A 72,089-nucleotide genomic window follows, 5' to 3' on the forward strand; every position below is an offset into this window, starting at 1 on the left:
GCCTCCCATTTCTGGGAGGAGGACACAAAGTAGGAAGTGGACTCTGGTAGAGGAATTCTGTCTCTTTTTAGTTCCTGACCTCGCCATGGTGGGTCAGATGATTGGGTCTCTTAGAAATAGTTAGATTTTTACCTTTCTCTCTGATCCTAATGCTGTTTAATAAATTCTTAAACATTTAAATATTCTTGCTAAAGCTTATAATTTATTGGTGACCACTCATTAGATTTTAGATAGTATAACTTAAATTTTAGCCCCTTATAGGTGGGAGATGTGTGAGTGAAGAAAAGGAGATGGGATAAAAGATATTGTGAAGGTAAGATCAATTAGTTCTGACAACTGATTGGATATGGATGATAAAGAAGAGGGAAGAGTTAAAATTGACTGAGGTTTTAAACTGGATGAATGGGAATTTGGTGGTCATTTGACTTAGCAGATCTAATTTAGTCTGTTGGGATCCTTTGAGAAAAGTTTCAGTAAAGTAAGGAGGCTAGATGCCAGATTATAAAGAATTAAGAAGTGTGTGGGTGGTGAGGAAGTGAAGGCAGTTTATAGAAATTAGCATTAATTGGAAGGAAAGATATAGTCAGACAGCTGCCAGGGATACTGGGTTAAGTAAGGTCTCTCTCTTTTTTTTTTTTTAAATGAATGAGATAGACCAAGTTATGCTAGTAAATGCCAAGGAATGAGACAGTAAGTTAGGAGGAGAAACCGAAAATAAGAGAGGGGTAGGGAATGATTAATGTATTGGGTAAACTCATGAAATAAAAAGGAAAATGATAGCAAGGTCAAAAACATAGTGTTTAGTCTTGGCAGAAAGAAAAATTCCATCTCTTCTTCAGACACAGAAGTAAAAGAAGACAGAATGGATTGACAAAATAGTAAAGTTTTGATTGAGTGAGATAGAAATTAAAGCTTCAGAAGATATCTTTTGGGGGCAGGTAGGTGGTGCAGTAGATAAAGCACTGGCCTTGGATTCAGGAGGACCTGACTTCAAATCCAGCCTCAGACACTTGACACTTACTAGCAGTGTGACCCTGGGCAAGTCACTCAACCCTCATTGCCATGCATATATATCTTTTTTTCTCATAAAAGTAGGAGACAAGTTTATCTTCTGGGTGTGAGTAGAGTAAGCATTACTTGCTTGAGGAAATTAAACACTCGTACACCTGAAGCAAGCAGAAGAGAGTCAAACAAAGAGGGTATGAATTTTGCTATGCTACAGTGAGCGTCCAGTTGATGTTAGATAACTTGAACTTTAGTGGACTCGGTGAAAATAGTGTTGTGACTTCCTTCAGTCTCATTTAGCACTTTAGGAGCATGAACAGATTCTGGGGTTGGCATTAGGCTTTTTAAAATGGCATTAGGACATCGGGCAAGCTTACCATGGGTGAAAGACAATATACAATTGAACTAACCAACTGGTCAATGCTGTGAAGAGAGGAAAGTAAGGTCAAAATAGGAATGATGAGTTGATATAGGAAGGAGTGATGCAGAGACTGAAAGTTGCAATAAGGTTAAAAAATATATTTGGAAAGCAGAGATGGAAGGAGAGAAGACTGTGAACAAAGATGGGGATTCCTGAATTCACATCATGAAAGTGGAAGTTGTGGATGATGGTGGGGTCCAATATAGGACTATTCTCATAAATGGCTAAGGTTAAATGAAGCCAAGGAAGCAGATAATCTGGATCACTTGGATTAAGTGGGAAAGAGGTACAAATTTTTAATTATTTTATACTAGTTGGGTGGGTCCTCTGTCTTCCAGGGTTTTATGATGATGGAGAGTACCATTGCTGCAAGGTTCCCTTAGGATTTTAGGCTAAGAAAACATGGGTTATTGTATATTTAATCTAGGAAAAAATGAAAGGACTTATGCCTGATCCTTTAAACAATCAGAATTATTCATCCTTCAATCAAGTCCTTCCTTTGTTAAAAATCCTTTCCACCATCCCCCGCCCCCAACCTATACAGTCATCCATCTTCACAGTAATTACCTCCCCACAAGATTGGCAGGAAGTCAAATAATACCAGTCCACATGACTAACAGGTTTAAGTGAAGTGATATGTCAGGGTTTCTCCCCCATTGCCAATCTGTATCTCTGCCTTCTCTTGGTTTCTCAGTAAACATGGTTTCCCAGTGGACTGCTAGTCTGTATGTGTCTCTTCTACCTTCTGATTGACTTCTCTAGCTAAAGTTCTATCTGAATCCCCTTTTGAAAGACCTTGACCAATGCCATAATTTGGGGGTGTGAACTAGCCATGAACCTGAGTCAATACCATAATCAAGCCTTCATCAGAACAATGAGTCCTGACTCAGGACAAGGGGACTTTTTTTTTTTTTTCTGGAGAATGCTTATGTAGACAAGGAGACGCAGGAGGGAGGCAGGACTTATTTATCTTCTAGTGGCTGCTTAGGCTTCTCTGGTGAATATACAATGGGAGAGTTGGACCACATGATTACAAAGGCCTTTTTTAGTTAAGACAGTCTATGTTTTATGACTCTTAGTATTCTCCTTTCCTAATATTTGGGGTTTCTATGCCAACATAAGTTAGTGGCTACTCTGCGATAAATATCCAGGCCTTTTGAAACTTCTAATTCATTGCTGTCTCTATTGTACTATTTTCTATTATTGACAAACAAAAAAGATGGTTTTGTTCTTTCATAAGGGCACCTAGAAGATGCTACAACATTCAAGAAAAAGTAGAATTTAACCTTTGAAGATTTTTCCCAGTTAATGGGCACCATGCCCAGAAAGTCCAGGCCCTTCCCAATCATGGTACCCATGGGAGGGTCACAGTGTCTGCTTTTTACTCTGGACCAAGTTTGCCTACTGAAGTAGTAGCCTCCAATTGCTCTTTGGCTAAATGGGGAGGACTTCAGGGAGGATCAGGCTGACTTCAAGTGAATTTTGCTTTAGGGGAGAATGAGATTAGATATTTTTCCCTACTTCCCCCTGAACCCCCTTAAAAACCTGATGTAGCTGCTCAAAATCAGTGCCTCTCCTTGTCTGAGTAACTCTGCCCCCTAGTGGGGCATGACCGTATTTTGTACTAAAAAAAGCATTCAGTATAATGAAGGGACTTCTGGATTGTGTAGTCGGAATTTGTCCATGCTTGGTTCTCAGAGACTCATAGAATTCATAGATTATCAGAGCCAGAAACAATCTGAGGCATCATCTTCTCCCCATAATCGTGTATGCCTCTCCCCTTGTCATTTCTCCTTTGTGTGTCTATTGTGGCTCAGTGGGTCTCACATTGGGGAGTAGGAAGGAATGACCCTGTCTGATTTCTCTGGCCCATGGCTTGATTCTTGTAGCTCAACAGGCCTCCATGTCACCAACTGTTCTACTAACCGCATGGCTGGGCCTTTGGTAACAGGGAAATACATATTTTCTCAGAGGTACCTGCTCATACCATAGCACCCCCTCCATCCCCAGGGATTTCCTTGAATAAACTTTTATGGGCACAAGATTGACAACTGAACTCTGTTTTATGCTGTATGACAGATCAATGTATATTACTGAAACACTTCCCATGACAAGGAGCATCATACATGAAGAGGCACAAGTAACAGGAAAAAGCTTTAATGTCCTAGAACATGAAATCTCAATTTTTTTTACTATAAGATTTATACTATTTTTACTATAAGAATTATACAATAAAGAATGTTAGGGGGCAGCTAGGTGGCATGGTGGACAAAGCACTGGTCCTGGATTCAGGAGGACCCGAGTTCAAATCTGGCCTCAGACACTTGACATTTACTAGCCATGTGGCCCTGGGCAAGTCACTTAACCCTCATTGCCTCTCAAAAAAAGTGTTAGGACCTTGGAAGCCTAGGCTAAAAAATATCAGAACTGGTAGTAGGACCCTGACAATCTGAGAGCATAGACAGTCAGAACTGGAATGAGCCTCAAAATCATAGAACATAACAACTTTAGCACTATAAGACGTTTTGAAAACAAACTAATCTAACCCCCTTATTTTATGAGAAGAAAACTGAGGCTAAGAGGAGTTAAATAACTTGTCCAAGGTCACACAACTTCAAACCCAATATTCATTCTATTATTGAACAGTGGCATTTACTACTACTTAATTTTTATTTAAATGAATTCCATAAATTTTGGGAAATCTATGAAGTAAGACATTGTCTCTGCCCATAAGGTTTTTATTACCTAGTAGAACTGATTTGATAGCATAACAAAGGAATGGATAGTGACTCAATAGTAATGATGACCTTTGTTTCATTAGGTCAATTTCTCTCTAGCTGGGTGACCTTGGGCCAGTGACTTAAACTCTCAGTTTCCTGCTTTGTAAAATAAGGTTAGTGGCCAGGTGGTTTCTAACATATTTTCTAGCTCAGCTATTCTGTGTTCTGTGATTCTAAGGTCCCTACCAGCTCATACAATCAATGATTCTATGATCTTAAATCCAGTGAATTTCAACATACAGTTATTAAGTAGGGACTATATGCAAAATACAAGACTTCTACAAAGTCTATGTAAGGAACTGTTGAGATGCCTCAGGGGGCCAGTCTAGTAGTCAAGGCATTCCCATGGGAAGGGGAAAATGGAAGAGTCTGCCACAGGGAGTACCTCCAGGCAAATTCCAGAGGGTACATTCATTCTTAAGTGTAGTAAGTTGGTTTCTAGCTCATAACAGGAAAAAAAAATGACTGGAAGAGTTTTGTGCATTACACATTCCAACTTGCCTATGAATTTTCTGACCTTGTTTAACTTCCTCGAGGCAAAAAAGAAAAGAAAAAAGAAACAAGGAAAACAAACACACCAAACCCCATAAGAGTCTGACCACAGAGCAGACAATGGATTTAAGATCTGTGCATCATGTGATAATGGTAAAGATTTCATAATCAGAGGGAGGTTTGTTTTAAAACTGACCTCACTCTTGTAGATAATAGTTTACAGCTGCTGGTGAACATAAACACTTTGCTGGGGGCTGGGGCGGCTATGGGTACATGTGTCAAAGAAGAAATGTAGAGTTGGTAGGGAGAGTGGTCCCCCCTCCCCCTCACTGCTCTGGATCCCTGTAATAATGTAATCAATTTTATGCATTCACCAGCTTCCACCTTAGGGAGGGTTTACCATTTACAAAGCACTTTGCCATCAGTTCTTAAAAATGCTTTAGCCTTTACTAAATACTTTGCCATTTACAAAGCTCTTCGTCATCAGTTTTTCTATATGATATTCACAACAGACCTGTGAGGAAGGCTTGGGATATTATTTCTATTTGACAGATAAAGAAACTGAGATTGAGGTAGTGCTTGGATAAGACTTATCCTTGGAAAGAACTTATCCAAAGCTGTTGAGATGCTCCCCATCTCTGTGATAGAAGCAGAACTTCAACCTTTATCTTCTGTCTCTGAATTCAGAGTCCCTTTCCCTATACCAGAATTGCCTCTTCTTGTTTTATTACCTAGGGTCATGTAGTGTTTCCATTAATGGACTCCAAACTCAGTGAGGGCAGGAACTATGGCTCTTTTGTTAAAATTATTTAAATACCTACTGGAGGCCAGCATGTTGCTCAGTGAGATAAATGTACACTTTTCAGGACATCCATAATTCCTTAGTGGAAAGAATACCAGATTTGGAATCAGAGGACCTGAGTGAAATCCTGGCTTGGCTAATAGCAATATAGCCTAGATAAGTTGGGCTCCCTCTAGTATAGGGACATTGGCTTTGATAGTCTCTTAAGATCCTTTTGAATTAGGAGATAAAGAAGGGGTTAACAGACAAACCTAAGACCCAAGCTCTGATTTATATCTGAGCTCTAAGAGGGATTCAGACCCCAGTTCTGAAAGGGATTAATGGATAACTTAAGACTTGAGCCCTCATCAAAGTCAGGGCCTAGTTTCTTGTTAACTGGTACCTGGAGGTCTGGCTCTTATTAATTAATCCCATTAATCACCACTCATAACAAGAACATAAAGAGGCAGGTCACAGAGACCCTAACTACAACAAAAACATAGAGACACTTATAGAAATCCTAATTGACAAATGTTAATACACAGAAACTAGGCCTGGGAATGAAAAACATAGGGACACTCTGACCTTGATAAGTTGAGGTAACATGCATAAAAGGCCAAATTTGTCTCCAGCTCACCTTATGACATGTAAACCCCCAAAACATACTTCCATGGAAAAAGGTACCTACCTCTGGGGTTGGCTCAAGCCCCCAGGAACTCCAACTTTAGATAGGCCCTCCCTTTGTACCTCCCTAAGGTGGAAATTCTGTGTAACCCCTTGGGCATATCCTTACAAATATGGAAAAGGAGAAAAAATTGGACATAGGTGAAAAGACTATACCACCATTTTTCCCATGAGGAGGTATATATAACCTTTTATTGTTGCCAAAATGTTCATGACCCCCACATTCAGCTATGGAACTCTATATGGGGTCACCATCCATAGTTTAAGAGGTTTTGGTATAGTGGATGGGATGCTGGATTCAGAGACAGAATTTGGATACAGAATGGCTCCAAATTCCATCTCAGGAACCTTCCTTGGAAAAGTATGGTATGTTGATTTGGTTGTCTGTGATATCTGAACAAGCCACTAAAATTCTCTGTTCCTCATTTTCCTCATCTGTAATATGAGAATGTTGTACTCAGTGGTCTCTGAAGTCCCTTCTAGCTCTAAATCTATGATCCTGTGATGCCAGGAGGTCTCGGGCAAACAAGCATCTTTATTGCTTTTATACTCCCAGCTATCCTAGCATAGTGTTCTGTACATTCTTGGCAGGTAATAAGTGCTTCTTATAATTTACTGTACCCTCTGGCTCTGGTATACTTCCTCTAGTATTTATCTAGAGCTTAGAAAGTCTGTGAAAACTCCCAGTTTTCTCCTTTGAGCACATACTATAGATTAAATCCCAGCAAAGGGAATTTGCAAAAACACCCATCTCTTCTCTCTGCTTGGGATCTGTGGTTCCTGCCCTCTATTGTCCATATGAATACTTTCTAGGCCAGGTCAGAATTTAGACTTAAGATACTTTGCCTATTAATAATAATAACAACAGGCAGAAGCTAGGCATAGACCAACATCTTACACCTTATACTAAAATAAGGTCAAAATGGGTACATGATTTAGATATAAAAAGTGATACCATAGGTAAATTAGGAGAGGAAGGAATAATTTACCTCTCAGATTTATGGAAAGGAGAATGAACAGTTTATGACTAAACAACAGATAGAGAATATTATGAAATTCAAAATGGAAGATTTTGGTTACATTAAATTGAAAAGTTTTTGTAAAAACAGAAGCAATGCATCCAAAATTAGAAGGGAGGCAGAAAGCTGGGAAACAATTTTTATAGTCAGTATAGTCAGTATTTCTGATAAAGGCCTCATTTCTAAAATATATCAGGAACTAAATCAAATTTATAAGAATCCAATTCATTCCCCAATTGAGAAATGGTCAAAGGATATGAACAGTCAGTTTTCTGATGAAGAAATCAAAGTTATCTATTGCCATATGAAAAAATGCTCTAAATCACTATTGATTAGAAAAATGCAAATTAAAACAACCTGACACTATCAGATTGGCTAATATGACAATAAAGGAAAATAATAAATTTTGGAGAAGCTGTGGAAAAATTGGAACACTAATGAATTGTTGGTGGAGCTGTGAACTGATCTAACCATTTTGGAGAGCAATTTGGAATTATGCCCAAAGGGCTATAAAGCTGTGTATACCCTTTGACCCAGAAATACCACTTTTGGGTCTTTCTCCCAAAGAGATCATAAAAAAAGGAAAAGGACCCACATGTACAAAAAAATTTATAGCTGCTCTTTTTGTGGTGGCAAGGAATTGAAAATCGAGGGGATGCCCATCATTTGGGGAATGGATGAACAATTTGTGGTATATGAATGTAATGGAATACTATTGTGCCGTAAGAAACAACGAACAGGCAAATTTCAGAGAAACATGAAAGGACTTACATGAACTGATGCTGGGTGAGATGAGAAGAACCAGGAGAACATTGTACACAGTCACAACAACATTGTGTGTTGATCAACTGTGATAGACTTGACTCTTCTCAGCAATACAATGGGTCTAAGACAGTTCCAAAGGATTCATGATGGAACATACTCTCCAAATCCAGAAAAAAAAAGAACTATGGAATCTAGATGCAGATTGAACCATACTCTTTCTAATTTTTTTTGTTTTTATTTTTTGAGGTTTTACCTTTTTGCTCTGATTCTTCTTATACAGCATGACTAATGAAGAAATAATTTAATGTGATTGTCTATATATAGACTATATCAGATTGCTTGCTTTCTTTGGGAGGGGAGAGGAAGGGGAGGGAGGGAGAAAAATTTGAAAGTAGAAGTCGTATTAAAACAAATGTTGAAAACTATCTCTACATGTAACTAGAAAATAATACTGTTATGAAAAATAGTAAACAATAATAATAACAAAATAATAACAATGATAATAACAAAAACAACATCTCACCTTTCTAAGGTAGATAAACCTTTTCTCTTTGAATTTCCCTAGAGTTCTTAGTCTGTATCTTTCCTTTGCTATATAACACCTTACTTAGAGCATCTATGTTGTTGCCTGACGTTCCTCCCCAGCAATTGAATGTAAATTCCTTAAAAGCAGAGACTTTTTGTTTTTCCTTTTATGTCTTCAATATCTTGCATATTTGTTGTCATTGTTGTTGCTTGGTTGTTTCAGTCATGTATGACTCTTCATGCCCCAATTTGTCATTTTCTAGGCAAAGATACTGGAGAGTAGTTCATCATTTCCTTCACCAGCTCATTTTCCAAATGTGGAAACAGAGGCAAACAAGGTTGAGTGACTTGCCCAGGGTCATACAGGCAGTAAGTGTCTGAGGCTGGATTTGAACCTAGGTCTTCCTGCCTCCCAAGCTGGCACTCTATCCACTGCACCACCTAGCTGCCTACCTTGCACATAGTAAATTCTTAAATGAATGTTGAAAAAACAATCTATACTGATGCTTTGAAGTTATAACAACTGTTGTTGCTGTTGTTGATCCTTTCTCCTCAAAGAGGACCAATGACATCACCAGGGTGACTGACATCTTGACTAATGACTGAATTGGATATGAGTGGGGCTGCATGAAGTCATCAGCTTCACTCTCTCCTCCAGAGTCATCAAAGTCTAGAACATTAAGATGACTGGCCCAGGATAAGTTATAATGACTAAGATTAGGCCATAAGAATGCATTTCCCTCTTTTCCTCGTAAAGGTAAGGGACAGTTGGGAGTGGAATATTTTTATAATTTTGCTCTTGGTTGATGTGTTTAGTTTTGCTGAACTATTTTTGTTCTTGTTGTTGCTTGTTTATTAGTCTTCCTGTTCTACACAGACTACAACTATAGCAGCTATTCCAAAGCCTGATTACAATAATACTGATTCACACAGATGCTCTAATCACTTCTGTTTCCACCCTGGGCAGCTTTGCTCCTCCTTAGGGAGACTAGTAGCACCCTACATTGTGGGATCTCCATCTAAATGAAATAATTAACTTTACCCCTACTGCAACGCAGAACTCCCTAACTCAGGTGATCCACCAGACTTAGCCTCTCCCATGTCAGGGGCTATAGGAATACATCACCACACACAGTTGAACTAATTTATGTATTAATCTTTTTTTTATTCTTCATTATAAAGGAGGGCAAGGGAAAGGGAACATATTGGGATATGTAAGTGATGTAATAGAAATTCTTGTTCAATTAAAATCAATTGATTAAACAAAATTAAGAACTTGGTAGCATGTACCTTAATATCTCCACTTTACATATGAGCAAGCAGTTCCTCAGAGAGATTAAATAAGTTGGCTAGAATCATACAGCTAGCAAGAGTGAAAGCCAGAATTTAAACCCAAGACTCATGACTCCAAGTCTGATATTCTACATTGAGGCATTGATTCCCCTAGTGTGCAAAAACAGTCCAGCCAGACCTATATACCAAGTGCTGAGAATCTTACAATCTAGTAGATTTTTCCATAGCCTTATCAGTCTTACTGCTTTCCTAACAATTAAAGCTATCCAAAGTGGAAAGGCTGTCTCAGTAAGTAGTGTCTTTCCTTTCACTAGAGTTCTTTAAGCAAAATCTGAATAATTAGTCATTTTGTTGGGGGTGGGGAGGGGGACTTGTGACCTGGATAGGAGGGCTAGCTTACTCAAAGAATTGGAGGCTCATCACAAATCAAAGATTTATTAGGAGAGAGGAATACATGGCCAGGGAACAGATCTCTCTGGGTGACTCTCCCACTGGAGTAAGAGAAGACCTGGTCTTTTGTATCATTACAAAACAAAGAGGAGGGAAGATCAAGGTAATTGTGAGGAGATCTTTGAATAATGGGGTATCAGTAGCACATGCAGCATCTATCCATATCCTTCAGACCTTGATATTACTTATCAGCATACCAGGGTCATGCTTGGCCACACCTTATTCCTGAGGTGGGAGAGAGCTGTTTTTCCCTTGGCATAAGGGGTTTGGAATCTTTGGGATTTCTGGGGGTCCCACTACAATCTGGTATGTTGGGCCATGCTGTCCATGTAAAAAATGGACTAATTGACCTCTGAGGTTGCTTCTAACTCTGGGCTTCTGCCAAGCACACAAAGCTGGTACCTGGAAAATGCCATTTGATTGGCTGAGAGACAGCATGAAGTATAATAGAAAGAGCTTTTGCTGTGGAGTCAGAGGACCTGGATTCTAATCCTACCTCTGATACTTTCTACCAGTATGACCTTGGGTAAGTCATTTAACCTCTCTATGCTTCAGTTTCTTCATCTGTAAAATATCCAATTCCCTCACTGGGTTGGATGTCCTTTGAGGTCCCTGTTAGCTCTATTTGTCTGTTTATTTGTTTTTTGCAGGGCAATGAAAGTTAAGTGACTTGCCAGGGTTACACAGCTAGTAAATGTCAAGTGGCTGAGGTTGGATTTGAATTCAAGTCCTCCTGAATCTAGGGCTGGTGCTCTATCCACTGTGCTACCTAGACCGCCCCCCCCAATTCCCTGTTAGCTCTAGATCGATGATCCTCTTGCTAATTAGATTATCTGTCATACCATTTATTGCTAAGGAATTTCACATAGTCATTCTTTAATATAGTGATTTCAGGACCTGACTGAGGGGATAATAACTTTGTTATTCTGCACTGGATTGTGTCTTGCATTGATTTTGTATATTTTTGGAAGTAATTGGAGCAAGGACAAAATTTTGCATGTGAACAATTTATGGATATAAGCTGTCTTGATCACTGAACACACTTCTAAATAAGAGGTTTTAGAGAGGCCCTCACCTGGCATTTTGTTATCCCCATCTCCAATGCACTTATCAAGCAATTGTACAGTGTAGTGATCTGTTTTATCCTCATCCTAGACTGTGAGCTCTATGAAGGGAGGGAACTAAGCTTTGGATATTCCTCCAGAGCCCAAAACAGTGCTCTTGTTTGTATGCAGTGTTTTTTGTTTTTTTTAAGTTCTCTATGCGAATGAATAAAAGAAAAAATATATACAAACTATATACTGAAAAAATAGTACTAATTTTTAGGTTATCCATTGTTAATATGAATATATGGATCACCTGGATTTGATGGAGGTACCTTATTATCCAAAAGCATTTTTTATGAAACCCTGGGTTAATAGGAGCAAAATGTCCTTCAAGTGAACTCCAAACCTGAACCCAGACAGCTAGCAGATAAAAGACCCTACCTAGTGACTTCTTTTCCCTCAGGATAGTAAGTCTCTATCTTATGGAAACATCTGGGCATCCTCATCCTTTCCAAATCCTTTTTTGGAATCCTTTAGTCTTACCATGATGCTTCTGTATTTCCTCAATATTTGTTATAACTGAAATTGTTAAACTACTTTTTGCTTCTGGGTTGATTTCTGTATCATACTATTGAAACTGACAATGCCCTGTAATCAGTGGACTAAAACCATATTTACCCTAAGAAATGGGGAGTCCCCTGACGTTCACTCTTAGGAGGGGAGTCTCCACATGATTATGTGTTATATTTCTTCTTGGGACAAAATATTAAATTGATGTTATGTTTTTATGTCTGTCTCTGATCTGATTTGCATGAGGATAGGTATGTTCTCTGATCTGGTTTTGTAGGAGATATAAGATATAATGTCTCTGATCTGTTTTATTAATTTTTTAGGAGAGATTAAAGATTATTACTCTGATCTGTTTTTAGGAGACAGGCAGGCACAAAAACTATATTTTAATATTCGACACCATCAGATTGGGAGGGAAAAGCTAGTCTATGTTGAAAACAACTTAGTTACATATGAACTGAGCTAAAATTTGAAGTTTCTTCCTTGTCTCCAGGCCATTTAGCACTTACATTGTGCAAAACACTGTGCTAAGCCCTAGGCAAACAAATAGAAAAGATAGTTCCTGCCCTTAAGAAGCTCACATTCTAATGGCTTCAATATATAGGGGAGGTGTCAGCTGACTTCCCAAGTCAGAATAAAAGTCCTTTGTGTTTTGGGTATCCTTAATCCATGGTCCTTAGAATGTAATGGAAAAGCAAAACATGATTTTCAGAAACAGGCAGGATTTGACCCCAGCTCCTTTTGCCTCCAGAGCTAAGGCTTTTTCCACTATACCACTCTGACTCATTCATCATTAGTCCATAAGAATTACATCCTAACTTGAAGGTTGAATGAAATTTCCAAGGGGATTGTGATGGGATACAAGAATAGTATCATGCTCTTAAAACTATAAGGAACTAAGGGATCAATTGGGCCAGGCTTCTCCTTTAAATTGATACTTAAATAATTGTCCAGACATCACAAACATAACCCCATAAAATTATAGAAGTTAGAGCTGGAAGGGATGGCATAGGTTCTTTAGAATCTCTTCCAGCAGTGTCCTAGTAAATCTTTAACAATGGTCTCTCTGGAGGGGATGCAAGACACAATTTTAAGTTTAATTTGGATGATTTACATTTGTTTTCATTATTTTCTTAAGTCTAGAAATCAACAAAACAATAAATTAAGCCTTGATTTGTAGCATTTGCCCATTTGTAAAGTATAAATGTTCACAATGAAAATTTAATGTGGAACTGGTTTGAGCTGGATCAATTGCACCCCTGTATCCTTCCCCAGATCCCCATTTTTACAGCTCTGGCATGTGCCTAGAGGGCAGCTAGGTGGTATAGTGGTGAGAGTTCAGGGCCTGGAGTCAAGAAGACTCATCTTCATGTTTTCAAATCTGACCTCAGATATTTAGTCTTGGTCCTGTGACCAAGGGTAAGTCACTTTGTTTTGTCTCACTTCCTCCTCTATAAAATGCACTGGAGAAAGAAATGGCAAACCACTCCAGTATCTGTGCCAAGAAAACTGCAAATGGTGTCACAGAGAATTGGACATGACTGAAAAACGACTTAATGACAACAACACATGGTCAGAGAGGGAAGCGAGTTTTTCAGGACCAGCATATTAGTGTTAAAGGAAGATCTCAGGTGTCTTTTGCCTCTTGGGACAAGCTCACCTTTCAATTCAGCATGAACCTGAGGTGTTTAGCACATTGAGAGTGAACCAATGGTTATAAAACTGCTTTGTTATTCATAGAAAAAAACAGTAATGGTTGATATTTCTATAGTGCTCTCTGATTTACAAATGTCTTTCTTCATAAGGTAGTTGGTGCCAAGGTTAGTAACCCCATCTTTCAGAGAAACAAACTGAGGTTTAGAGAAGATTTGTAATGTGCCCAGGATCCTAAAGCTAGAAAGCTGGAGAGATAAACTCCCATTCAGGACTTTTGACTCCCAAACCAACACACTTTGCATTTCATCATATTGTTTTTCTAATAGAGAAGTTTTACCAGATGAGCTCTCTCCTTATCTTGGGTTTTATTTCCCTATTGGTCATTTTTATTTTGTGATTTCCAGTCTAAAGTTTATTCTTCTTAGTGGAGAAAACAGAACCAGAATAGAATATTTCTTCCTTCTCTCATCTGTTGTCATTATGACATCAGCCTGGAGCAGCAGTCTGATTCCTTGTTAGATTCTTCTATGCTCTCCAATTTAGTTTAAAAAAAATATATAAAATTTTTTTTATTAAACTTACCATTCCTTGCCTTTCTCAACGCATTTTGAGCTTTTGACCTTGACACTGTATTTTCTTTTCTTTTTTTTCCCTAAAGGCAGAAATTAAGGTCTTTATTACAAAATCTGAGTTATGGTCGACCCTTTTATTGGGTGCCAATGGTCACTTGCCATACCCATGCTAGGTTGTCTGTGTATCCAGCAAATAGAGTGTGATCATCAGCAGACCAGGCTAAGGAAGTGCAAAAGGGAGATTCAGCCTTGCTGCTGGTGCTGATCACTTTTTGCTTAAGCTCATCCACAATGATTTGACCCCCTAGGTCCCAGATTTTAATGTTGGGCCCAGTGGCAGCACAGAGCTAGTAAAAGTTGGGGCTGAAGCAAAGGGCATTGATTATGTCACCATCCTCTAGAGTATAGAGGTGCTTACCCTCAGTGAGCTTCCTTGCCTCTAGAGGCACAGAGAAAGCCATCAGGAGAAACTGTAACTGTGTTTTGGTAGGCTGTGTAACCAATGTGGTTTGTCTTCTGTTTGCAGTTGGCCAAGTTCAAGACCTTGACCAGCTTGTCCCAGCCACAGGATTAAATAATGTGCTTGATGCTATTGGATGAAAAACAGACACAGGAGACTCATTCTGAGTGACTCTCATCCTGCACAGAGAAGATTTCTTTTCAAGTCACCATATTCTTGTGTTTATCTTCTGTATCCTTTCTTTTAGACCAGCTAGGTGTTGCAGTAGATAGAGCACTGATCTTGAAACTAGAAAGACTCATCTTCCTGAGTTCAGATTTGACCTCAGATACTTTCTCGCTGTGTGACTGACCCTGGGCAAGTCACTTAACCCTTGTTTGCCTCAGTTTCTCATCTGAAAAAGGATATGGAGAAGGCAATGGCAAACCACTCCTGTGTCTTTGCCAAGAAAACCTCAAAAGGGATCATAGAGAGTCCGACATAACTGAAAAACACCACCACCATGTTCTTTTATTATCTGTCTTTTACATTGAGTTGCTTCATAGCCAAGATGGCAGAGGAAAGACATTAAATGCACAGAGCTCCTGACACAATGACCCCCAAAACAACAATAAAACAAGCCCTGGAGTGGCAAAACCCATAAAAAGATGGGCTGAGATTATTTTCCAGAATAAAGGAGGCCATACTGGGCTGCTAGCAGAGTCCAACTCGTCAAAGCTAAGAACCACCACAGCACTCTGCTGGCTGGTAAACTAGTAAATGGCTTGAGATTATCTTCAGATCAGAGAACAGACCAGGTGAGAGAAAAACCTCCCCTCACTCAAATAAAAAAAAAACACCTGGGACCCTCTGAAGCTTGGGACAGTGTAGCTTGGAAATAGGGCCCCACTGTAAGAGGGAGTTTAAAGTCAAGTAAAAAATGGCAAGATGAGCAAGCAAAGAAAGTTGAGAACAATAGAAAGTTTCTTTGGCTACAAGGATGATTGAGGTGTACCTTCAGAAGAGGATAGCAACCTCAAGGCCCCTACATCCTAAGCTTCCAAGAAAAATATGAATTGGTCTCAGGCCATGGAAGTGCTCAAATGGGACTTTGAAGAGAAATAGGAGAGATAGAAGAAAGATTTAGAAAGGTAGAAGAAAGAATGGAAAAGAGAAATGAGAATAATATAGAAGAGTCATGAGATAAAAGTCAACAGCTAGAAAATCCAAATGGAAAAGGAGATACAAAAGCTCTCTGAAGAAAATTATTGCCTAAGAACTATGATTGAACAAATGGAAGCTAGTGACTTTATGAGAAACCAAGACACAGTAAAGGAAATGCAAATGAATAAAAAAATAGAGGGCAATATGAAATTTCTCCTTAGAAAAACAGCTGATCTGGACAATAGATCCAGGAGAGATAATTTGAAAATCATTGGACTACCTGAAAACCATGACCAAAATAAGAGTTTAGAAAGCATCTTCCAAGAAATTGTCAGGGAAATTTGCCCTGATATTCTAGTAGCAGAAGGTAAAATAGAAATTGAAAGAATCCACCAGTCACCTCTTGAAAGAGATCCCAAAAGGAAAACCTCTGGAGATATTATAGCCAAATTCTAGAGCTCCCAGGTCAAGGAGAAAAATATTTCAAACTGCTAGAAAAAAGGAATTAAAATACTGTGGAGCTACAATAAGGATAAAACAAGACCTAGCAGCATCTACATTAAAGGACTGGAGGGCATAGAATATGATACTGCAGAGGGCCAAGCAACTGGGACTACAGCCAAGAATCACATACCCAGCAAAACTGATTATAATCTCTCAGTGGAAAAAATGGGAATTCAATGAAAAAGAGGACTTTCAGGCATTTGGGATGAAAAAACCTTTAAGGTTCATTTAATGAACAGAAAATTTGAAGACCCTGTAGAAGCATAAAAAGGTAAACAGGAAAAAGAATTCATGAGGGATATTAAAAGATTAAACTATTTACATTCCTACATGGGAAAATAATACTTTGAACTCATAAGACATTTTTCAATAAGGGATACACAGAGGGCACAAGTCTGATCTGAATATGAAGGGATGATATCTGTAAAGCATTTTTTTTGTTTATCCTTGTTCTTTGACAGGGTGGGGTGTCATGTCTAGGACTAGATGTGGGATCGGGGCCTCCTGGGTCCAGGGCTGATGCTTTGTTCACTGTGCCACCTAGGTAACCCATGATGACATCTTTAAAATAGGGTTAAGGGTTGGGACTGGGGGAGGGGGAAGGAGAGAGGTGGACTGGGGAGAGGTAGTTTATGTAAGGGAAACAAGGAAAAAGCTCATGGAGGAGAGGGGAAGAGGGGGAAGGAATAGGAGATTGAGTGAACCTTACTATCATCGGAATTGGCTCAAAGAGGGAATAACATACATACTCAAGAGTGTATAGTAATGTATTTTTGCCCTGAGGGAAAATGGGAGGGGAAGGAGGGAAGGGCAGATTGGAGGAAAGAGCAATAAAAAGCAAAACATTTTTGAGGAAGATGAAGATGTTCTGCATAACTGCACATATTACATATTGAATTGTTTAATTTTATAGGGAGGGTTGAGGAGGGAGGTAAGAAATAAAATTTAGAACACAGAATTAGCTCAAAGACCTTAATCCCATCAGAGTGGGCTCAAGGAGGGAATAGCATACACACTCAATTGGGAGGAGTAATCTATTTAACCCTACAGGGAAGTAGGAAGGGAAGAGGATAAGGAAGGAAGGGTGAAAGAAGGAATGGCAGAATAGGGGAGGAGACAGTCAGAAGTAAAAGACTTTTGAGGAGGAATAGGGTAAAGTAAGTTAGAAAATAGAGTAAATATCAGGGGAAGGGAATAGGTTAGAGGGGAATAGTTATGATGATTGACTATAATGGCAAAATATATGGTACTTACTTTGCTGGGCTATTGTGAAGAAAATTCTTTGTCAAGTTTAAGGTACTATATAAAAGTTATAATGAACAGGATGCTATCAGAAAAGCCTGGAAAGACTTACATGAACTGAAGCAGAGTGAAATATACTGTATACAAAATAACAGCAATAGTGTAAGATTATCTCCTGGGAAGCATGAAATTATTTTCAGCAAGGCAATGATCCAATATAACCCGGAAGGACTTATGAAAATCGCAATCCTTCTACAGAGAAAGAACTGATGGTATCTGAAAACAGATTGAAACACATTTTTTTTCTTTGACAGTTTTTTAATTTGAAGTTTTGGTTTTTTAACTGTTTTCTCTCACAACCTAGCTAATGTAGGGATGTTTTCCATGACTACTCATGTGTAACTTACATTTAATTGCTTGAGTTCTTGGGGGTGGGGGTGGCGATGTGGGTTGGAATTTGGGGTTAAATTAGTAGTGAGTTGTCCCAAAAGAATTATAAGACTCAGTGACTCAGTTTCCCAGGTTTTATTGCAATACTGTGGGTGACCACAGGGAGAGAACCAGAATAGTGGAAAGGTATCTCTCCAATAAGGAAAGGAAAGACAGTTATATTTCTAATATGGATCAATTGATTATCAGTCTCATTACAATAATCTCCACCTTGGGGAGGTACAGGGGAGGGCCTGTCCTACTCATTATAATATTCTCCACCTAGGGGTGTTTCAGGGGAGGGCTTATTCTAATTTGGAGTTCCTGGGGTCCTAAGCCAACCCCCGAGGTGGGTACCTTTTTCAGTGGAGGTGTTTTTTGGGGGTTTACACATCATAAGGTGAATCTGAGGACAAATCTGGTCTTTTCTGCGCATGTCTCTTTCTGATTCCCATGGCTAGTTTCAAAATGTAATCATTTTTCATTAGAATTTCTATAGGTTGTCTTTTTCCTTTATTGTTATTTTAACCTGACCTGTTCTGGTCCATTATGGATGTTGATCACTATGGGTATGAGAACATAACATAAGTTATCCATTAACTGGGATCTGACTCCCTTTTAGAGCTAATATCTGTATTAGAGCTTGGGTCTTATATTTTTCTATTAACGCTTTTTTGCTTCCTACATCAATGGGAAGGGAGGTAGGAAGAGAAGTTTGAACACAAAGATTTTTAAAAATATGATGTCAAAATTTGTTTTTACATATATTTTGGAAAATAAAATTCTAAAGAGATAAAAAAATAAATTGAGTTGCTTAGTGAGTCCCCTATATATTTGCCTTCATTTCTTAGGCAACTACCTCTTTCCCCCTCCTTATCAAGATCTTTTATTTGTCTTTTGAGTTTTATTCTTAAGCATTTTCTACCCTCCAGACACTTATCCTTTAGAATTTTAGGCCATTTATTTTTTCTTCTAAATCCTTTTCAAATCCATCCTCCCAAATTTTTCTACATGTAAGAATATTATTTTGTTTTTATATTGCCTTCATTTCCGAATATATCATTCTTCTTACCCTATCCACAGAATCACCCCCTATAAAGAAGACCAGCCCACACATCAATTCATTATGAGAGTAGATATATTTATTCCATACCTATAATTCCTCATTTCTGCCAAAAGGTAAAGTGCCTTTTCATATCTTTTTTTTTAAAGAGCTGAGATTGGTCATCATAATTACACAACATTCAGTTTTGTTTTGTTCTTTCCATTTACACTATTTTAGTCATTGTATATATCATTTTCCATGCGTGCTTTCTTCATTTGGCATAATCTTTATATCTTGCTCTGCTTCTATTCAGTCTTCACATTCATAAATTTTTGCATTGTAGTCATATTCAATTATATTAATGAATTGTAGTTTGTTTAGGCATTCCCCATTTAATGGACATTCATCTTATTTCAGTTCTTTGCCACTACAAAAGTGCTCTTTTGAATATTTTGCTGTATCTATGATCTTTTTTTCTATCTTTGATCTCCTTGGGCTTTGTCCCTACCAGTAGGATCTCTCATCAAAGGCTATACACATTTTAGTCACTTGCTTAGCCTAATTCCAAATTGCTTTTTAGAATGAACAGATCAATTCTCAGCTCTAGCAACAGTCTATTAGCGTACCTATCTTCCAATAATGTCCATGCCCATCTTCAAATCATTTTAAACCACATTTTCCACTTTCCACAGTTGCTTTTTTCTTCTTAAGCCTTTATATTTAATTAAAAGCAATGATGAAAACAACACCTGTGCACTTAAAGTCTTCTGTTCTTGGCTATAACTGAATAATTCTTGGTAATGTTTTCTACATTTTTTCTTTTTTTTCTTTCTTCTTTTTTTTTAACATTTCTTCCAAGAGTATCATTTGTGCCCATGTTAATTATTTGCTAGAAGTCATCAGGCATCAGCTAGAAGGGTCAGTGGATAGAGAACCAAGACTGAGTTCAAATCTGGTCTTAGACACTTCCTAGCTTTGTGACTGACTGTGGACAAGTCACTTAATCCTGTTTGCCTCAGTTCCCTCACCTATAAAATGAGCTAGAGAGGGAAATGGCAAACCACTCCAAAATCTTTGCCAAGAAAACTCTAAATGGGGTCACAAAAAGTGGGACATGACTGAACAACAAGAAACAATAGAAGTCATCAGATTTGAACAAGTACTAGAATATTTTCCATTCTCTCTGTACTGTTAATGTCATTTTGACAAACTCCTGATTCAGTACCCCTCAGCAGGGAGTTATCAACGGGTCAAACTCTTTTCTTCCTCAGGCCCTTGCTGGTTAGCATATGACATCAGTTTTGGATTCTTATTAACATTAGTTTGACCACAAGGACCTACTCCTCCCTCAAAGGGTCTAGCTCTCCCGTCTATAGTATGAGTTTCATAGCTATTACATAGCTTCAAGTGTCCAGTGGTCCTGCTTTTCCCCATTTATGCTGCATATTTCTAACTTCCAACTTCCTGAGACAAGTCAAATTCCTGTGTGCATCCTCAGGTCCCTTTTCACTGTTTTTTTAAACTTCATTCTGGAAAGTGGAGAGATACTCTTCTAGTCCTTTTACATTCTATTGTAAAACTAAGACCAATCTAATTTTTTTTTCAGATTTAGTATTTATTTGTCAATGGCAGAAAGATAAAATATTATTCTTTGCTAGTCACTTCAAAATCTTCTCGGCTCTTCATTACTTTCACCAAAGTGGGACAATCAGACATTTGGCATAGGGGTCTGAAATTTAGAAAGTGATGACAACATCTGTACTCCTTAGTAGGTAGAAACAACTGAACAAGACAGTAAGTAAAAAAAAAATGGATAATGATGGCTGCACCTCAAGTGGAATCTTTCTTGGCTAAAGGCTACTTTTTTTTAACCTTCTACTCCTTTCTGACAATGATGTCCTATGCCTTGGTTTCGTACCATGTTAAGGCCTTACATCTTGAGCCCTGAGGTCTCTCTCCAAATCACAATTCCACCTCAAATGAATTTGTATTTGCCCTGAGTACATTTTGTGGTGCTTGCCACCTCCTCCTTCCCAAACCTCTTACCACTATAATTCCAAACTTTAAAATTATTAGTTACAATTCTTCCTGGAAATAAGATTATTACCCAACTGTCCATTATTGAAATTAACTCTTAAGTTTCCTGTGAATTGAATTAACATTTATTAAATGCATGAGGGGCATAAGTGTATGGTGAAAAGAGCTCTAGATTTAGAGCATCTTAACCTGGATTTTGGTAACTTATTTAAAAATATTTCAATTATTATATTTATATAATTATTTTCCCTTGTAGACCAATGCATTTTATATTATATATTTAAAACATTAATCTGAAAAGGGGTTCATAGGTTTAGCCAGATGGCCAAAGAGTTCTAAGACAGAAAAAATTAGTTAAGAACCACTGACTTGGAGGCAGTAGACCTGGGGTGGGGTCTAGGCTCTTATTTTTAAGAGCTTAGTGACCCTGGGTGAGTTACTTCAATCCTCTAACCTGTTCTTCTCACCTGTAGAATGTAGACAATTAGATTTGGGATTCCTAACTCCTAGGGTGGTTGTGAAGAAACATTTCCTAAGTCTTAAAGGGCTATAGAAGTGTGAACTATTGCCATTATTATTCCATGAGGTTCTTGAGCAATTTGCCCATTGTAATTCCCCTTCTCTCTTATCCTGTTATTTTATAGCACATGGATTACAATAAGGGTATTTTCAATCCTGACATGCCATATGAAGGATGCATGCTTTCTTTGATAACTTGAGGGTTCTAAGCAGATACTATAGCAAAATTCCAAGGATGTGAGCTTGGCTTATGTAATATAGTCATGAAATGTCTTTGAAGCTGATCAAGAAGGGTGGGGAAGAGAATGTACCAATCATGAAATTGCAATATCTCTAGCCATCACTAGTCAAGACATGAAGCTGACTTCAATCTATTTGTTTCCTATATATCCTTCCATTTCTGTAACTCTATTCATGGAATTGCAGGAGAAGAACACTTATTTGGAAAAATGAACATCTCCCTCAAGGAAGCTCATGCTAAATTTAGAAGAGAGATGGGAGACTTATTTTCAATTCAGTTCAATAAACATTTACTAAATGCCTACTGGGTTCAATCCACTATTAGAGGCTGGTGTTTCCAAATGGAAAACAACAAAGCCCCTGCCCTCAAGGAACTTACCATCTAATAAAGGGTATATGAATGTAACCCTCAACTCATAGTCTATTTGCATAAGATTCTCCTTATTGGTGAAGAGTAATTACAAGGAGTATTGTTCCCAAAGTACTTCTCTCTCTCTTCAGGGATCTTTGCCACGACAAGGAGTAGGGCTGTCCCTAAAAGCTGCAACATATCCTATGGCATAGCAGAATCTTGATGACTTTTCCTATCCTGATAAGTTCCCACCTAATAGCACATTAACTTTCTGGCTCATAGACATCTCTTCAAGTCTCTAAATTGCAGAGAAAATGCAATAGGCATTGGTGGAGGTAGTTTTCTCACCTGGGCATTTCCACTACCTATGCAATCATGGATTTAAACTCATAGATATAGATCCTTGGGGTTATGAACTAAACTTCTTCCAAGTTGGTAACAATAAATCAACCAATAAGTATTTACTATGCTCTAGTCACTGTGCTAAGTACTAGGGCCAGAAAGAAATACAAAAGACTTTGCCCATCCTCAAGGAGCTCACATTATAATGAGGGAGACAATAAACAAATATATAGACAAGCTATATACAAGACATATAGAAAATAATTAATGGGGGAAGGCACTAGAGTTAAGAGGGAGTGGGAAAGGATTCTTCTAGCAGATAACATTTTAGTTGGCATTTGAAAGAATCTAGGGAAGCCAGAAGGGAGAAATGAGAAGGGAAACATAAGAGATATAAGACAATACTTAGCTGTGATGGCGAGTTTTCTTGAGCTTGAGAGAGACATGGACATATTTGTAGGCAATAGGGAAGGAAACAGTAGAAAGAAGAGATTGAAGATAAGTCAGTGAGGTGGATGACAGAAGGGACAATCTATTGGAGGAGATAGGATACAATGGGATCCTATGTCCTAGTAAGAGGTAATGGGAGTTTGCCTTGGCGAGGAGGGCCATCTCTTTATGTGAGAGTGGAGTGAAGGAGGAGATTGTGATAGAAGGCATCAGTGCTATGAGATAAGGGTAAAATAAGAATATATTTTAATTGCACACCTTAAGGTACTTTATAAAGCAAGATACTAATATTTTATTTCTTATCTTTGTTATCTCTAGCACATGACAGTGATTTGCATATAGCATGTTCTTAGTATCTGTTGATTTAAATTGGTTAAATCCTACTTCTACTTTCTAGAACTATGCAAGATAAATTTAATTTTATTTCCACATAACAGCTTCTTCTCTATAACAGTATTAACATACTTAAAGACAACTATCAGGCTTCAATGAGTCTTCACTTATCCAAATTAAATATCCAATTACCTCAAATTTTCTGCACATAATATGTTTGTTGCCATCTCAATATTGTGCCTTGGTCTTCTTCTGAGTATACATGCAATTAAAAAAAAAGACTTCAGAAGTTTTTTGATTTCACTGATTTGGGTCCTCCCACCACTGATGCAGAGAACACCCCATCTGTCCTTTAATTGTCAATTTAATGAGTTTCTGTGGCCAAAGAATCCATTAGTAGTTGGCCAGCTTTCTAGGAATGAGCCTCTCTCCAATGAGCAACACTATTCCTTAGATGATGCTTAGTCTTCCTGAACACTAATACTTGAAACCTTTCCAATGTAGTAGGACCTTTGGCTCTGTCAAGGCTTAAGTTTTGCTGACATAGTGCAGGGTCACCCCTATGCTATCATGATGCATAGAAGAAAGACTTCAGTGGAGTGTATGTATGTTATGTGTAAATGACTTCCACATCTTGCTTTAGGCACAGTGATCACATCAACAGTATCACTCGTTTTGGAAAGGAATAGCAATTACCATGCTTGTGACAACCTAATCCAAAATTCCTTTCCTTGACCATCACTCCTCCATGTGTTTTATTTCCTCCATTAGAATATTAGCCCCCTAAGAACAGGGAAATGCTCACTTTCTTGTACTATTTGTATCCCTGGTGCTTAGCAGAGTGCCTAGCCCAGAGTAAGTGCTTGATAAATGGTGTTTTTTAAAAATTCTTTCTTTCATATTATTCCAAATGCACAAAATACTACCCAACAGGGTAGGACTTGGACCTTTGATTTCACTTGGAAAGAGAACTTCAGGGATGATGGCACACCCCACCAAAGTAGGTCAGCACCTTCTCTGCAACCTATGACCTTGAAAAGTTGCCTAGAGAGCACTGAAAAGTTGACTTGCTTAGGGTCATGCAGTCAGTATGCATCAGAGATGAGACTTGACTCCAAGTCTCCTTGGGCTCTGAAACTGGTTATCTATCTACTATGTCACACTGCCTTTCCTGCAAAACTTATTCCTATCAATGTGTGTGGGAAGTAATGACTCCTTCAGAAGAATCTTGGCTTGAATGTCTGCTTTCCCGAAAGTCCTCAAGAAGGAACTAGGAGACTTGGTGGACACATAATGTAGATTCAATTGCTTTTCTCAGATGAAGGTTCTGACTTTGGATAATAAGGAAGTAGGCAATAATAACAAAATCCCACATTTATAACAACCTTGTTAGATAGAAGATATAGGCATTAATTACTTTTACAATTCAGGAAAGTGAACCTCAGAGATGTTAATGGGTAAATTCCAGTTTGCACAACCACAATCAGAGTCTGGTCATTTCTGATAACAAGTCTATTGCTCCAAGCTGGCTCTCAAGATGGGAAGCCAGTGGCTGGTAACATTGATGGTTTAAAAGAACAAGAAAATGCTTTAAGATATGGAAACAAAGGGCTCTTGGCTAGTGGCAGAATGCTTCCCTTGAGGATTCAGAGGAACATATTTTCCTGGGGAGCTGCCAACCTGACCAAAAGGGCTTTAACTTTTGAACTGGAAGCAACAAGAACTGCAGGTGAAGCTACTTTGTCATTTTAGAATTTGCAAAAAGCTGATGAAGATAGTGAAGAGATTTTCAAAGAACACCTTGGTGTTTTCAATGAGGTTAGGTCACCTGACCAGGAACAGAGTGCATGTAGATATGATCATTGTTACCTTTGAGAAGATGTGGAGAATGGGCAAGATGTCAAAATAATGAAAAACTAGTAAACATTTGCTTGATAATCAAGAGGAAAATTGGCAGATTACAAAAATTGGAGACCTGCTAACTTAATAGCAACACATAGGCAAAAAGGATAAAAAATAAATTATTGAACAGATGGCTTTTGAGCACTTGGAATGAGAATATAGAGAGATATAGAATGGGCCTGAGAGGCCTTTATGAGGTCCAGCCAATCAGTTTATAGATGAGAGGACAGAGTGAGGGAGTCTAAATGACTTGCTCATGGTCATTCATGGAGTACACAAGAGACGTAGGATTTGCTTTTGCTCTGAATACAAAATCCCCTGTATACTTGGCTGTTTCCTAACCATAGAATATCAAAACTGAATGGAGCTTTAGAATTATAGAAAATGGAATGTTTATAGTTAGGTGACATCTTAGACCCTAACTAGTCCAATCAACTCATTTTGTATATAAGAGCATGAAGGCAAATCAGTTTTCCAAGATTATAGTGGAACCAAGTGGCAAAATCCAGATGACTACCTATATCTACTAATCTCTAAATTTTTTTTTTTGTCTTATGGGCACCATATCATGAAGGGGTTGGGATAGACAACTTCTGGAGTCTCCTTCAGTTCTGAAATCCTGTTTTTCTATGGTTCTAATGTTCTATATTATATTTTCATCAATGGTTTGGATGAAGGTAAGGAAGACATGCTTATCAAATTGGCTGATTCGTTAAAATTAGGAAGGAGAGCTAACAAGCTAGAAGAGAGAATTCTGTATTACATAATAATACCAAGATAATTTGGAACAAGGAGTCAAATATGATAAGATATTTTTTCTAAAAATAAATTTTATTGATATTTCTCCTTTTATTTTACCTACATTTCCCAATGAATCCCGTCTCTTTGTCCCTCCCATCACTTTTTAAAAATAAACATTTTTGTTTAAAGTTTTGGGTTCCAAATTCTCCCTTCCCTCCTCCCCCTTCCTCCTTCCTGAGATAGTAAGCAAGCAGATATAGGTTATACATGTGCAATTATGTAAAACATTTCCACACTAGTCATTTTGCATAAGAAGACTTCAATAAAAGAAAAAAAAATGAAAGAAAGTGAAAATTGCATGTTTCAGTCTGTAATCAATAAATATCAGTTATTTCTCAAGAGGTAGATAATATGCTTCATCACTAGTCCTTTGGGATTGTCTTAGATTATTATATTGCTGAGAATACCTAAATCATTCACAGTTCTTCATCAAGCAATATTGTTGTTATCATGTGCAACATTCTCCTGATTCTGTTCACTTACATCAGTTCATGTAAGTCTTTCCAGGTTTTTCTGAAATAATATGGCTTGTCATTTCTTATATAACATAACATGTTTAGCCATTCCCCATTGGATGGACATTCCTTCACCATGAAAAGAGCTGCTATAAATATTTTTGTACAAATAAGTAATTTTATCTTTTTTGGATGTCTTTGGGATATAAAACCTAGCAGTGGTATTGCTGGATCAAGGGGTATGCAGCTTTATAGTCTTTTGGGCATAGTTCCAAATTGCCCTCTAGAATGGTTGGATCACTTCACAACAACAATAGATTAACATCCCAGTTTTTCCACATCCCCTCAAATATCCATCATTTTCCTTTTTTATTATATTAGCCTCTCTGATAGGTGTGAGGTGGGACCTCAAGGTTATTTTAATTTGAATTTCTTTGATCAATAGTGACTTAGAGCATGTTTATATGACTCTATATAGCTCTTTGGTCCCAGAAGGCAGAAGTAAGGCCAATGAGTAGAAGCACATTTTAGCTCAATACAAAAAGGGACTCACTATCAATCACAGTTATCCAGTAGAAGAGGATGCTTCAGGATGCAGTGAATTCACCATCACAAGAAGTCTTCATGTGTAGGATACATTTCTCAGGGCTGCTGTGGAGGGATTTCATGTGCACATTCTTTAAGTTGAATGAAAACCATTAGGCTTTAGAATTAGCGAATGACCTTAAAGATCATCTATTCCAACTCCCTCATTTTACAGATGGGGAAATTGAGGCCCAAAGAGATTAAAGGATTGAATTCTTTTTCTCTCCTAACATCATAATACTTCAGTTTGTTTCAAATCTGTCACTTCCCTATAATTTTTTTGAACTGTTAAAGTCATATTGTTGAATATTTGCTTCTGAGTGTCTTTGAAGTTATTTTCTGTTTATTTTCAAATCCAAGTGCTTTAAAATGCTTAAATGTTCTGCCAAGGGAGGCTATGGAATCTCCTTTCTAAGAAGCTTTTAAGAAGAGGATAAGCAATTCTCTGGAATAGTTTAAATTTAGTCTATCTGAGAGTCTAGACTATTCATTCCAGGTGAACAAAATTTGTGAGTTTAACCTTAGCCTAAGGAAGTTGATCCAACAGAGGACAATCAGGCCATCCTACAAGTCAACCTTTGGTGCCTCCTAGAATCCTAGACTACAAGGGTACATGATCCTGACCCTATGTTTTAATCCTATTTCTATAGACTTAGGAATGTAGAATACTAGAATATGAGAAGGCGAAGAAAGCCAGCAATCACAAAATAGAGAATGTATTTCATGCAGGAAGTCATACCCCTATAATTTAAAGGCTAAACAGAGGCTCTCTTTTTAAAAATTTTCCTGAAGCTTTTTTTGGGAGGGTTTATTTAGGATTTTATTTTTCCCCAATTACATGTAAAAACAATTTTAACATCCATTAAAAAAATTTGTGTTCCTAATTTTGCTTCCTCCCTTCTCACCATCCCCCTTGTTTAAGAAGGCAAGCAATTCAATTTAAGTTATACTTGTATAGTCATGCAAAACATTTCCATATTAGGTTGTGAAAGAAAACAGACAAAAAAATTCATGAAAAACAGAATAAAAAATTATGCTTCAATCTGTATTCAGACATAATCAGTTCTTTCTTTGGGGATGGATAGTATTTTTCATCTTAAGTTCTTTAGAGTTGTCTTGGATCATTGTATTATTGAGAATAGCCAAGTCAATCACAGTTGATCATCTTACAATATCGCTGTTATTTTGTACACAGTACGTTTTACTTTGCATCGGCTCATATAAGTCTTTCCAGATTTTTTTTGAGAGCATTCTGCTCATGATCTCTTATAGCACAATAGTATTCCATCATAATCACATACCACAATTTGTTCAGCCATTCCCCAATTGATGGGCATCCCTCAATTTCAAATTCTGTGTCACAAGAAAATAGTTGCTATAAATAATTTTTGTACATATAGGTCCTTATTGTATTTTTTAAATCTCTTTTTGGATATGGACTAATAGTGGTATTGTTAGATCAAAGAGTATGCATGGTTTTATAACCTCTTCACCATAGCTCCAAATTGTTCTAAAGAATGGTTGAATCAGTTTGCAGGTCCATCAACAGTGCATTAATGTCTCATTTCCCCCATATCCCCTAAAACATTTGTCATTTTCCCTTGCCATCCTATTATCCAATCCAACAGGTATGAGGTAGTACTCCAGAATTGTTTTGACTTGCATCTTTCTAATCAGTAGTGAGTTAGAGCATTTTTATATAGCTACAGATAATTTTGATTATTTCATCTGAAAACTGTTCATACCTTTTGATCATTTATCCTCTCCCCTCCTACTATCCTGTAGGGTAATATAGATTTATATATCCAATTGAGTATGTATGTTATTGCCTCTTTGAGCCAATTCTGTTGAGAGTAAGATTCACTCACTCCCCTGCACCCCCCCCCAATCTTCCCTTCCACTGTATAAGTCTTTTCTTGCTTCTTTTATGTGAGATAATTTAACCCATTCTATCTCTCCCTTTCCATTTCTTCCAGTGTTTTCCTCTCTCATCCCCTTCATTTTATTTTATAAAGATATCATTCCTTCATATTCAACTCACACCTGTACCCTCTGTCTATATATCTCCATCCAACTGCCTGAATAATGAGAAAGTTCTTAAGAGTTACAAGTATTATCTTCCTATGTAAGAATGTAAATAGTTTAACAATTCAAAATCCCTTATGATTTCTTTTTCCTATTTATCTTTATATGCTTCTCTGGGTTCTTGTATTGGAAAGTCAAATTTTCTATTCAGCTTCAGTTTTTTCATCAAGAATGTCTAAAAGTCCTCTCTTTCATTGAATGCCCATTTTTCTTCCTTGAAGTATTACATTCAGTTTTGCTGGGTAGGTACTTCTTGGTTGTAATCCAAGTTCGTTTTGCCTTGTGGAATATCATATTCCAAGCCCTCTGATCCTTTAATTTATTATCATGGCTACACAATACTTGAATTGTTTCTTTCTGGCTGCTTGCAATATTTTCTCCTTGACCTGGAAGCTCAGGAAGTTGGCTATAATATTCCTGGGAGTTTTCATTTTGGGATCCCTTTCAGGAGGTGATCAGTGGATTATTTCAATTTTTATTTTACCTTCTGGTTCTAGAATATCAGGGCAATTTTCTTCAACAATTTCTTGGAAGGTGATGTATAGGTCTTTTTTTGGTCATGGCTGTCAGGTTGTCCAATAATTTTCAAATTATCTCTCCTGATATCTATTTTCCAGCTCAGTTGTTTTTCCAATGGGATATTTCACATTGCCTCCTATTTTTTCATTATTTTGGCTTTGTTTTACTGTTTCTTGATTTCTCAAAAAGTCATTAGCTTCCATTTATTCAATCCTAATTTTTAAGGAGTTATTTTCTTCAGTGAGCTTTTGTACCTCCTTTTCCATTTAACCAACTTGGCTTTTCAAGGCATCCTTTTTCTTATTGGATTTTTGTACCTCTTTTACCATTTAGCCTAGTCTGTCTTTAAGGTGTTATTTTCTTCAGTATTTGTCTTTCCTTTACTAAGCTGTTGATTTTTTTTTCATGATTTTTTTTCTTATATCACTCTCACTTCTCTTTCTATTTTTTTCCTCTACTTCTCTTACTTTATTTTCAAAGTCCTTTTTGAGCCCTTCTATGGTCTGAGACCAATTCATATTTTCCTCTGAAGCTTTGGATGTAGGAGCTTTGACTTTGTTATCTTCTTCTGAGGGTGTATTTTGATCTTCCTTGTCACCATAGAAACTTTCCACAGTTAGCATTTTTTTTTCTGTTTACTCATTTTCCTAGCCAATTTCTTGACTTTTAACTCTTTGTTAAAGTGGGGCAATGCTTCCAGGGTGGAGGGCGAACTGTCCCAAGCTTCAGGAGTTTTGTGCAGCTGTTTTCAGAGATACTTCTAGGGATTTATAAGTTTTCAGTTCTTCCAAGGTGGTGTGATTTAAGGAGAGGTGTGTTTACTACTCTCCTGGCTTGTGCTCTGGTTTGCAAGTGACCACAAGCTTGCTTTTCTTCCCTGGAACTGTGAGGAGCTTCCAGATCCACTGTGGCCACAAGCTCTGGTGTGCTAGTTCTCTTCCCTGCCCAGGGACTGCCACCTAGGATTGTGATCTGGATCCAAGTATGGGCAAAACAACAGAGGTCTGCCTCAGTTCTAGCAAAAATACCCCTATAATCTCCTTCTGGCTAATTGTTCAACCCTGTTACCCTCTGTGGAATGAGTTTCAGAAGCAGCTGCTCCTGCTGCTACTGATTCAGTGGCTCCTGGCCTGTTCCTGGTTTTCTGGGGCTGGGTCTGTGCTGGCACAGCCTGTTTTCGACTACTCTTCTCTCTCACCCAGGTGGGACAGACTTTTTCTGAAGACCTTCTAAGTTGTCTTTGTTTAGAAAATTATTTCACCCTGTATTTTTGTGAGTTCTGCTGCTGTTTGGAGGGGTCTTAGGGAGAGCTCAGGCCAGTCACTGACTTTCCTTTGCCATCTTGGCTCCACCCCCAAAAAAGAGTCTCTTTGAGGAAAAGTGTCTTGGTTCACATAGGTAGTAAGGGACAGAGTTGAAACTTGAATTCAAATCCTTATACTTAACTTCCAGGATTCTTTCCAATGTAAGAAATTGTCTTTTCTATTCTTATGTTTTTTGGCCAAGAGTTCTTTTAAAGCTCTTAGGACACTGGAATCTCTTGGTTTTCTGTTTGCCAAGACCTGTGAGATCTTTCCCCATTGTGAGGCCAGGCCAGGCCAGACCAGGTCTGCAGAATATTAATCTTTTGACAAGCAACATGGTGTAATGAAAAGATATCTAACTCTGCCACTTACTGTCCTTGGGGAAGTCTCTTAACTTCTTTGGGCCTCAGTTTTTTTCATCTGTAACACATCTGTAACTCAATGACTTCTAAGGTACTTTTCAGTTATAAATCTATGATCCTAATATCTATAGATAATGTATAAGAAAGAATGAATGCAGTCAGGAAAGAACAAAGAAAGGAAGGAAGTAAATTAAAGAATGAAGGGAAGGAAAGAGTGAAGGAAGGAAAGAACAAGTATTTATTAAGTTATCTACTCTGTATCAGCCATTGTGCTAAGTGTTTTACAAATATTATCTAATTTGCTCCTCACTACAACTCTGAGAGATAGGTACTATGATTATTCATCTTTTACAGTTGCTAAAACTGAAGTCCCCAAACTGAGATGAAGTGACTTGTCCACAATCACATAGCTAGTAAGTTTCTGAGGCTGTAATTTGAACTCAGTTCTTCTTGACTCTAGGTCCAGTGTGCTATTCAGTATGCCACTGAGCTGTCTTTGTATAGAAACTGATTCCCCACTTTGATTATGTGGCTGACATCAGGTCAACAAAGTACCACACTCCCTCCTCAGGACTGTTTGCAATGATAACTGGCTGATATTTGGAAAGACTCTTCTTAAACATTTTATGTTTATTCTAATCAGCAGCAGAACGTTAGTTCAACTATTCTTCATCTCCCTCCTGATTGGAGCTTCTTTGGAAGTGGTTTGTTTCCCAGGAAATGCTGATCCTCCCTGAATCTCTCCATTTTCACAATTGCCCTTGAGCAATGAGGGTGATACTGTTACCTCCAAAACTCTTGTCAAGCTTTCCCAGCCAGTCGGGATCTCTGAGCTGGCGTGGAGCCAAAGGCAAGTTGGACTGATCCAAAGGTTGTCAGTTTTTAATGAGCTGGATTTTCCCCAGTTTTACTGCATCCCTTTGGAATTTGCACTCCAAGCAGCTCACGGATATGGATTCCAATGATCTAGTACTCCTGCAGAGAACTTCTGCAGACAGTGAGTCAGGATAGCCCCAGAGAAGAAAAGATCCTTTTGTGGTGTTGGCACCTTGGTGGGTTACCTTTACCAGGTCCTTGTGGAGGATTAAATTGAAATTCCAAAACATGGTATTTCATGGAAAGCCATAAATGAATTCCTTACATGGTCCTTTAAACCTTTCAAAGCACTTTCAGAATTTATCATCTTGTTTGAGCCTTACAGTGGTACTCAGAGGGCAGTAGGCTGAAGTAGTTATACCCATTTCACAAGAGGAGAAACTGAGGCCCATAGACATGAAATGACTAGGTTCATTCAAGCATATATATATATATATATGTATGTATATATATATATATATGTACATGTATATATGTATATATATACACACATATTTGTCTATTTTGTCACGATCAACATCCCCATCCAGCATTTATCAAATGTCAATTTTGTGATAAGCATGATACTTAGGTCTTTTATGCAACCTTGGACAAGTCTCTGAGTCCTCTCTGAGCCTCAATTTCCTCATCTATAAAACAAAGGGGTTGAAATGGATGGTTTCTGTAGTTGTTCCAGCTCAAAATCTGTCATCCTATGATATGTCTAATAAGGGCTCTATGAATAAGAAGTTACATGCTGGGGGACCTCAGAGCAGGGAAGGTAGCTGTAGTTCAGAATAGTTTGGGGGGAGACTTTATAGAATGGGGGGGAGAGATAGTTAGGAACTGAGGTGGCCTTTCAATAATGGGGAACATTTAAATTGGTGGAAAGGTGCTTAACTATTCTTTGGAGGGAGACCAGTGAAGTAGAAACAACTGCATTTGGAGTCAAATCCCTGGATTTAAATTCCAGTTCTAACTACCCATATAAAGCTGGGCAAATCCCTTTATGCTTTGGAGCCTCTATTTTTCCTCTTTCTTTCTTTCTTTCTTTCTTTCTTTCTTTCTTTCTTTCTTTCTTTCTTTCTTTCTTTCTTTCTTTCTTTCTTTCTTCCTTCCTTCCTTCCTTCTTTCCTCCCTCCCTCCTTTCCTCCCTCCCTTCCTTCCTTCTTTCTTTTAAAATCTCTACAATTAATGGGACAGATTAGATGATCTCTACAATCCCTTCTTGCTCAGTGGATAAAACACCAGGCCTAGAGTCAGGAAGACTCATCTTCCTGAATTCAAATTTTACCTCAGACACAAGTCACTTAACCTTGTTTGCCTCAGTTTTCTCATCTGTAAAATGAGTTGGAAAAGGAAATGGCAAATCCCTCAAGTATTTCTGCCAAGAAAACCTAAAATGAGGTTATGAAGAATTAGACATGACTGAAAAATGGCTGAACAACAATAAAGTCACTTATCTCCATTTGCATGACTACCACCCTAGGTCAGGCAATTGCATAGACCACTCTAAGTGCTTGGCAAAGTGCTTAGCTCATAGTAAGTGTTTAATAAATGCTTTTTTCCACCATTCTAATAGTTTTCTTTTCTTTCTTTCTTTTTTTTTTTTTTTGGAGAGACAATTGGAGTTAAGTGACTTGCCCAGGGTCACACAGCTAATAAGTGTCAAGTATTTGAGGCCGTATTTGAACTCACATCCTCCTGAATCCAGGATCGGTGCTCTATCCACTGTGCCACCTAGCTGCCCTGTCTAATAGCTTTCTAACTGGTTATTCTGCTTCTTTTCTCAACTAGATTTTCCACTAAGCTGCCAACATCATATTCATTCATAAAGCACAAGTCTGACCCCATTCTTTCCCTGCTCAATATACTTCCTTGACTATCACCTCTGGAATGAAATACAAACTCCCAACTTCAGCGTTTAAGCCCCTTCATGATCTGTCTCTCACTCATCATTCCAGGTTTACTCTATATTATTCCCCTTCACTAACTCCATGGCTAGCTAAGCTTGTCTTCCTTTTCCTCACACATAGCATTGTAACTCCTGTCTCTGTGTCTTTTCCCAAGCTGTCCCCCATTCCTTGAATACACTCCTTCCTCACCTCTGCCTCTTAGCTATAGTTTCCTTCAAAATTTAGCTCAGATCACACCTCCTACATGAGGCCTTTTCTGACCCCCCCGCCCCAACTGCTAGTGCTTTCCTGGCAAGTTAATTTGCATTTATTTTGTACATACTTATGCAATGGCTACTCTGTTATGTGTACTTGCTGTCCCCTAAAAGACTGTAAACTCTTTGATGGTGTAGACTGATTTATTTGTGTCTTTCTAACCCTAGCACCTAGCACAGTGTCTGGCAAGTGGTAGGTCCTTAATATATTGTTGATTGAATGAGTGGCTCTAATTCAAAATCCTATTATTCAAATATCTCTTCTAGCTCTAATCTTCTGTGATTTTCAAGTCCCCTTAAACCCCAAAGCTCAAGAAATTTATTTTTTTAACTTGTGGGTTTGTGCTAGGACAGATGGAATTAGAATTAGGCTCTGGTCATCCTTGTAACATTTTACACAAATTGAGAGAACCTCAAAGTAACCACAAAAACAGATGGTACCCATACTGTTTCTAGCCTCAGCCTGACCTCCACAACCATCTCAGCCAGTTGGGTGGCCTTCTGCCTCTTTCCCCTCTCCTCCCCCCAGGGCTCCCAAGAAGAACTGTACTTTTTAGAATTAGGACAGCCTTTTGATAACCCATGGGACATATTCTATGTAGCCTAGCCAGAGGGCAGAAGTAGGATTAATGTTTGGAAGCAACAAGATAAATATCAGTTCAATCTAAGGAAGAATTGCCCAGTATTCAGAACAGTAGAACTCAGAAGGTGGTGAGCTCCTCGCATCACTTGAGGTTTTCAAAGAGGTCCTGAATTGGTAAAAGCAGGTTCCTGTATTGGATAAGAAGTTGTACTAGATGCTCTCTAGAGTACCTTTCAACTCCAAGATTCTTTTTTAAAAATAAACTATGATTTATTTATTTGAAAAAATAATTCAGAATTCCTTTTATCCCTCCCATTTCTCCCTCGCATAGTAAGACGACAAGTAATATGATATCAATTATACACGTTAAATCATGAAAAAAATATTTCCATGTTAGGCATGTTGCAAAAAAAGCATGAAAAACAAGGTGAAAAAAAAATATACTTTAATCTGCACTAAGAATTCATCAATTCTCTTTCTGGAGATAGAGAAGATTTTGCATCATGAGTCCTTTGAAACTGTCTTGGATCAGCAGCTCTTTGATTCTTAAATTCCTAGAGTTACTAAGCATACATGTGCTAGTGTCTGGATCTGAAGGAGAGGGACATGGTTTCAAATCCAGCTTACTACCTGTGTGACCTTGAGAAAGTAACAATTCAATTCAATAAGCACTTATTAAATGCCTGCCATGTAAAGGGCATTGTGACCTCTCTGGCCTCAGTTTCCATATTTATAAAATGAGGAAGTTGGAGTAGATGATTTCTAAGGTTCCTTCCAATTCTAAATCCTTCAATTTTTCTTCCAGAGTCTGTTTTTACTCACAATGCAGACTGTTGCCTGATATTTGTCAGAGGAGACAGACATATGAGCAAAGTTCAAGAACATGGAACACTGGACAGAGACAGACACCCAAACCATGATTCTGATCTATGCCAGATCCTGTTGAGATTCATTCCCTTGCTGAGTGGGTGCAAGAATAAACATAAAGGTCACCAAAAATGACCATTGGAATGGTTAAAAGAGGAAGAACTACAAGGGCTTCCTGCTGTCAGCTCCTGAGCCTCCTTCATTATCCATCATTCTAAGACCTTGAGGTTGGTTTTCTTTTTTGTTAATTTAAATTTTCTTCAAGAGAGCATATGGAAAAGTATAGGCGAGACTGGTGTTCTGAGATGATTATGAAATGCCTGAGGGGTTGCTATGGTAAATACAGAAACACAGTCTCCTTAAATGACAAAGGCTGAGTGGGTGTGAGCCCCACTCTTCCTAGAAGAGGGAAGTAATGGTTTCTCCTGTCCTTGCTCCTACCCTGGGGGAATCTGCTTGTTTAAACACATTCATTACCATGTGTTGGTAAGAACCTACTGAGTAACATGGGTTAGCTTTTTTTCATCAGACCCACAATATGGCATGTATTTTCACTTTTCATCTAATAAATGTTTTCTATCATATAGGCTTTGTAATGTTCTGGACAGCTTCCCTCTGAGCCTAATGAGCATTTGCGGGGGGAGGGAAGTTGTCAAGAAAGCCTCTTAAAGGATACAATTTCACATTTTACTTTAGGAGTATAGACAAAGTCATGGGGAGGTCTTAGTAGTAATAAAATGGGTCCCACTTCTAAAGAGCCTTACTGTATGCAAAGAAGGAATTTCCTTACAACAGCCCAGTGAGGAAGACAAGGAAGCAATTATTCCCCTCTGCTTTATATATGGAAAAACTGAAGTGCAGAATAAGGAAGACTAGATCCAAGGTTACATGTCTAATAAGGGCAAAGCTGGACTTGGAATTCAAATGTTTTCTCCCACTAGATTCCAGAGTTCTTTCCATGACACCATACTTTGCCAAAGGGAGTTATAAGGATAAGGTGAGATGGAGCAGAGACATGTGAATTAAGAAATAGAGAAGAATGGATGAAATGGGGTTGGGGAGGTAGATGTTTATTCTTAAGAGAATCACTTAGAGCAGCGAGGTGGGGAAGCAGATAAAGCACCAGCCCTGGATTCAGGAGGACCTGAATTCAAATCTGGTATCAGACACTTGACACTTGCTAGCTCTGTGACCCTGGGCAAGTCACTTAACCCTCATTGCCCCCTCTCCCCCCCAAAAAAAAGAAAAAAAAGAAGAGAGTCACTGATGTTCTTTAAAGAAGAGTAATATATAGGGAAGAGGATCATCTTTTCCCATAATTACGTCCACCTAAGGTTCAATTGATTTTTTGGAATACTGACAAGTTGAAGGCAAGGGGTTCCCAGACTTCTCAGTAATCCCTGAGATCTAAGAACAGTTTGAAAGCCAGTGCAGAAATCTGAGGCTTACCACACTATGGGAATACTTCAAAGTTGAATTTTTATGAGCAAAGTCCAACTTGTTAAATTTTATGGCCAAAGGAAACTTGTAACTTTGGTTAATAATTCTATGGGATGAGCATTGGTGTGCTGTGACACATACGAGCCAACACAGTGGCAATTTTGGAAATGTCAAAGCCTGAGTCTACCTTTTCAAATATTAGCACTTAGAAAGAAGGTATTAAAGGCAAAAACATCCAGATGGGAGAGTAGGTGTCATGAGCTTTCTGTGTGACCTTGGGGAAATTATTTCCTTTTTCTGAGTCTCAGCTTCCTCGTTCATAAAACTAGATTAGGGTATTCTCTAAGGCTTCTTCTCATTCTGACATTATAGATTCTGTGATTCTAAGGTTCCTTCCGGTTCTGGTGGGTCTTTGCCAATTCTAAGGCTTCTTCTATTTTTTACATAAAGTTGACTAAGTAGCACCGTGGATAGAGTACTGGAGCCGGAATTAGGAAGACCTGAGTTCAAATCTGGTCTAAGACAATTACTAGTTATGGCTCTGGGTGAGTCACTTATTCTCTTTCTGCATTAGTTTCCTTATCTGTAAAATGGGGACATGGAAATGGCAAACTGCACCAGTATCTTTGTCAAAAAATTAAAAAAAGACCCATGGACAAAGTGTATGGTATCACAGAATTGGACACAACTGAACAACAACAACAACAATGGGGATGATAATAGCACCTAGCTACGAGGATTATTGTCAGGATAAACAGATAGTATTTCTACAATGCTTTGTTAACCATTAAAGCACTATATAAATGCCATCTATTGTTATTATTACTATTACAACATCATATGTGGTCTCTACATTGGACATTTATTGGAAAGGCTTGTACAGGAAAAAACTGAGAAGAAAGAAACAAGGCAGGAGACATAATTATGGTATAATGCAGGGATTCTTCATCTGAGGCCCACAAGACTCCTAGGTATCCAGCATCCAGCATTAGCTATTAAATGGTCTGTGAACTTGGATTGGGAAATATATGTATTTCCCTAACCTTTGTTTTCCTTTAATCTTATGTGTTTTATTTAATGCATTTAAAATACTATTCTACTTTCCACCAGATTGCCAAAGGGGTTTATGTTACATGCAAAAAAAGTCTAAGAGTCCCTGGAATAGTGGAAAGAGGAAAGGATCTAGAGTCAGAGGACCTTAATTCAAGCGACAATTCTCCTGCTTATAATTTGTCTGACTTGGGTATGTCATTTTCCTTCTCAGAGGGCTCAGTTTCCTCATCTATGAAATGAGTTTGAAGTGATGTCTTCTAAGTCCCATCCAGTATTGATCCTATAACCCTTCGAGCCTGTGAGTAAGGGAACTTCAAGAGAATCAGAGAGATCTGCCAAAAAACCAAAAAGTTTCTGCCATATGCTGGGGGAAGGAAGCGTTTTCAGAAGGGTCAGTGAGGCAATAGCTGTAATCGGTGGAGGGTTACCGAGAAATGGTGCTGCCTTAGGCTGATTCTTTGTGGGAAGCCAGTTTTATTTAGTCAAAGCCTCACATTCCAAAATCACAGAATCTTAAGTCAGAAGGGACCCCAACAGCCAGTTCATCCAACCTAGCTGAAAAAAATCCTCTCTGATGCATATCCAACTAGTAGCCAGCCATCCAGCCTGCTCCAAAGAGGGAGAAACTGTTACTTCCTAAGACATCAGGAAGACATTATACACATGCATATATGTACACAAATATATATATATAGCTACACACACCTATACACATGCAATGCATTTATACATATGTGTACAACATATATGTGTATATGTATACACATATACATCGCACACGTGTGCAATCTCATACATACATGTGTGTGTACATGCCTTCACATATAAAAGAAGGCTGTATTACAGTATATATTGTGATGTATATATATATATATATATATACACACATATATAAACACACACATATCTGTACATTTGGCTCATTTACTTCTTGCTTTCATCTTTTTGGGGATGTAAGCCTAATAATGATAGTATCTTTAGGTCCAAAGTCAGAGAAAGTTTTCCCAATAGCTTGAGTTAGGGCTTAAATATCAACAAACTTGTGCCCATCCCTGGGAAATGTTCTGTTTATAAACTTCATAGAGTCACGGAGTGAAAAGGGACCATAGAAAATGTTTAGTCTAAACCATACCTGTGGAATGATTCTCTCTGCGGCTTGCCAGACACATGGTCATCTAGCTTTTGCTTACAAAGGGGGAAAAGGGAGGGGAAGCCACTACCTCTTGAGGTAGCTCATTCCATTTTGGAGCAATTGTGATTGTCAGGAAGTTCTTCCTTATGCTGAGCTGAGATCTGACTTTCTGCAAACTTCTGTCCATTGCTCTATGATAGACCTTCAGATACTTGAAGACAGATAAAATGCCAACATCATCCCTAACCCTGACATAAACCTTCCTTCTCCAGACTAAATGACCCGTGCTTGTTTAAAAGGCTCTTTGTAAGGGATGTCCTCCCCATCCTAGCTGCCTTCCTGTAGATAAACTCCTACTTTTCATGGTCCTAGCTTGGGGGTTGAGTACCTGGCTTCTCACCCTAAAAGGGTCTGTTAGAGTTGTAAGGAAACTTAGAATTCTTATAGTACAAGGCTCTCTTTTTTCAGAAAGCAAACTGAAGGCCAGAGATAGGAAGGGACACAGGGCACCTACAGGTGGTAGGTAGTGGTGTCGAGACTTGAACCTAGCCCCACATGCTATTTCCACTACCCCAGGCTAGGGGTCCTTTAATCTACTTGTACTTCTTCAATTCCCATCCCTCCTCTTCTTTCTAGCCACCTGTCTATATTAATAATGGCAACTGTCATTTAAATGGTGCTTTCATTTTTGCAAAGCACTTTATTCACCATGAGAGAAGGTATTGTTGTGTACCTTCTGAACTGATATGTCCATTTTAGAGATGAAGGAGCTCAGACCTTCCAGGGAGTTCAGTGACTTATTTGCCTGTGATAGGAGGTAGAATTCAAATACAGGCCTCTTGGCCCTAAATGCAAGCTGCTAACCACTAACACATTCTCCATGACCCAGGGAATTAAAATGTGACTAGTAAAATTATAAAATCATACATTGACTTTTCTGAGAATTCTTGGTCATCAACTTGGTCTTCTCTAAGACTCAAATTTCTACCACCTCTACCAAAGGATAGTAATAAGTTCAGTAATAATGAGTGTTCATTGATTGATTGACTATGGATGCTGGTTAAAGTAGTAAGGCATGTCTTGCTGGATCATAGCTGTACACATCAGTCACCAACCAGCTTTGAACTTGGGCTGGAAAGAATTGACAGCTCACTATCTTGGGCAGGGCAACTGAGGCTTTGTCTCCGGGTGCCAGAATTTAGAAGGTGCTAAAAATATCTGTATCCCCACAGCAGGAAGAAACCACTACACTTAACACATAATTAGCAAGAATAATTAGATAAAATAAGAAGTTGCCAAATGACCTACTTCCTTTTCTAGAAAGCCATACTGTTGGTGATCTCTGTGTCCTGGAACTGCATTCATATTTCTCTAGAGGTGGCCTTCCCAGCAATCAACTCAAAATGGATTGTCTCCCCTTGCAATGGAAGATTGTTTTGAATTTCAAAATCTCTCTACTATCAATGACTAAATTTGTCTTTAGAAAGAGCTGGTCAGTAGAAATTTTTTGTACTGTTTCCCCTGGCATGGGTTTTGTTGGGATTGCCCTGTGCACTTAAATTGCTAGTTACCGTTTTGGTTTGTAGGTAGACAATGTGGGTTCGAATTCTGGTCCTATTAGCTACTATCAGTGTGACTTTGGTAAATGATTCCATCTCTTTGGACCTCAGTTGTCTCATTTCTAAAATAGGGGTGGGTCAGGGGTTGTGGGGTTGGACAAAAGTGCATTCTAGGTTTAAATCTTAGGAACCTATGACAAAGGAGACAGCATTCAAGAATGAAAAGGATAGGCCCCTTTGCCTCCTGGAGACCTAGCCAGGTCAGGCTGAGTGGCCTCAGCAAGTAGAATCTATGCTGGTGTAGGAGAGGCTAGAAGATAGCTTGTGAGGGTGAGGGTGGGGAATTTGGTGGAAGGGGACAAGTGAGTCATGGGACTACTTCTCTAGGCAGACCAAAACATTTGGCACTGCTCAGCTGAAACTCTGAAGTTCAGGGATTGGCAAGAACATTGGCTCTGATACCTTTTTTATTTTTCCTACTAATTTGCCTTTCACCCTCCTAACTTAGGTGGAGGGACTCTCCTGGGCTGAAGGCTCAAGGGTTAAAGCCTGACCAACTTTCAAGATCCCTTTGCCAGATCCCTTTGTGCTAGGGGCTGTGGCAAACAAAAACCTATGTTTGGGTGCTTAAATGCATGTTGGACAATTTGCTCTAATGTTTAGTTTTCCATGTCTGAGAGTTCTTCTTCCTTTCTCCCCCTTTTTTTTGGGCAGGGCAATGAGGGCTAAGTGACTTGCCCAGGGTCACACAGCTAGTAAGTGTCAAGTGTCTGAGTCTGTATTTGAACTGGGGTACTCCTGAATCCAGGACCGGTGCTTTATCCACCGCACCACCTAGCTACCCCCTTCCCTTCCCCTTTCATAACCCTTTGCCCCCACGGTCCTAGGATGTTCCCTCCCCTCACCTTCCTTTCTCTGGACTTTTTTTTTTCTTTCTCCTTTTTCCTATTTTCTTCCCCCTCTTTATTTTTCCATGATTTATTATTCCCTTCTCTTCCTGCTCCCGCTTTCTTCCTCACATTTTTTCCCTGTGGTCTTTGCCTTATTTTTTGGTGCATTAATCACTAGGGGGTAGGTGTGACTCAAGGCAATGGGTATAACCTGCCACAAAGTCACTACCATCCCCTGGACCCCTTTCAGGAACATCCCTGCCTTTTTTGAAACACTCAACACTTCCCAAATATAAGGTAGCTTGGGGGACAAGAGGTTTGCTTAAAAACAACAAGGGGAAGCAGCATTCAGAGAAACAGCCAATCAACTAAAAGGGTAAACTGCGGCTGGGGACAAAGAGCTCAGTGCTAGCCCACACTAACGTGTCTGGTGACTGCCAACCTGAAAAAATAAAGGAGGAGAACTGGGAAACAGAACTAGAAATCCCATCCCACATGTTCCTTCCTTGCAGCAGAGCTCTGAAGCACAAAGATTTCTTTTTGAAAAAACATGATAGAGTTCTCTTTTTGATAGTCCCAGGGCCAGCCCTCATGTTCAGGGCCTGTCAAAGCCAAGTCCTGTTGGCCTTATGTGACCTCAAGTTTCGTGTACTCCACTGTCCAAGTTCCCATTTTCTTTAGCCAATGAGGAAACACTGGATGATGTCCCTGGGGTGAGACTGGGAGGATGGAGTGCCCCCAGGGAACATTGAGACATTGTTTTGAGGATGTGAAGGTGTCATTCATACAGGGGTGGCATATGAGAAGAGCTAGGTAAGGATCAAATTTTCAAAAATAGGTTGTGAATGCTTGGTGGAAAAATAATAGAAATCTTAGACATGAGTGACCTAATTCACATGCTTTCTTGATGTTTGCAGATGTCATTCTAGAAGGTGAAATGATAAATTCTGAGGGCCTTATTCATCAAATTAGGAATGCTTCTTGCATGTGACAGGAACAGCATATTGATGCTAGGGGAATGGAGCAGCTCTGTGCTATGGTGGAAAAAACCCACTGGATTTGGAATTAGAAAATCTGGGTTTGAGTCCCACCTCTGATACTTCTTGAGTGACTGTGGGCAAGTCACTTAATGTCTCTGGGCCTTATCAAATGAGGGAGCTTAACTAGATAGCCTCAGAGGATCTTCCCAATTCTCGACTGAGGATTCCAGCACTGTTATCCACTTGTGACCTTAGACAAACAAATCCCTCCACTTTTCTGGACCTCAATTTCTCCATCTGTAAAATTAGAGGGCTAGATCTTCCAGCTCAATCTATATTCTATAATTCTAAGAATATCTTTTTCTAATTGTACTTCTTATTATTGATCTTATTATTAATTATTATTGATCCTTATTATTGCATTTTTAATCTATGCCTCTTTCTATATTTGTGTATATGTGTGTGTGTGTGTGTGTATGTGTATTTTACTTACTATGTGCCAGGTACCATGCTAAGTGCTTTATAATTACTTTCTCATTTGATCTTTACAACAATCCTGGAAGATAAAGGGTATTATATCACCATTTTACAGATAAGGAAACAAAAATAAAGAGGTTAAGTCACTTGCTCTAGGTCATTCAGCCAACAATCATTTAAAGCTAGATTTGAACTCAGGTCTTCCTGACTCTAGACTTAGTAGGCTATCCATTGTGCCACCAATTGCCCTATGGTAGTTACATGTAGAGTAACTTACAAAGGTGGAGTTTGTTTCTCAGATCCTCTGATTACTTTACCAGTACTATTTTTTAACACATCATGTTGCCTCTTGGGAGTGTCAGTTATAGGAAGAAAGATTCCAACTCACTATATAAAAGACATTGACCATAGTGACAACTGTTCAAAATGGAATAGGGTTTCCTAGTGAACAGATAGCTCCCTGTCACTGAAAGTCTTCAGGACCATTTATGAGGTATGTTGTAGAGAAGATACATGATCTGGCGATTGGTTGAACTAGATGACTTCTGACATTTCTTCCAAACTGGTTCTGGGATTCTGTGAATAAGATATGGTCCCATAACTCCTGGAGCTTCTAGGCTAATAGAGAAGATAAGACATGAAAGCAAAACCACAATACAAGACAATGTGTGAAGACATTTGCTGTTGTTCTGTTGTGTCTGCCTCTTTGTGACCCCATTTTGGTGTTTTCTTGGAAAAGTTATTAGAGTGGTTTGCCATTTCCTTCTCCAATTCATTTACAGATGAGGAAATGAGGCAAACATGGTGAAGTGATTTGACCAGGGTCACACAGTTAGTAAGTATATGAGGCTAGATTTGAATTCATGAAGATGAGTTATCCTGATTCCAAGCCCATTGCTCTATCCACAGCACCACCTCACTGCTCTGTGTGAAAATATACTGAAATATGAAAAGGGTTAGGATAATTAGGAAAAACCACTTGGAGGGGATGAAATTTGATTTTGACCTCGAAGGATGGTTAGGAACTGGATAGACAGGTGTAGGGGGGAAATCATTCTAACTTTGGGAAGTACATTGTGTGTTCTGGGAATGAGGGGAAAAATTATAATATGGGGGTTAGTTGTGTGAAAGGCAGTAGTGGGAGCTGAGACTGGAAGGTCAATCAGAGCTGGATTTTGGTGGACTGTGAAGGCTCTAGACTTGATCCTATAAGCAGCAGACAGTTATGGAAGGTGTCTTTGTAGGGGGAAGATGGTATCAAAGCCATATTTCAGGAATGTAGCACTGGCTGCATCTGGAGATCAGTTGTCCTCTAGTTGGAGTGCGAGGGGAGAACACAACATGATGCTGAAGCTTGGCCCTTCCCATCCCACACACAGCTCATCAAAAGCGGACCAGTTCGAGGACCTGAAAGGAAAGAGCCTGGCCCGGATTGTACATAAGTAGGCATTTGTCTCACTGGGCCAAGAAAGCACTTCTGTGCAGTGCTGTGGGTGGCAAGAGTTAGTATGTTTCCACACAGAAGAGTCTAGTAAATATTTTTACTGAATGCATTTTGGAAAACCAACCTTATGTATAAACTTCCTATTTTTTTAATAGGAAGAAAAAAAAGGTTCAAATTCTGCTTTTTTCAACTCTTGTGATCTTGGGCCAAGGATGAATTTTATGCCCTGGAGTAAAACATCAAGTAGTTAATCAGTCAATGAATATTTATTACATACATACTATGTTTCTAACACTGGGATCTAGGGATTCAAAGAAGGGCAAAAAAAAAAAAATAGTCCTTGCCCACAAGGAGCTTACAGTGGAAGGGGAAACTAGAACATATTTTTTAAAATCTGAGAGGCTGAGGGGAGCATATATTGAATTCCTATAGCCCAGTGGCCTCCTAGGCCTCAGGTGAAGAAGGGTCTGGGAAGAACTCTCCAATATCTGCCTTCCACTGTTGTTGTTTGTTGCTCCAACCAGAGGGAGGAAATGGCCCCAGGAACAGGAAATGCTGAGGAGATGTGAGCTTCAGAGTTGATTATATCTTGCAGGAAGATGAGTTTCTGGAGCTGATGATGAAATCCAGAAAAGAACGAATCTGACAACAGCAAAGTAGTTCTTCTTCTTATGGTGTGTTCTGTGGGATTAGTAGCTGCCTCTGAAATGACATGATGAAGAGTTAGGATTGGTCCGGGCTTCATTCTTTGATTCAATAAGAATTTGAGTTTTGCATCTTAGCTCTGCTGCCAGTTCTGTTGCCCTGGATAAATCATTTGCTTCCCTTAGGGAAGGAGCATTGACTCTGGAGTCAGAGGACCTTGGTTCAAGTTCCATCTCTGATGCTTGCTAGCTTTGTGACTATTAGGTATGCCACATAAGAAGGAAGAAAACAAGGGGCAGCTAGATGGCTCAGTGGATAAAGCACTGGTCCTGGATTCAGTAATACCTGAGTTCAAATCCAGCCTCAGATACTTAACACTAGCTGTGTGACCTTGTGTGACACTTAACCCCAAATGCCTCAACCCCCCCCCCCGCCCAAAATAATAAACAAACAAATAAATAAATAAAAGAAGGAAGGAAACAAGCATTCATTAAGCACCTCCTATGTTCCAGGCACTGTTCTAAATGTTTTACAAACATTATTTCATTTAATCCTCACAACAATCCTGGGAGGTAGGTACTACTAGGTTCCCTATTTTCAGGTTGAGAAAACTAGGGCAAACAGAGGTTAAGTGACTTGCTCAGGGTCACATAGGTAGTAAGCATGGTCTTTTTGATTCAAGGTCCATTGCTCTATCCACTGTGACACCTAGCTTCCTCTTTGACCTTTGGTTTCCTGATCTGTAAAATGATGGAACTGGAGTAGATAAGCTCTGGGTTTCCTTCCAATTCTAGATTTATGACAGTGCAGAGCTGAAGTGAAATATGAAATCTCTAATTATCAGTCCTAATTGTTTTCTTTTCAGATGAGATTTAAGCATTCATCTTTCTGGCACATTGCAATATTAGTCGTAAGTTGAGTTAAAGAATCATAGTGAAGTTATTCTATTCATCTGTGTTTTGAGTCTTTTATATCTGGCATTTCTTTTTGTATAGGAATAAATCATCTGTCCTATATATCTAATTCCGGTCAGTGAGGTGCCAAAGTAGATAGAGCACGGGACCTGAATTTTCCTGAGTTCAATTTAGCCTCAGACACTTATTAGCTGTGTGACCCTGGGCAAATCACTTAGTCTTGTTTGCTTCAATTTCTCCATCTGTAAAATGAGCTAGAGGAAGAAATGACAAACCATTCCAGTATCTCTGTCAAGAAAGCCCCACATAGAATCACAAAGAGTCAGACAACTGAAATGACTGAACAACAATGACTTATCTGATTCATGTAGTATACTGAAGAACTTTTTACAACTTTCTTTGGCCATAACCTAAACAATAAGTAAAATCATTCCCATAGCATGCGGGTTGAATTATCAGTGCCTAAAAGAGTATTTGGAAATGCAATATAACCTCTCTCATTAAAGGCAGACTCCTTGTGCCTGAAAATAGTCATTCAATCAGGAGAGGTTATCAAGATGGAGAATATCTCCAATGTCTGAATTCCAGGACTGGAGTGAGCTTCCAGGATAAAGAAATTTCTAGGGCATGATGGAAGGGAGGAGTATAGTCTGGAGGAGAATGACTGAAATATCCAATATTTCTACCCATTGTTATTAGTTTTGCCTCCTGAGACCAAGGAGAAAATGTGTAATTCCTCTCCCATGGGAATGTCACTTATATCAGAAAATATGATTATCTATGCTTTTAGAATGAAATATCTCATCTAATTCCTTTTTTTTCTTCCTAGGCTGACTACCCCCTGTTTCTTCAGTAGACCCTTAAAGGTCTTAAGGCCTCTTATCATCCTGCTCATTTTCTCTTGACATTTTCTAACATGTCAATGTTCTTCCTAAAATTTGACATCCAGACCTGAACCAAATACTTCACATGTACCAGAGCAGATATTAGAACTACCACTTCCCATCTTCTGGCTATCACATCTTATCTCATTGACTTATACCATATGTATTAACTTATACTTACATGTTTTCTCCTAAAATCTCCAGAACTATTGCCAAATAAAGTGCCTTTTAGTCACACCTCCCTAAAAGAGAATAGTTAGAAGACTATATTGTAATAGTTTAGTTAATAGGTGATGACGGTTGGACAAAGGTGGTAGATTTGTGAGTGAAGAGAAGGGGATATATATGAAAAATGTTGTGTTAGGTAAGAGTTAACAATAGTTCAGATATATGGGAAGCAATAAGGATGTTACTGAGAATTATAAGCATGGGTGACTGGGAACATGGTGGTATTCTTGATAGTATAGTAATAGGGAAGTTTGGAAGAGTGAAGAACTTGAGGGAAGTGGAGAATGAGTTCTTTTTTGGACTTGTTGAGTTTGAGATGCCTTTGGGACATCCAGTTTGAGATGACTGAAAGGCAGGTGAATCCCTCAATATTGCCAGCTACATATGAGTCTGTCTATATGGTTGACTTTCTGCACAGAAACTTTATGTGCCACTTGAAAGTTCGCAAGCCATAATTTCTGGGTAGTTAATCTTATTAATAATGCTAGTATATTACCACTAAAATCGGTCTGTGACATTCTTGAAAGCCAAAAACCCATGATGGCAGTAGGATCACAGTTTATATTCCCTTGGAAGAGTGGGTGTTCCTGAGGGTAGCAATCAACTCTGATAGCTTAACAATTAATGAGAGAATGATTATTATAATGAGAAGTGGACCTATTCTAATGAGAGACCAGGGGATGTGCATTTACTTTCAAGTTACTCCCAGCCTATGAAAACCTAGATAAGTTATCTATATCCTCCACCCAAACCTGAGTAGAACACAATGGGCTGGGAGTTCCAACTTAGATTGAATTCCTTATAAGACTGAGTCAGGTAGCAAGAGCTAGATTGAGGAGAATGTTAATCCTATCTGCTGTAATCAGTTCTGCCCTTCAGAAGCTGTGTTGAAATAAGGACTTTAGAAAAAGAAGGAAAATTCTGTCTCTTCACAAATCATTGATTATTAATAATAATTTCTCTCATTTAGCTTGTAAATTATTTTCAGATGTTTGTATGAGAGACATTAGTGTGGAAGGGGGCAGTCTCTTTTCATAGCCAGCAACAACAGGAAACTTGATGTTCTAAACAAGGGAGAGTCAAATGTATTCCAAATGGTTAAGGAAATTTGAACCTTTTGGAAGCCTGGATTTATCTTCAGTGGGCCCCCAAACAACTTACAGGTTTGCATCAAAATGCTATTTCATGTTACATCCAAAGCCATTCTGAGGTTGAACAAGAATTGTTTTGAGTATGAAATCAGGTACTTGGATCAATTCATAGGACTCAGAATAGGAAAAAACCTTAAAGAACAACTTGCCCACCTTCCATATTTTACAGATGAGGAAACCAAAACTCAGAGGGGGGGGGGAGGGAAAGAGAGAGTCTTCTTCAAAGTCATATAAGATCATAGCATCATATGTTGAGAAATAAAAAGGGTTATAGAATTATGTCAACCTCCCCATGGTTAATCAATAGCAGATCTGGCATTAGAAACCAGATCTTTTCTTCCCTTTTGTAGTGTTCTTCCACTCATGCTTCCTTCTTATCTCCCAGCATGAATGTGCAGGATACAGATAGACAAAAGGGGGTGTGATTTCATTAATATAGGACAAAGTTTCTTAAACTGTGGGTCCTGACCCCAAATGGGGTCATGTAATTGAATGTGGGTATTGCAAAAAATTGGCAATAGTAAAAGGTTATGCATGCCTATTTTATATACCTTCATACCTAGAGTTATGTAAAAATTTCTCAGGCAAAAAGGAGTCACAGGTGGAAAAAAGTTTAAGGAGACCTGGCATAAGGAACTCACCAGTGAGGAAACACCCTTTACAAATAGAGGTTCACACCCTCTCTTCTATTTATAGATTTTAAATTTTACCTAGGGCACTGAGAAGTTAAGTGACTTTCCTGGGTCACCTAGTATGTGTCAGAAACAGGACTTGAGCACAGGTCTTCCTATCTCCATGCCAGCTGTCCATCCACTATCATAGCTGCTTCTCATAGTACTCATTAACCTGGGCTGACGTTTTGAGGGAGGCCTCCTTACTTTTTCATGCACAATACACTCCATTTCCAGATTCCATGAATTTTCATTGATTCTCCTGAATATCTAGAATATGTTCTCTTCTTGTCTGCATCTTGTGGTTTCCTTGTTGTCCTTCATATCTTAGCTAAAATTTTACCTTTTAGAAGAAGCCTTTCCAGGGAGATGGAGCCAAGAGGGCAGAAAAGAGAAAGGGACTCACCTGAGCACCCTGCCCCCAACCCCTCCACCTCTTTAAATAATACCTCAAAACAAATTCTTTTTAAAACATCGTATTTTATTTTTTTCCAATTACATGTAAAAATAGTTTTCAACATTCATTTTTATAAGATTTAGAGTTTCAGGGGAGGCTAGGTGACACAGTGGATAAAGCACTGGCCCCAGATTCAGGAGGACATGAGTTAAAATCCTGCCTCAGAAACTTGACACTTCCTAGCTGTGTGATCCTGGGCTAGTCACTTAATCCCAATTGTTTCACACCCCCCCCCCCAAAAAAAAAAAGATTTTGAGTTCCAAATTTTTCTCCTCCCTCCCAAATCTAGTAAGCAATCTTATATAGGTTATAAATTACAATTATGTTAAACTTATTTCCACATTAGCTCAAAACAAATTCTAAAGCTGCAGAACCTACAAAAGGATGGAGTGAAACAATTTTTCCAACTCAAGGCAATTTAGAAGGTTGGCATAAAAGGTTTGTTGCACCAGGGTGAAAGTGGAATGCAGTCCAGTACAGGTCACCACTCCAGAAAACCAGCAGTAGACCTTGAGAGGGACTGAATCAGTTGCAACAGTGGCAGTTTCCAGACCTCTCAGCCCACAGATTGTAAGGGGGTCAGACAACTGGTCAGAAGGAGATTACAGGGGTCCTTTATTCTGGCACCAGGGGCAGGACTCTGTTGCATTGGATCTAGGTGACAGTCCTGAGTCTCAGTCCTAAAGTGAGGAGAAGCACTAGTACACCAGAGCTTGTAGCCTTAGTGGAGCAGGGACCCTCTTCAGTTTCAGGGCAAAAAAAGAGTGCTTGTGGTTGCTTGCAAACCAGAGCACAGGGCAGGAGAATAATAAACACACCTCTCCCTTGTAAGAAAATAATGGGCTTTGCCAACACCCAAAGGCCCCAATTTGAGGGGATTGATTTGGACTGATTGGATTGACTGACATTGACTGACTTCTCTGATTAACTCACTTAAAGTTAATTCAATTGAAGCCATACCTGCCTGGCCCTCAGGAGGGTATGTTCTCAGAGACTGTGGACACTGACCTCAACACAGGACTACCCTCAAGTCCAATAAAAAAATGGATTTGAGTGATACTAGCCAATTAGCTTGAAGCAGTGTAGAAGGATTTGGCCTCTCCATGGGATGCAGAGGAAAATTCTATGCTGAGTTCCTCTCTTAGACAGGCTGGTAGGGGAAAAATTGAGGAAGAAGCAGGCAAGGCTGGAATGCTTAGCTAGATAGGCCTTTTCTTAACTTTCTGATCCAGGTGTTCTCTTTTTGCTAATAAATTCTTAATGCCTGGAAACTGGTGCTAAAGCTTCTAATTTATAAGTAAACCCTAGCTAGCTTTCCCTACATTTGGGACAGAAATAAGGCGACCACACATTTAATTTTACACCTCACACCCTAGATCATACCACCCTTGAAAAAAAAACAACTTACAGATTCCCCAGAATTATCTCCACAAACAGTTGCACAAAAAAACTTGAAGGTTAAAACAGTATCCCTTCTACTCTTGAATCAGAGCCCCACTTAGCATAGAGTTAAGTCAATAAATAAGCTGGAAAAATGAGCAAATAGTGGGAAAATACTCTGACTATAAAAAAGTACTGTAGTGACAGGGAACATAAAAACACAAACTTGGGAGAAAACAACAAAGTCAAAACTGCTATATCCAAAGACTCAGGTGGGAAAAAAATGAACTGGTCTCAGGCCATGGAAAAGCTCAAAAAAGATTTTAAAAATCAAGGAAGAGAGGTAGAGGAAAATTGGGAAGAGAAATGATAGTGGCAGTTAAAAATATCATGAAAAAAGAGTCAATAGCATGGTAAAGGAGGTACAAAATACTGAAGAAAATAACAATTTAAAAAACAGAATATGCCAAAGAGTAAAAGAGGCACACAAGTCCATTGAAGAGAAGAATGCCTTGAAAAACAGAATTGACCAAATGGAAAAGGAGGTTCAAAAATTCACTGAAGGAAAGAACTCCTTTAAAAGTAGAATGGGCCAAATGGAAAAGGAGATACAAAAGCTCACTGAAGAAAATAATTCCTTAAAAATTAAAATTGGGCAAGTGGAAGCTAATGACTTTATGAAACATGAAGAAACATAAAATAAGATTAAAATAATAAAAAAATTAGAAGAAAATGTGACATCTCATTGCAACTGATATGGAAAATAAATGCATGAGGGATAATTTAAGAATTATTGGACTACTCGAAAGCCATAATCAAAAAAACAAAAACAAAAAACCCTAGACATCATCTTTCAAGAAATTATTAAAAAAACCTGCCCTTGTAGTCTAGAATCAGAAGATAAAGTAGAAATTGAAAGAATCTACTGATCACTTCCTGAAAGAGTTCCCAAAATGAAAACTCCTAGGAATGTCATAGCCAAGATCCAGAGCTCTGAGGTCAAGGAAAATATATTTCAAGAAGCCAAAAAGAAACAATTCAAATATCATGGAGGCACAGCCAGGAAACACAAGATTTAGCATTTGCTACATTAAAGTCTCATAAGGCTTAGAATAGAACATTCCAGAAGGCAAAATAGCTTGGATTACAACCAAAAATTACCTACCAGGGAAAAATTAATATCATCCTTCAGGGGAAAAAGGTGAATATTTAATATGACAAAGAGGTAAACAGGAAAGAGAAATCATAAGGGATTCAATAAGGTTAAAATATTTACATTCCTATATGGGAAAATAAAACCTGTAGTTCCTAAAAAACTTTCTCATTATTAGGGCAATTAGAAAACATATACATAGACAGAAAGCTTGGGTGTGACTTGACTATGATGGGATGGTTATCTAAAAAAAATTAAATTGAATGGTAAGAAAGAAGAATGCACTGGGAGAAGAGGAAAGGGAGAAGTAGAATGGGGTAAATTATCTTGTATAAAAGATGCCTAAAATAAATTTTACAGAGGAGAAGAAGATAGGAGAAGTGGGAGGGGGGAGTGGCTTCAAAGAGGGAATAACATAAATACTTAGGTGTAGAAATCTATGTTACCATACAGGAAAGTAGAAGAGGAAGGGATATATGTGAGTGTGGGTCGAAGGTGGTGAGGGGCATGGTACAATGGAAGGCAAATCAGGCTGGTAAAAGTTAGAAACAAAACACTTTTGAGAATGGACAGAGTGAAAGGAAAAAGAGAATAAGATAATTTGGGGAAATAGAATGGAGGGAAATATATAGTTAATATTCATAACTGAAAAAATTATAGCAAATTCTTCTGATAAAGACCTCATTTCTCAAATATATGGACAACAGAGTCAAATTTATAGAAATAAGAGCCATTCCTACATTGATAAATGGTCAAAGGATATGAACAGTTTTCAGATAAAGTAATCAAAGTTATCTACACTCACATGAAAAACATGATCTAAATCACTGTTGATTACAGAAATGCAAATTAAAACAACTCTGAGCTATCATCCCATACCTATCACATTGGTTAATATGACAGAAAAGGAAAATGACACGTTAGAGATTATGTGGAAAAATTGAGACACTATTGCAGTGTTGGTGGTATCTACTGATTCAACCTCTCTGTAGAGCAATTAGGAACTATACCCAGAGAACAATAAAACCATGCATACCCTTTGACCATGCAATACAACTATGAGGTCTGTATCCCAAAGGGATAAAAAGCAAAAAGGAAAAGGACCTATTTGTACAAAAACATGTATAGCAGGTCTTTTAGTGGTGACAAAGAATTTGAAATTGAGGGGATGTCAATCAGTTGGGGAATGGCTGAAAAAGTTGTATATGATTGTGATGGAACACAATTGTTCTATAAGAAATGATGAGCAGGATGCTCTTGGAAAAAATTTAAAAGATTTACATGAACAGATCCAAAGTGAAATGAGCAGAACCCAGATAACATTGCATACAGCAATAGCAATCTCCTAAGATGATCAATTGTGAATAACTTAACTATTATGAGCAATACAAGAATCCAAAATAATTCTGAAGGACCGATGATGAAAAATGTGACCCATCTCCAGAGAGAGAACTGATGGAGGCTGAATAAAGGTCAAAACATACTTTTTCTTTACTTCATTTTTCTTGTGCTTTTTTTGTTGTTGTTTGTTGTTCTGTTTTCTTTCACAACATGACTAACATAGAAATATGTTTCACATGACTGCATATGTATAACCTACATTGAATTACTTTCCTTCTCAATGAGAGGGGAAGGAAGCAAGGAAGATAATTTGGAACTCAAAAATTTTTGAAAATAATTTAAAAAATTGTTTTTATATGTAATTGTGGAAAAATTATATGTTAAAAAGTAGCCTTTCCAGATACCCTTTAATCCTAGTACCTTCCCTCTGGGATTATCTTCATCTTATTTGAACATAGCTGTTTGCATTTCTTTCTTTCTATTAGACCAAGTTCCTTAAGGGCAGGAGGTATTTTTACTTTTCTTTGTTTCTAGTGCTTAATACAGTGCCTGGCACAAAGTAGGTGCCTAGTAAATGCTTGTGCACTGGATATGACTTACTCACACCACCCATCAATCCTAACTCTAAGTTATTGGGGAAATGGACAATTAAACTATATTAGAAGGAGACCGCAATCTACCCTCTTTAAGCCCTAGATAAATCTAAAAAATAAAAACAAACATGGATCTGAATAGAATTTTTAAAAAGTTAAATATCACAAACTTCTAGTAACTTTTTTTTTCACTGTTCAAAACTTTCTATTTTTGTTCTAAGTAATGAGAATGTCCTCTCAGAAACCTTAATGATTTTGCATAGATATCTCAGATTTTTGTATAATCCTTCACAATTTACAAATCTATATAATTCCTCATAAAGGGAGAGAAGTGATGATGGTTTTCCTTCCTTTTAACTCTGAATCTAAATTTAAAAGACATCAATTCACTCTCCCCACTAGGCACAAGTGCTAAACCTTTCCAACAACAACAAAAAAGAAAAGTATATGATACATTATAAGCATGTAACTTTTTTTTGAGGCAATTGGGGTTAAGTGACTTGTCTAGGGTCAAACAGCTAGTAAGTGTCAAGTGTCTGAGGCCAGATTTGAACTCAGGTCCTCCTGAATCCAGGGCCAGTGCTCTATCCACTGCGCCATCTAGCTGCCCCCTAGTAACTTTTGAATGGGAATAATAAGGGACATAATATTTCTTAGTTATAGTACCTTTACAAAGATTAACCTTGTTGAAAAGTGAAATTATTGAATATTTTTAAATTAATAAATTAAATTATTAAAAATTAATAAATATTACACATAATAGTAGCTTACTAAAATAAATTATAGTTAATTGGAGAATAAATAACTAAATCAAAGAATTCATGGGTCAAAAAATAGATCATAGATATAATAAAAAAATTTCATTAAATAAATAACAACAATGAGAAAACATTCCGAAATTTTTAGGATGTTACCAAAGCAGTCTCTACAAAAACTGTATTTCTATACACTTTCATCAGCAAAAGAGTGAAAGTACAGGTCAATAATGTTCATATTCAACTATAAAACAACTAGAAAATGAAGAAATTAAAAAAAACAAAATTAAAATTTATGTCTTATAATAGTTAATAAAATAAGACAAAAATTGTTGAATAATTGAATTAAAACTAGGAGTTGATTTTTTTTTTTAGTGAGACAATTGGGGTTAAGTGACTTGCCCAGGGTCACACAGCTAGTAAGTGTTAAGTGTCTGAGGCTGGATTTGAACTCAGGTACTCCTGACTCCAGGGCTGGTGCTCTATCCACTGTGCCATCTAGCTGCTCCTAGGAGTTGATTTTTAAAAACAGATAAAACATCAGCTATTTTGACTAAAAAAAAGAGGGAAAAATTGCTAACATCAAAAAAGAAATATTAGTATTAGCAACAAATGAAGAAGAAATAAAATATATTTTTAGAAATTATTTTCCCTAACTCCATATCAATAAAACTGTCATGTGAAATGGTGAATATTTACAAAAATATAAAAGGTGCAGATTAATAAAAACAATAGAGAATTTAAGTAACACATTTGCAGAAAATAAATTAAATGAACCATAAATGAAATTCCAAGGAAAATCTCCAGGACTAGATGAATTTGCAAGTGACTTCTATTAAACATTCAGTAAGCTATTAATTCCTATATAACACAGACTGTGGGGGCAGCTGGGTGGTGCAGTGGATAAAGTACTGCTCCTGGATTCAGGAGGACCTGAGTTCAAATCCAGCCTCAGATACTTGACACTTACTAGCTTGTGACCCTGGGCAAGTCACTTAACCCTCAAAAGGAGAAATCCAACCAAATTCCTTCTATTATATTTATTTATATATTTAGTCTTGGTACTAAACCAGAGAGTCAAAACAGAAAGAATACTATGGACTGATATCTCTTATGAATATTTATGCAAAATTTAAAAAGTATTAGCAAGGAAACTCCAGCAACACATGAAAAAGATTACATACTATGAACAGGTTGGATTTCTACCAGGAATGTAGGGTTGGTTCAATAACAGGAAAGATATCAATAAAATAGGCCAAATTAATAACAAAAAGAAAATAATATTATTATATCGAGAGACAGAATAAAGCTTTTGACCAAAAAATCCATTTAAACACTGGAAAACTTGACTTACTAGGAATAAATGGATCTTTCTTTAAGATAATAAATATTATATTTATAAAATAAAGAGCCAAGGTTATAAATAATAGAAAAAAAACTAGAGGCTTTTCTAATAAGATTAGTAATAAGGTGAGGATGCTCATTATTATCATTTTGTTGTAAAGTTAAAAATTTGTAGCAATAAGATAAGAAAAAAGAAATGGAGGGAATAACTATAAGCAAAGAACAAACAAAATTAGCACATTAATGGTATACTCAGAGAACCCTAGTAAGTCAAGTAAAATTAATTGAAATTAATAATAACTAAAGTAGGAGGATATAAAATTAATCTATAAAAATAGTGTTTCTTTATATTACCAACAAAATCCAGCAATAAGACATAGGAAAAAAAATCCCATTAAAAATAATTGCAGAAGTGTAGCTAGATGGTGCAGTGGATAAAGCATGGCCCTGGATTCAAGAGCACCTGAATTCAAATCTAGCCTCAGTCACTTGACACTTACTAGCTGTGTGACCAGCATTGCCCCACAAATAATAATAATAATAATAATAATAATAATAATAATAATAATAATAATAATAATAATAATAATAATAGCAGAATATATAAAATACTTGGGATTCTACTTTCCAAGACAAAGTATATAAATATAGTTACAATATAATCTTTTTGGAAATTAAGATAAACTAAATAATTAGAGAAATATTCATTGCTTTTGGATAGACTGAGCCAATAAAATAAAAAACTATATTGCCTGAGTTACCTTAGTTATTCAGTGTCACGTTATTCAAACTACAAAAGGATTATTTTGTAAAACTGTAAAATAATACAATTCATTTGAGGAATGAAAAAAAAGTGGAAATAAAGGAGACCTCATAGTACCAAATCTCAAACTAAATTGCAAATCAGCACTATCCAAAAAAATCATAAAAATTCTTTGTTAGTATTTAAAAACTAGAGAAATTGATAACAGATCAAGTACATATTGGTGCCACATTAGGTATACAACCTACTGAATCTAATGTACCTAATAGCCTAGTTATTAGCGAAAGGATTCACTATTCATCAAAAAAAAAATGCTAGAAAAACTGCACAGCAGTTTGATACAAACTAGATAAAAACTAACATCTCACATCCTATATCAAAATAAGCTCTAAATGGATACAAAAGGGATTGGGAGAGGAAAAAAGTAAAACGAGAAGTGATAGGAGGAAATGCTTAATTATCAATCATAAACCTGAACATGAATGGGACAAACTCCCCTACAAATGGAGAACTGTAGTATATTGGATTAGAAAGCAGAATTCAACAATATGTAACAATAAGAAATATACTTGAAATTTGAGGTTTCACTCAGAGTTAAAATTGTGGGTATAGGACAATTTATTATGCTTTACAGGCAAATCAAAAAAGCAAGGTGCTGATTTCAGACAGGTAACAGTAAAAATAGAAGTGGTTAAAGAGATAAACAGAAATTAAATATTACTTAATGGTATCATAGTGAAACAATATCAGAACTTAATATATACACTCCATGGCATACCATCTATGTACTCAAAGGAAGAATATACAAATGTGAAGGGTGGGGGGTATGAGATGAATCTCACTTATCTCAAATATACAAATGAGGGTTGAACACAGTCATATACACACAGAGTGAAGTGAGAAGAAGCCTGGCTCTCACTGCCTGAAGGTGACATGGGTTATATTTTTCACCCCTCCCCTAGTGTTCTCCACTACCCTTGTGAGGGGGGTGGTTTGGGGGATGTCTAGCCTTTCTACTAATGACTCCAACCTCCACCAATAGTGCTTCTTTAAATTGCAGGAGATAGTCCTCTGCACTCCATTTTCATTTTACTGCTGAAAGTCAGATTAGCTTTTACAATAAATATTTATTACAAAAGTTATAGTCATAAATACACAAATTTATTCTCCAAATGTGGGACTTAATCTTCCTCCCCCTCTCTCGAACTATCTTATTCTTTGAGGAGGCAGTTATTAGGTCATAGAATAGCTCATGTCCTATCGAGTACAGTCCCAGACTCCAAGTCCAAACACTTTCAGGTTCTGGTCCTGGGCACCCTGACTTCTCTGGGATTCCTTGCTGGATTGGCTAGTTGCAATGTCCCATATAGAATCGTGACTTCATGGTCACCAGAACCTGAACTCCCAGTGGGGAACACTGCTGTGAACTAAAACTGAGGAAGGCTAATAGAGCAGAACAGAAACAAATATCACTGGGGTCAAGAAAAGTCTCAGAGCAATCAGACAGAGAGCAGAGGAAGTCCTCTCACCAGTTGAATTAATGATGCCAGTACTGTAGACAAATTGTATATGATCTCTCTGGAAGCAGCAATGAGTGAGCATGAAAGATAGAGTCTGTGCCACTCTGACAAATTTTAAAGATGCACCCTGTTTTAGCCATGTAACCAAAGGAGGCAATGCCCACCCATGTGGTAGGGGATCCAAGAAGCCTCCATGTGAGGTGATCTTGGCATATCCAGACAAGCCTCATTATGTAAGGTCAGCAACACTGAGAAAAACAACTTGAAAGATTTAAGACCTCTGGTCAATGCAATGATCATCCAAGCGTCTAGATATCCTACGATAAAGCATTACCTACCTCCTGATAAAGAGACAACAGATGCAAGGTGCAGAGACATATTTTGGGAAATGGTTACTGTGTAGATTCATTTTGCTTGACTATGCTTGTTACAAGGTGGGTTTTTTTTTACTCTTCTTTTTTTTTTCTTTTTTTTTTCCCTTGGCTGGATGCCAGAAATGCAATCTTTCCTCACCTCCATCTCCTGGTTTCCAAATATCAGGTTCTGTCAGAGATCTTTCCCACCCATTTGTCACCCCCACCCCCTTCTTCCCTCTAGGATTGCCTCCTATTGACACCCTGCATCTTGTATGTACAGTTATATTTGCATACTGTTTCCCCTACAGAAATGTAAGCTTCTCAAGGGTGAAGACTAGGTTTTTGCATTTATTTGTATTCTTAGCACTTATTACAATTCTTCACACATAGTAAGGCCTTAATAAATGCTTATTCATGTATTGATTGACTTCAGTACCTACCTGTACCAGGGAGGTCTAGTAAAAAATAAAACAAAGACAGAGAAACCCAATCCCTAGAGTTCACCTAGCTCAGTTTAGAATGCAATCATAGGTTCCCTGAGCCAGTTAGAGCACAGCACATAGAGTTTAAGTAGACTTTACAAAGTCATTTCCTCAATATCACTCATAAGATGAGCTCTATGAAATTTCTATGAAATGACTTCGGTTTTCTAAATTTCTTATTTCTCTGAGTACCTAACACATAGAGTGTGTACTTAAATCTTTCTCATAACACTCCATTTTATGGTGAATAACAGCCATATTGATGAGCCAGGGGAGACTATTTTAGACATCTTAAATATGACACCAAGTCCAGTTAGCATTATCATTTTAGATTAGAAAACAAAAGCTTCGGAGAGAGGTGACGAACCCCAAATCTCGCAGCTAGCTAGAGAAATCAGGACTTAAAGCAAGGCCTTATAGCTCCCAATCAATAGCTTTGTCCACTCCAGCTGGCAACCCTTGGTGTATCCCACATACTTCAGCCCTGAAGGTGGCCCTTCCCAGTGTTTGGCCCTCCAGTTAGTGATACTGTCTAGCAGGTCACTCTGTACTGAACAGGTCTTGTTTTGTTCCCTTCTCCCCTAACACCTTCCCTGGCCTGAGCCTGTTCAGATCCTTACAGGTGGTACTACTACTGTCCTTATCCCTAGGATCAGTAGCTTTTCCTGCCAGAGGGAGTTTTTATCAGTTGTGTTTCTTGCTCATATTCTTAGATTTGATGCTCTGATTTCTAACTTGTAGCAGGTCTCTGCTCCCAGCTGACCTACATTATTCACCTACATTGCCCGTTTCCCTGTGTTCTCAGAGCAGCCCATCAATTGTGTAATCTGAAAGGCCTCTCCTGACAGTACAACTCACCAAATTGTTAGTGAGCAGTATGAAGTATAGTACATAGAATGGCAGAACTGAAAGGGGACCTAGAATCATAGAACATAGATTGTGGAACCTGGAGGAAGCTTTGAAATAAAAAAGCAGAAGACTTGAACAAAAAGCAATTTTACACCCATAGAGGCAGTGTGATACATTAGGATGAAAAGTGTATATAGAATCAGGAGATTTAGGTTTAAGTCTCACCTCTGATATTTACTAGCTTTGCAACTATGGTAAGTCACTTAACTTCTCTGATCCTCAGAGTCCTCATCTGTAAAACAGGTATTATGCTTGACAGCATGTAGTATTGTGGGAAAAGTACTTTATCAACCTTAAATATGAGTTATTATTGTCATAGATTACAAGAATCTTAAAGAAAACTTAGAGATCATAAAATATCACCTTTAGATAAGGAAACTAAGGCTCAGAAAGGGGATATTGACTTACCTAAGGTGACACAGTCAGCACAGCACGGAGTAAGGGAAAAAAAAGGCAGGTCTCCTGAGACCATCCTGTGTTTTTTCTCCTATATAATCCTTAGGACCTTCAATCAACATGGACATAAATTTGAGCAAAAAGAAATTTTACATGCTGAAAACAAAACAGAAACAAGCAAACCCCCCTGCCACAACCTTCTTCTACACTATCTCTTCATGAAGATCCTAAAACCCTCAGGAGAAAGATTTCCAGTATCATGGACTTCCCACCATAGGGCCAGAGCATAAGAGCCCAGGTTTGAGGATTGAGAGGTATAAGGGACTTTAGAGACCACTTTCTCAAACCATCACCTCAACTACTTCCAGACCTCAGACCCAACTGAAGATAGGTCAGGACATAGCACCCATCACCTCCAGAACATGGGCCTATCTATATGCTGCAACCAGTAAAGTGGAGGGTAATCATTATAGAAGAGGAGCCAGCCATCATTGACAAAAGCAACACCAAGAGCAGACTGGTTTCCAAGGAGAGGAAGTAAGGTCTAAGAGCCCAGGAATAGAAGTTCCTTCAAGATCAATAGGTTTGCTTCTAGCCCAACCCCTGATAGAAGAACAGCCACTGGGCTGCTGCCTCTATAGGTGCCTCCTCAGTAGCCACAGACACTAAAGTCCCAGGAAAGAGAGTTCTCACCACCAAATCCTTGACCCTGGGCCAAATGCTTCAACATCTGAAATGGATATGGTTTGATAAATGGAAATGTCATTAAAGAATATATAGTATTAACTATTCTACTGCTATGCCCTAAGGTTCACTGGGCCTTACCATCTGATTTGAAACTTCCTATAGATCTTGTCTCCTCTTAGTAGAACAGAAAAATCTCCTTGAGAACAGAGTCTGTCTTCTAACAATCGATGGATTAATCAATCAACAAGCATTTATTAAACATCTACTATGTGCCAGGCTCTGTGTTAAGTGGTAGAGATATAAATACAATAAATAAATCCATCCTTCCTTAGAAGGATCTGAGATTTTTACATTTTCTACTTAACATTTTCATGACTTAACACAGAGTTTTGTATAGCTTTGTACTTAACACAGTGCTTTGTAAGCACTTTTTTGTTCGTTCATTCATTCATTAACTCATTAATTCCTGAGTAAACAAATTCTGAAGGGGAGCTAAGTGATGCAGTGGGTAGAGCACTGGCCCTGAAGTTGAGAGGATCTGAATTCAAATCTCACCTCAGACACTTACTAGCTGTGTGACCTTGAGCCAGTCCCTTAACCCCAACTGTCTTAAAACATCCAGGGCCATATCCAGTCATCCTGATATATATTTCACCACTCAACCCAGATGGCTCTGAAGGAGATTGAGGCTGTTGACCTTGCACATCCCTCCCCCACTTAAATCCATTTCACTACAAGTCATGACATCACTTTATGTCATGGTCCTCTTTGAGAATGAAAGACAAAAGAGAACAACAAAATTATTCTGAAAGTATAAATACTGGAACTTGAATTCTGGCCATTTCTTATTAGCTATAGGAACTAATAAAAAAAACCCTGATGCCAATAACATTTTAAGGTTCACTAGCTATTTTCCTGAAAACAATCTGTGTCAGTTCTGTAAAACAGCTTATGTCATGTTTAATCTTATTTACATTTCAGAATCAAATGTATAGAGTTGACTCACCTTCAAATCTCCAAAGCATTTATTAGGGACAAAACAAAAAGGATTTTGCATATGTTATACCCTTTCTGTTTTTATTTCCCCAACTTGAACTCACACATTTAGCTCATAAGGTCCCACTGGTGTGCTTCCTATTAACAGTAAGTCAATAGACAGAATTAGCTCAAAAGAATGACATTTACTAAAATTGCAGAGTAAGAGCAATAGCTGCTAAAATTCTTCCCACAAAGACACCGAGTATCTGTATGAAGAGTGGGCACAGACTTAGCATACAGTGATAGAGAAGCTTACATGTAAGAAGTATATTCCACAGTCAACTCTCATCTTTGCTGTCAGGGACCATAATCCTTGAAATTGTTTCCTTCTTTGAGTCTTTGCCTCTCTGTGTCTGTCTTATGGGACTCCTACTTTGCTCCCTACTTGGACTTGCCTGGTTTATATATCGAATCCAATTCTCTGACTCCAAATTCAATCCTACATTATACCATGCTTTCTGAAAAGCTGAATTCTAGAGATTCTACCAGTTATTTTCCATAAGGCCTTAAAAAGTCATTTCCTCTTTTTTAAGCCTCATTTCCTTATAGTCATTTCCATTTTTTAGCCTCCTTTTCCTTATCTGTAAAGTGGGGAGAAAGTCGATGCTTATAAAAATACTTTATGAACTCTGAAGTTCTATGCAAAATTTCTCTGTACACAATAAGTAATTAATAAATGTTTACCAAATGAATTCTTATATAAAATATATTATTATTTTCATACTTTTATATAGTCATCCGTGAAATATCTAATTGCTAGTGCCTCTCTCTTTCTCTAACTTGTATTTTTTTTGTCTTTTTAGCCTTGTATTTTTTCCTGAAGGTTATTTATGAATTTTTAAAATTGGTATTTCATTTTCTATGTTCAGAAGTTCTGGGAAGCTCTCTTATTTTCTTTATTATGATGTTATGATTTCTTTTATCTTATAATGTTCTTCTGGGAGACCTATGGTCCATAAATTGTTGGGTTTTCATTATTTATTTTCCATCCTTTCTCAAGATTAGTATGTTTTTCTTGCAGAGTGAAGAGATTCTTGATGGTCCTTCACTTCTGTGTTTGATATTTTATGATTCTGAATTGGACCATCTTTTGTCTCAGTTTTTATCTAGCCCTTAGACTTTGAATGGGTGTTGACTCAGACAATTGATATCTGGGAAAGATCTTAATTTAAAAGGCCAAGGTCACTCACTGCATCCCAGATTTCTATCTTATCACTAGATTTTGATAATTCTAGAGGAGAAAATGAAGTTGATGACTTTGCTCAGCTTTTCCTAACTCAAATCCTTTTCATGTAAAACTGAAGACCCTTGTGATGTTATTGGTTCTCTTTGACAATAACAACAAGAGCACAGGGGTAACAGTCTAAAAGAGAAAGAAAAATGTAAGGCTGAGTTATGGCAGAGAAGGAAGAAACTGAGGAAGGTATTGGCCTCTACAGGGGTCATTGGCCTCTACAGGCATATTAGAGCAGAAGACATGTTCTGGAGTTATTGGTTGTACCCAACGCTTCAATGATGGAGGGAAATTCCAAAAGAAGTTTGCTCTTCATCCAACTTCTCCCAAAGCTTATTCATTAAAAGACACAGTAACACAATCCAGTCATTCATTTGTCCCAATCTGAATTTTTGTTTCAGTCATGAAGAAGTCAGGGATGAGAGTTAAATATCAGTTCAAATTAGGACATAGAGTCAAACCTCTTCTTACATGTTAGTAATTTTTCTAACTATAATGCAGTTGAGTAGAGTGCCATGTGGACCAGAAGGGCTATTATATTGTCCATAGGTTTAAAAAAAGAGTTAATAGTGAAGTCCCATTTCCCCCCCTTAAAGATTATAGTCAGTTTTGCTGAGTATGTGATTTTGGTTGTAATCCCATTTCCTTTGCCCTCCTGAATATCATATTCCATGCCCTCCAATCCTTTAATGTAGAAGCTGCTAGATCCTGTGCTATCCTTACCATGGCACCACAGTATTTGAATTGCTTCTTGCTGGCTGCTTGCAATATTTTCTCCTTGACCTGGGAGTTCTGGAAATTGGCCATAATATTCCTGGAAGTTTTCCTTTTGGGATTTCTTTCAGGAGGTGATCAGTGGATTCTTTCAATTTCGATTTTACCTTCTGTTTCTAGAATATTAGGGAAATTTTCCCTGACAATCTCTTGGAAGATGATGTCCAAGTTCTTATTTTGATCATGGTTTTCAGGTAGTCCAATAATTTTCAAATTATCTCTTTTGGATCTATTTTCCAGGTCAGCAGGTTTTCCCAAGAAGGTAATTCACATTGCCCTCTATTTTTTTTATTCATTTGGATTTGCTTTATTGTGTCTTGGTTTCTCATAAAGTCACTAGCTTCCATTTGTTCAGTCCTAATTCTTAGGCAATTATTTTCTTCAGAGAGCTTTTGTACCTCCTTTTTTATTTGGCTTTTCAAGCTGTTGGCTTTTTTTCTCATGACTTTCCTGCATCACTCTCATTTCTCTTTCCATTTTTTCCTCTACCTCTCTTATTTTATCTTCAAAGTCATTTTTGAATGCCTCTATGGCCTGAGGCCAACTCAGATTTTTCTTAGAAGCTTTGGATGTAGGATACCTGATGTTGCTATCCCCTTCTGAGGGTGCACCTCAAACATCCTTGTCGCTAAAGAAACTTTCTATGTTTTTCAACTTTCCCTGCTTGCTCATCTTGCCCGCTTTCACTTGACTCCCAACTTCTTCCCAATGTGGGGCCCTGCTTCGAGGATATACTGTCCCAAACTTTAAGGGGGTCCCAGGTGAAATGACTGAAGATGGGGCAGGTTCTTCACTAGCCTTGCCTATGCTCTGGCCCATAGATAACCCCAGACAAACTTGCTAATTAACCAGGCAACAAAATTTTGTTTTCTGTGGTTGTTAGCTCTGAGGAGTCTGTGCCCTTCCCCAACCTGTGCCTCCACCACTCAAGATTTCTTCCTGGAAAAAAGAGTTAATTGTGATAACATGCTTTGGCTAATTAAATAACTACTGACAAAAGTGGTAAGTAGTAAAGAACAGTATTGGCTGGACAAGCATACCCACTACAATGAAACCCAGTGTTATATAATAAGCTAACACTAAAAATTGACACAATGATTGAAAGTTATATATCACCATTAATGCTTTTAAAAACAAATTATTAAAACAATTTATCATGATAATACAAGAAGAAATCATGAAAAAAACATCAGATTGTCTCCGAAATTATAACTATAGCATGGACCCTAAGCTGTATTTGGAGACAAATTCATCAAGAGAGAAGAATAAAGAATTTAGTCTACATTTTAAAAGAATTAGAAAATAAAAAAACACTATAAACTCATATGAAATATCAGAAGAGAAGTAACCATGATCATAGGAGAAATCAGTATATTAATGAAACAATTTAAATGATAAATTCGAATTGTTTTTCAAAAGACTAAAACTTTGACAAGCAATTAGCTAGTCCAAAGAAAAGTAAGCTCAAACTAACAAAATTAGATATGAAATAGGACAGATACCACAAGTGCTAAAGAAATCAAGAAAATTATCAAACATTGCCTAGGAAGATAATCCAAGTAGAATTACAAATCTAGAGGTAAAATGGATCTCAGAGGTTATCTAGTTCAACACCCTCATTTTAAATAATGAGGAAACTGAAGCCCAGGGAAATTAATTAGCTCATCCAATGTTAGACAAGTAGTAAGCATTAGAAATGAGATTTAAACATATTTCATTTGAATCCAGAGACTGTTATAGTTCCATGTTAATAAATTGGAGAATCAAGCAATCAATAAGCATTTTTGAATTGCCTGCTAAGTTAAAAACATTGCGTTAAGTGCTGGGGCTACAAAGATGAAAGTAGAGCTTACAACCCTCGAGGAGCTTTCAATCTAATAGATAAGACAGGATATGTTCATGAATGAGGGAATAAGAAGATGAAGAAGAACAAGAACAAGAAGAACAACAACAACTAGGAGGAGGAGGAGGAAGGAGGGAAGGAGGAGGGGAAGGGAGAGAGGGAGGGAGAGGAGGAGGATAAGAAGGATAAGGACAAAATCAAGGATGATGAGGACTAGGACAACAAGGAGGAGGGATGTATGGAGAGAGAAAGGGAGAAGGATAGAATATATCCTCTACAAAATCAATACAAGCTCAGAACATAATTTTTTCAAAAGGAGGTAGTGCAATTGAATGAAACCAGGGTTGCCAAGAAGAAGAGATAAAGAGAAATTATATTTTAGATAAGGGGGACAACACACACAGAGAAGATAATATATATTGTAAGCTATAACCATCAAAATTATACATGATAAAGGACAGATACTATAAGGGTTGAAGGAAAGAAGAAAATTTTCATGTATTACCTAAGATCATAGTAAACAAGTAGACCAGTACAGCTGAATCACAAAATCGGCAGAGGAGCATAGTGTGTAACAAAAAAAGGAATAATTATGTACATTATAGGTAATTAGGTTATAAAGCACTTTAAATGTCAGAGGAATTTATATTTGATTCTTCAGGCAATTGGAAGCCACTGTAGTTTATTTAGTAGGTGGTGACATGGTCAGACTTGTCCTTTAGGAAAATCACTTCGGCACTTGTGTGGAAGATGGATTGGGTTTGGGCAAGGTTTGAGGCAAGGAGTTCAAATGTGACATTATTACAATAAGTTATGCAAGAGGTGATTAGGACCTGAACTAAAGTGATGTTTGTAACAGTAGCAAGGAGGGAATATATACAAAAATTACTGTAGAAAGCTAGAAATGTTAAGATTTAGCAACTGATTAGATATATGGAGTAAGAGCAAAGAGATGAAAATGAAACAGATTTGAGGCATGGTGACTAGAAATATAATGGTACTCTTGATAGTAAAAGAGAAGTTTAGAGATACTTATTGATTTCAGCAAAGCAATAGAATATGATAAAATATTTCCCTCCCCCCAAAATCTAAATTTCCACATAGACACCACCAAAAATCAGGTGAAAGTAATGGAAAGAGAAATATCCTTTGAAATAATGATGAAGTGAGACAAGTTCTTAAGTATGAACCCATCAAGACATTAAGTGACCTATACAAAGACAACTTTATAATAATGTTGACAGAATCAAGGAAGAAGTGAAAAAATGGAGGGATTCCTTTGGCTCATGGTTATGTCAAAAATATAGTAAAAAAAAAATGTTATGGTTCCCAAATTAGCCAATAGATTTAGTGAAATGTCAATTGAAATGCCATAGTTTTATTTCATATAATTATATTGTCATTTGGAAAAACAACAACAGCAAAGGCATCAAGCATTATGGAAAAAAAAAACTTGGCAAAGAGACATCACTGGCAGGTCAAAATACACTATAGAGTAACAATTATAAAAACTGTCTGGTAGTGAAAAAATGATGAAATTTATCAATTAAATAAGAGACAAATCTCAGAAATAGAACCATATATATATATATATATATATATATATGTATGTGTGTGTATGTATATATGTGTGTGTGTGCATGTATGTATATATATGTGGTAGGAGTCTGATAAACCCACACTTAAAACTAATGGGGAACAGAATCATTACTCAGTTAAAGAAAACTGATTAGAAAAAAAGGATAGCTGGAGTACCCCAGAATGGTTTTGGATACATCCATTATGCCACTTGCCATAATAACCTCCAACTGGATCAGAACCTAAACTTTTAAAAGCATTTTAAAAAATTAAAGAAAAAGAAGCAATATATTTATTTCAGTTATGGAGACCTACTCTCTTTGGAAAATCAAATGTAGTCTTTGAATCCCTTGACATTTTCCAGGTTCAGTTGTTGTTTTGTAAATTATCTAAACCATGGCCCAGTTATTTTTACTTAAATATTTGTTAGAGACAACATTCTTTAGCGTTTTTTCTCTATTTTGTCTCTCCCGGTATAGTCATTAGACACCCCCCACCCCCAAACACACATATGTAATACTTCTTTCTCTATCTTTGCAAACAATTTACAATTATTGTTTTAATAATTAATGGAATTTAATTGGTCCTGTTTTCCCCCTTTGGAAGTCGATTCATAACCTTTTTAATTTATTTTAGAAATATTCATCCATTTTATTTCAATTAGTAATTTTCCTGTCATATTCTTAGATGAAATACTTTCAAGTAATTTGTGTTATTTGTTTCACATTTATTGTAAAGTTTACCTTTTCATTTTAATTGTTGACAATTTGGTTTTCCTCTCTTTAAGAAAATCACATGAATAATCACTTATCCTAGGACACTAATGCACTGTTGCTGGAGTTCTGAACTGATCCAACCATTCTGCAGAACAAATTTGGAACAATACTCAAAGGGCAATCAAACTGTGCATATTCTTTGATCCAGCAATAGCACTGGTAGGTCTATATCCCAAAGAGAATAAAAAAAGGGGGTGGGAAAAATAAAAAGGGGGTGGGAGGAGGACATATTTGTACAAAAATATTTATAGAAGTTTTTTTTGTGGTGGCTAAGAATTAGAAATCAAAAGGATGCCCATCAATTGGGAAATGGCTAAACAAACTGTGGTATATGATTGGTATAGAATATTATTGTACTATAATAAATGATGAGCAGTATGATTTCAGAAAAAAACTGGACTTATATGAACATTGATTTAAAGTGAAGTGAGCAGAACCAAATGAACATTGTACATAGTAACAGCGATATTGTATGATGATCAATTGTGAATGACTTAGCTATTCTTAGCAATAAAATGTTCTAAGACAGTCTCAAAGAACTGATGATGAAACATGGTGTCCACCTCCAGAGAAAGAACTGTTATTGTCTGAATATAGACTGAAGCATACAATTTCCTTCTTTCTTTCCCTCCTTCCTTCCTTCCTTTCTTTTTTCTTTCTTTCTTGCACAAAATAACTAATATGGAAATGTTTTACATGATTGCACATGTAAAACCTGTATCAGATTGCTTTCCATTTCAGGGAGGGGGAGTGAAGAGGGGGGGAGGGATAGAATTTGTAACTCAACATTATTTTTAAGTATTAAAATTTATTTTAATATGTAATTGGGGAAAATAAAATATTATTAATAAATAAATAATGGTTTACCTATCTTATTTATAAAAACAATTATTTTATTTATTTCTTCAATAGGTTTTTTATTAGTTAATCTGTTTTTTGATTTTCAAAATTTCTATTTTTTATGTTCAGGTTTTTTTCCTTGTTGAATTTCCAGAAATTTTTTTTGGTTAGTTAAATGCCCAAGTCATTGATCTATTCTTTCTCTAATTGAAGAAAGTGTTTGAGATATAAAATTTTCCCCAAAGACTTCTTTAGCTACAATACAAAAGAATTGGTATGTCAACTGATTGTTCTTATTTTATCTGATGATATTAGCTATTGTTTTTCAATAATTAACTCATCCCACCAATTTTATGAATTACATTATTTAATCTCTAAGTTTTAATTATTTCTCCAAAAGCCTTTTAATTATTATAAATATTGTATTTTGGTCAATAAAGGATGTATCTGATATTTCTGCTTTTCTGAATTTGTTTATGTATTTTTTATGCCTTAATGTTTTTTTTGTAGTGATATCATACACAGCATTCATATATAAGCACAAATCTATTATACCTAGTTTTTCTAAATTTTATTAGGGTCCTTAACATTTTATCTTTATGTTATAATTTTCTAGGCCTAAAAGGGGGTGCATTGAGGCCCCAACTATTATAATTTGGGTATTTTGCTCACTGTATTTTGATGAACTTTTCCTTGACATTTGGTGTTAATATATTAAGTGTTGATATTATTTTATCTTCTATGTTGCCTTCAAGACAAATATAGTTTAGCTATTTATCTCTTTTAATCATGTCTATTTTTATTTTCTTATCTGAGATCACAATTGCTGCCCCTGCTTTTTTTTAGTTTCCCGGGAAGTATAATAAATTGTACTATTGCCCATCATTTTAACTCTGTGTGAAACTTTCTGTTTCAAGTATCTTTTTCTTAAACAAAAAATTGTTGGATTCTTTCTAATCCATGCTGTTTTCCTCTTCCATCTTACAGGTCAGTTTCTATTCATGTTCAAGGTTATGAGTTTTCATTGTGAGTCTATCTCTATCATATCCTCTTATTCTTTCCTCTCTTTTGCCCTTCGCCACCCATGTGTCCATTACAAAGAAGAATAAGGTAGTAAAGAAGCAGGAATGTGATCACTACTGCTGCTTTGTAATTGAAGCACTCTGTTTCCACTCTTCTGCCCCTTCTTTCTTTCCCTTGCTAAGATCATTATTACTGCTTCTTACAGTTTATTTCCCTTTCATCTCTCTTTATAATCTATCCTCTAGTTGAAATTTGTTTTGCTTTTACTATTCCCTACCTGACTCTTTCATCCCTCTGAAATTCATCTTTCCTCTGTCTGCCCTTGTTGAATTTAATGTATTTCTACAACAAAACACATGTGTGCTCAAAACTCCTTTGTCCTATTCAGATAAGTGTAGTATTCATGTGTTGCCCACTTCCTGCACCCCTTATTTCATTTTTGTATACTCCTCTTTTTTCCATCCCATTTATGAGGAATGGTAATTTCTACCCTCTTCATTCTCATTTCTTCCTTTCTTTATTCCTTTCCCCCTCTTAAGGTGATCAAACAGAAGTAAACCACTCCCTATGTAACCCTCAAAGACATTAGAATTGTAAAGAGATACTTGTCTCTCATCCTCCAGTTAAAATGTAATTACTTCACTATTATTTAGCCCCTTCCAATTGTTTGAATGTATTTGCTTTTCTAGGTTTCTCTTCATTCCTATGTTTTCATTACAGTTTCTATTCAGATCTATTCTTTTCATCAAGAATGCTTAAAAATCCTCTATTCTATTAAAGATCCTTCCCCATTCCCCCCCACCCTTATATTTATACTCAGTGTTGTACAGTAAGTAATTCTTGGCTGTAAGCTTTTATTTCTTGCTTTTTTTGGAAGATCATGCTCCAATATTTCCCTTTAGTGGTTTCTATCAAGTCTTGTAAGATCTTGAATGTGTTTCTACAATTCACAAACTCTTTCTATTTGATTGCTTTCAGTATTTTTCTTCAACCTGAAACCTTTAGATTTTGCCTATGACATTCTTGGGAGTTTTAGCTTTGGTGTTTCTTTAAGGAGGTGACCAATGGATTCTTTCTATTTTCATTTTACTTTCTGCTTCTAATAGATTTGGGTAATTTTCATTTTGTGTTTATAATAAGGTACCTAGGTTTGGTTGTTGTTTTGTAATGGTTTTCAGAGAGTCTGATGGCCTTTTTTCCAGGTCAGTTATTTTTGATGCCTTATGTTTTTCTCTATTTTGCCCCCAAACCTTCGATTTTGACATTCTCTGTCATGCCACAACAGCTTTTTTGCTCTGAAAGTGAACTCTCCTTTAATCTTTTCAGACTGGATGAACATCTTCTCCTGGGACTTCTTCCTTTTATTGACTTCTTCCTCCCCAAAACCTCTATTTAAGGACCCCCTCCCAGCCTAGCCATGTCTTCACCCTTTTCTATGCACCATTTCTAATTCTTCAGATTTTCTCTAACATGTGCCTACACAGATATTTATTTCCCCATCCCACTTTTAACCATCCCTTTTTGTGTTATCTTTTCCCATTAGAATATCCTTGGGACCAGGAAATATATTTGTTTCTGCTTATAATTGTATTCCTTGAGTTTAGCATAGTTCCAGACACTTAGTAAGCCTTTGACAGAAATTTGTTAACTTGACTGGGATTTATACTCTAACACTTTGTTGACTCATAGTAATTGACTTCTGTTTGGCTTCACTGTAATTTTCAGGGAATTAATGT

The 72,089-nt window shown here is 37.5% G+C and overlaps 1 pseudogene; it reads right to left on the bottom strand.

The window, feature by feature from the left end:
• Positions 1 to 14,193: 14,193 nt before the first annotated feature.
• LOC122738758 lies at positions 14,194 to 39,305 on the bottom strand (annotated as a pseudogene).
• Positions 39,306 to 72,089: the final 32,784 nt, after the last annotated feature.

This window comes from Dromiciops gliroides, chromosome 2 (assembly GCF_019393635.1).
Source record: "Dromiciops gliroides isolate mDroGli1 chromosome 2, mDroGli1.pri, whole genome shotgun sequence".
Classification (NCBI taxonomy): Eukaryota; Metazoa; Chordata; class Mammalia; order Microbiotheria; family Microbiotheriidae; genus Dromiciops; species Dromiciops gliroides.